The 72,089-nt window shown below is 46.1% G+C and overlaps 1 non-coding gene across 1 annotated transcript; it reads right to left on the bottom strand.

Moving 5' to 3' along the window:
- Positions 1-39,686: 39,686 nt before the first annotated feature.
- TRNAS-UGA (transfer RNA serine (anticodon UGA)) lies at positions 39,687-39,755 on the bottom strand. The gene has a single exon. It is a non-coding gene; the product is annotated as a tRNA-Ser (tRNA).
- Between the last annotated feature and the right edge of the window lie 32,334 nt (positions 39,756-72,089).

Below are 72,089 nucleotides of genomic sequence, written 5' to 3' on the forward strand. Positions count from 1 at the left end.
AGAAGTACAGTAATTTCGGAAATTCCTTCAGTAATTGCCAAAAAATATTACTGGTGTGATAGTAGCTGCCAATCAAACATTTCAGACATATGTGTAGGATCAGTGCTAAGCCACATAGACAGATGGTTCTGTTTTGTTTATAGGGTTGCCAGGTCCCTTTTTGCCACTGGCAAGAGGTTTGGGGGGTGGAGCCTAAGGAAGGTGGGTTTTGGGGAGGGGAGGGACTTCAATGCCATAGAGTCCAATGGCTAAAGCGGCCATTTTCTCCAGGTGATCTGATTTCTATCGGCTGGAGATCAGTTATAATAGCAGGAGATCTCCAGCTAGCACCTGAAGGTTGGCATCCCTGTTTGTTCAGAAGAGTCTGTAAAAACTCTCCTGGTGGGGTGAATGGCAAACAATTATCTTACTAGGTTTTCGTCATGCCTTCTAAGAAATATCTGTCTACAAGTGGGGACCCACGAGAAATTTGCGGAGAGGGTGAATCACCCCCCTTTGCTTACTTCTTTCTCCCCCCCTTCTCGAACAATCTTCCCCATTTTTCTCATTCCCTCCCCTTCTGCCAATCTTTTCCACCTCTCTTTCTCCCCTCCCTTTGTCTATTAATCATCCCCCCTCTCTATTTCTCCCCCCTCCCCTTATCTGTCAACCTACCTCTTCTGTATTTCTGCTGTTCCTGACTTCCACACACACCGGCATTGAAGGTTGAGAACAAACAAAAAGGGGGAAAGAAAGACCCAACCTAAAAACAAAAGCTGGGTACCCAAAGGTTGGGTGGAGAAAGTCTACATAATATATACAAATGTGTTTATTTTAAGGAGCTGATATCTATATTAAAAACATTAAAAGTCATATTAAAAGAAAGCACACCAGCAACTAATACAGGGTGATGAACCTAAACCACAAACCAAATACATTTCAGCCCACTGGCCTTCATCAGTGGTATAATAAAATCCCTTGTAATGCACACATAAACATTTATACAACATGTATGACAGTATTATAACAGAATTACAACAGCCCAGGTATGTATGTTGGGGTTGGATTCCTATTTGACACTGTGCCCAACACGTTTAATCAAATTAAAGAGCCCACTTTAGCATCGCGCTGGGGGGACTCACCAGCACTCGCAAAAAACCCTCTGTGGTTTCCACACCTCTTTTCATTGCTCCTCTCTTTATTGCGCTCTGCAGATATCGCGTTTTCGAGCACTTCTGTCAGCGCCATTGTTCCAAGAGCATGTGCTCACTTCATGTCTCTGTGTCACATTTTGGTAATTTTCGCAACATTTCGAACTTTTTCGTTATTATTTCAGTACGGTTTTTTTTAGGCATAATGCTATTGCACACTTAATAGCCTACAGTATAGTGCAAACATAACTTTTATATGCACTGGGAAACCAAAAAATTCATGTTACTCACTTTATTGCAATATTCGCTTTATTCTGGTGGTCTGGAACGGAACTCACTATATCTCCGAGGTATGCTTGTATACCCAATGTCTCTTTACCCTTCTGGCTTCCCATACCAGCTTTTGCAGTGAATTGGACAAAACTGGCAAATTATAGGGTTTCCTCCCTCCCCAAAGAAAACGCCCAAATCTGATATTCTTCTAATGCTTCCCAGGAATTTCATCAGGTTCTTTATTCCAGGGAAGTTCTCCTTTTAGCCTGAATGCATTTGTTCTTTTTTTTTAAATAGCTGGATCAGAACTCACAAGACTGCAAGGGCTAATTAAAAGCAGCTGTTTCCTTGCAGCTGTGAGCTAGCCACAACACAGACAGCCGCTAAGATTTTACGGCCTTTTTTCAGAATAAAACTGGTTTATTTCCTCATGGTCGTGACTGTGGTGGTGTAACTAAAAGCTGTTTCTGTTCCTCCATGCGCCGTATAACTTGACCACATGGCTCTGGATCCAGGCGTGTGTCTGTATCATTTTTTTTGTCTTTGCAGTTGGAGGGACGCACCATGTTCTGTTTTGTTTTCGCCCAGGAAAAAAGAAATACGAGATGGGGAAATGTACATGGTGTCAACTGCAACGCAAAATGGTCAGCCCCAGATGCTTCATCTAGATCAGTGGTTCCCAAATGTTTTGGGTCACCGCCCCCTTGGTTCCACAAACTCAACCCCAGCACCCCCTACCCTATCCAATAAAAAGCATTATTCAAAATAGCAGTTTGCATGACTCGCTAAAGAAGATAATAACAATAAAATTTCAAAGCCATAACAATTAATTGCACATCTACTCAAAATCAAATTAAAACTTTTTAGTTGAAATTTATTCAACAAAACTTAATGGACTTAATCCAACAGCACCAGTTCTTCAAATCTGGAAAACTTTCTGATAGTTTCCACCAAATTTGCCAGCATGGTGCCATAGCTTGATCTATTGTAATTTAATGAACAACACAGTTGAAGGGGCCCGCCTCAAGCACACACACCCCGCTGTCCCTTTGCCTCTTACTGCCCCGCTAAATAATCCCAACCCCTGGGGGATGGTACTGCCCACTTTGGGAACCACTGATCTATATCCATGCCCCAAAGCTTCCATCTATATTCGTATTCCCTACACAAAAAAGTTTTGAGGGCATTCTGTAGTTTCATAGGATGACAAATCCATATTAATTTATCTAGACCCAGCTGCATGGATTGCAGTAAGAAGAATGAGATTTTTCCTGATATCTCCTGTTTGCCCGAGGCCAAGGCCCGGCCTTGGGTAATATCAGGCATTTGCTTGGGCCTGAAGACTTCAAGGGGTTCACCTCCCCTAAACAATGCCCCCCACTCAAGGGGATAATTATGTTAGAAAAATATATTGTCCTAAATTCTGACCCCCAAATAGGATTGCCAACCTCCAGGTACTAGCTGGAGATCAGACTTGATGGCATTGAAATCCCTCCCCTCTCCAAACCTTGCCCTCCTCAGGCCCTGCCCCAAAAACCTCCTGCCGGTGGCGTTGAGGGACCTGCTAATCCTACCCCCAAACCTGCTCCTTAAACGAGCTCAGAGCTTCCATCTATATTTTCACTCCCCACACAAAAACAGTGTGTGGAAGTTGTATGGGTCTATAAGCATATCTTAGCACACTGATTCATACCATTCACTTAGGTACTGAAGGCTTAGGGTTGCCAACCTCTAGGTACTAGCTGGAGATGTGCTATTACAACTGCTCTCCAGCCAACAGAGATCAGCTCACCTGGAGAAAATGGCTACTTTGGCAATTGGACTCTAGTCTCTAGGGCATTGAAGTCCCTCCCCTCCTCAAACCCCGCCCTCCTCAGGCTCCATCCCAAACATCTCCAGGTATTTCCCAACCCAGAGCTGGCAACCATACTCCCATTGGATCTACAGGCTGAGTAATAGGAAGTCTGACCATTTCCCTCTTTCCCAATGCCTCCTGAACCATTGTCGTAGGGAGGGCAGCACAATAATGTCTCTTCCGAGGTAAACCCGAAAGTGGCCAAGATACTCTAGCACATCCCACAAAAAACTCTATGGGAACCATAGAGGGTTTTTTTAGGGACATGCTGTAGCATCCCCATCACTTCTGGTTTTCCCAGGAAGGGACATTAGTGCATGCGCGCACTGAGCACTCGCAAATCTCCACCCCCACTGAACCTCCCACCAATGGCATGAGGGGACCTGGCAACCCTATTCCCACCCCAGAGCGGGCAACCCTTTACATGCCACCATCTTCACAGTTGGGTTCTAGTACATGCCACCATCTTCACAGTTGGGTTCTAGTTGGGTTCTCTTCTTTGCAAATCAGCCTGTATAATAGATATACAGTAACAGCCTGTATAATATACAGTAATAGATATTCAGCCCCCCCCCCCCAGTAACATTCCCCAGAATTATAACTGTCTGTCAGAATCAAAATTGGCCATGCCAGGCATTTCAGAAACTGGGATCAATATGACACTGGTAAACCTTGTTCCAAAGAGAGAGTCTCAAAAGGAAACTTGAGAACTAGGGCTGTCGATTCGGTTCGTTCTGAACCAAAAAACAGCCAATTTTTCCCCGATTCGGCGGTTTCCAGTTCGCATAGAGCCGAAGTAAAAAAAGGCGGGAAAATGAGATAAATTCATACAAGTTCGGCATCCCCAAAGCAGCATTCTCCTGCAGCCAATTGGTGGCCAAGCTGGGTCTTCTTCTGTCCAATCAGTCGTGGATGAATGCATGAGCCCAGCTGCTGCATGGCCCGGGGAGAGAGAGAGAGAGAGTCTGTTTGTGTGAGAGAGAGATCCCCGTGGGGGGGGGGGGGTGCGTGTGCACATTTGCAGCTTTCTGCGGCTCTGGGGGGCGTTTTTGGAGGTAGAGGTCCCAAACATTCAGTGTAGCTTGAGGGGGCCCTTCTTGAAAGAACCTCCAAGTTTTGTAAAGATTGGGTCAGGGGGTCCTGAGATATGGGGCCCGGAAGGGGTCCCCCCAAAAATCGCCAATTGGAATAAAGCCATTAAAAACACATTCACGGCTTTCCACGGCTCTGGGGGGCATTTTTGGAGGTAGAGGTCCCAAACCTTCAGTGTAGCTTGAGGGGACCCTTCTTGCAAGAACCCCCAAGTTTTGTAAAGATTGGGTCAGGTGGTCCCGAGATATGGGGCCCGGAAGGGGTCCCCCCTAAAATCACCAATTGGAATAAAGCCACCAATTGGAAAGTCGCTAATGTGTTTTTAATGGCTTTAAATGGCCGGTTTTATTTGCAAACTCCGAACTTAGTGCCGAATTCCACAAATCCAAATTGGGGGAGTTTGGACTTCGGCATTTCCCGAATAAAAATGGGCCGAATTTTGCCGAATCTGAATTTTACCCAAAAAAATTTTCAACAGCCCTATTGAGAACGGCCTTCCACATCTCTCAGCCAAACCAGCTCCAAAGGTAAAGCACCACTGTGACGCATAGGGTTGCCAGGTCCCTCTTCACCACCGGTGGGAGGTTTTTTGGGGCGAAGACTGTGGAGAGCAGGGTTTGGGGAGGGGAGAGACTTCATTGCCATAGAGTCCAATGGCCAAAGCGGCCATTTTCTCCAGGTGAACTGATCTCTATCGCCTAGTACCTGGAGGTTCTACCAAATGAGTTGCAGAAAGCGCAGCTTTGCATACCCAAGAACCAAAGAAGTGAACCAGTTAAAAGTAGGTAAGGGGGATTTTCTTTTCTTTTCTTTTGCATCCAGTGTAACTTGACACGACCGTCAAAGCTGCAAACAGCTTCTCTTCCCCACAGATGGGATGCAAGCTGACAGGTTAGAAAATAGCAGGTATTTGTGCTCAGAGAAACCTGCCGCCTGGCCCTATTACAGGCAGTTCTCTCGGAGTGCTTCTCATTTCAGAAAGTTTGGGAGTTTCTAAAGTCTTAATGAGGACATGAGGAAAAGTCTCTGATGGGGTCTGGGAGAGGGCAGCAGAGGTGGGGAGCAGTTTAATGGTTTTCTTACTGCAGCCAGTGGACTATCGAGAAGCCTGGGGGTGAATTAAAGGCATTGCCAGGGCTGGCTTGAGAGTGTTTCCGCCCCGAATGGCTGCACTGGATGATCCCAAAAATGTTTCCTGGGATCTATATCAGGGAAGCTCAGCTCTAGGATCGAACACTAGAGGTTGCGGGACCCTCTGTTACTCTGCAAGGGCTCCTGAAATTTAACTGGCATCGACATTCCATAACACCTCAGTGTTTCAACTAGGGTTGCCCGCTCGGGGTTAGGAAATACCTGGAGATTTTGGAGGCGGCGCTTGAGGAGGGCGGGGCTTGGAGAACGGAGGGACTTCAATGCCGTAGAGTTCAATTGCCAAAGTAGCCATTTTCTCCAGGTGAACTGATCTCTATTGGCTGGAGATCAGTTGTAATAGCAGGAGAGGTCCAGCCACCACCTGGAGGATGGCAACCCTATATTGAAAGGTCTGGTGCTTTTTGTGTGTTTGAATGGTTCAGTCCTATGTGTGGATTTAAAAACAATAAAAAAAACCCATTCTTATCCCTCTACTTACTGTGTTTTATCCTGCTTGGCTGTTGTTGCTATTGTTGTGAACAAGTGCTTTATTGAGCATTTGGTTTTAATTGGTACAGCATTTTAATTAAGTTATTAGCAGCTCCGAAAGCTACAGCTGCTAGATGGGAGAAACATCCCCCAAATAAATAATAACAGCTCACTGTAGCCTGCTCTGACTGGCAGCAGTTCTACACATCCAGGATTTCTGGGCCTTTTCCGTCCCCTGCTATCTGAGGTCCTTTAAACGGCAACGCAATGGATCAAACCCAAGATCTCAAGGGATATAAGCTCTCCTCCTGATCCTCAACACTTCTTAAAGAAGTTGAACATGTACAGATTCTTTATACCAAAGCAGATCTTCATCTGCCTACTTAATGCACTCTTGTTACATAACATAAGAACCTAAGAAAAACCATGCTGGATCAGACCAAGGTCCACCAAGTCCATCAGTCTGTTCACACAGTGGCCAACCAGGTCCCTCTAGAAAGCCCACGAACAAGACGACGGCAGCAGCACCATCCTGCCTGTGTTCCACAGCACTTAATATAATAGGCATGCTCCTCTGATCCTGGAGAGAATAGGTAGGCATCATGAGTAGTATCCATTTTGACTAGTAGCCATGAATAGCCCTCTCCTCCATGAACATGTCCACTCCCCTCTTCAAGCCTTCCAAGTTGGCAGCCATCACCACATCCTGGGGCGGACTATCAGCAGCTCACCAAAGTCTCAGGCAGAGAAAGATCCTGATATCTGTTACTGGAGATCCTTTAACTTAACTGGAGGTTGTGAAAAGATTCAACACACCCTGGAATGATTGATTATGGGATTTCCTTCTTAGGGAAATTTGCCTTGTCTACACTAGGTTTCCTTGTTTAAAGAGCTAACTTCAGAGAAAAGAATACTTTGGAGGCCTAGAAAATATAAAAAGCAAAATTGCGACTAGGGTTTTTTTTTTTTACATCTCCATGTAACGTTGGCTTTTTAATCTGAGATTGTGCATATGTTTGATACTTGTTTTTTAATTTTTAATTATCTTAATATTTGTCCATAGAAGATATTTAGGTACTGCAAATTAGAAGTAGTAATAAATAGATCACCTCTTTATCTAGAACAGGTTTCATACCACCGTTCCCTCAAGGACATTCGGGAGGAATACATGGTTCTCCTCACCCCAGTTTGTCTTCACTTCAGCCCTGGGAGGTAGGATCAGCTGAGAGAGTAGCCAACCCAAGGTCACCCACTGTGAATCACAGATGTGTGCAAATTTGAACCCAGGCCATAGTCAGAAAATCTAATCAGTACACAACACTGGCAGTGAATATTGCTGTAACTAGGGTTGCCAACCTCCAGGTAATAACTGGAGAACGTGTCCAGAGGAGGGCAACAAAGATGGTGAGGGGTCTGGAGACCAAGTCCTATGAGGAAAGGTTGAAGTAGCTGGGTTTGTTTAGCCTGAAGAGGAGAAGACTGAGAAGGGATATGATAGCCATGTTCAAGTACTTGAGGGGCTGCCATACAGAGGATGGTGCCGAGTTGTTTTCTGTTGCCCAAGAAGGTCAGACCAGAACCAACGGGTTGAAATTAAATCAAAAGAGTTTCCATCTAGACATTAGGAAGAATTTTCTAACAGTTAGAGTGGTTCCTCAGTGGAACAGGCTTCCTCGGGAGGTGGTGAGCTCACCTTCCCTGGAGGTTTTTAAGAAGAGGTTAGATGGCCATCTGTCAGCAATGCTGATTCTGTGACCTTAGGCAGATGATGAGAGGGAGGGCATCTTGGCCATCTTCTGGTCACTGGGGGTGTGTGGGGGGGAGGTAGTTGTGAATTTCCTGCATTGTGCAGGGGGTTGGACATTTTTTGGTCATACCCCCCTCCACCCACCCACCCACCCACCCACACACACACACACACACACTGAAATCCAAAAATAGTTTCCTGGTGATACTAGTAAAATGACTGATTTTTGAGAACAGCCTTTCAGTGAAAGAAAATATAAATACATTTTTCTTACACAATTGGATAAGGGTTTCATGCAATTAATGCAGAGCAAAAGAAATGGCAAAAGGGATTGAGTATTGTAATAGCTACTGCTGAGAACAAAAGGACAAGGATATTTAAAGGGCAAAAGTAAATCGCCAGGGGGGAGAAAAAAGAAGCCATCAAAATTCAGAGAAGCTCAAAGCAATCAGCTAATATCCAATTAATCAAGGAGAGGTTGGACACGTGGCCCTTGAACCCGTCATTACTCCACTTATGTAATACCCCATTTTGCTCTATTACAAACCATTATCCCATCTGAAGAAGATGGAAAGAATGCCTGGTAGCTGACTGCTGGACCCAAATTTACAATAATGTTCTCCGAGCTTCCACACACACACACAAATGAATGTGAAATGGATCCAGACCTTAAATACCTTGCAACCTTCTTCCTTTCCCCACCATGGTCTGTTGTTTAGGGTCTAGTGGGATCTTAACGTCACCATAATCTCTTCTACTTATTGGGGCCCTTTAAAAGAAAAGAAAACTGCCAATGAAGTTCTACTTCATCTCACCTTTGTCACCAAATAATTGGCCAGTACGTATTGGGGGAAGACTAATGGCTCAGTGGTACAGCAACTGTTTTGCATTCATAAGGTCCCAAGTTTGATCCCTACTATCTCCAGTTAAAAGGAGCAGTAGGTGATGTGAAAGACCTCCACTTGAGAACCTGGAGAGCCACTCCTGACAAAGTCGAAAGCATTGATCTTGATTAGGATTGTGCAAAAAACAAAACAAAACACCAAAACGGTAAATTTTGGGTTCTGGTTTATTGGCCCCGATTTTTTTTTAGTAAACCCAGAATAAGACGAATACCCATACTGGTTAATTTCAGTATTTGGCTTAGTTCCAGGTTTGCCGAAAAATTCAGGCCCATTGTAGTCTATGGGGATTTTTTTAAGCTCTTGTGGGAGCGTTTTTGGAGGAAGAGTTCCCAAAATTTTAGGGTAGCTTCAAGGGACTGTCCTTGCATGAACCCTAAAGTTTGGTGAATATTGGGTCAGGAGGTCTGATTTTATGAGGTCCGGAAGGGTTAGACCCCCTCCTCCCTAGAGAAGTATGGTAAAGTTTACAATGCTTCTCTATGGAGGAGGGGGGCAAACCGTTCATGACCCCCGAAAATCGGACCCTCTGACCCAATCTTCACCACACTTTGGAGTTCATGCAAGGAGAGTCCCTTGAAGCTACCCTGAAAATTTGGGGACTCTGCCTCCAAAAATGCTTCCCCCAGAGCTCATTACAACAATTCCCATAGGAAAAAGCCTGGGGGAAGCTGAAGCCAAAAAAAAAAAAGCCAAATACCTATTCGGCTGATTTGGCGATCGGCTATTCAGCTTCAGCTTTATTCCCAGGTTTTGGTATACAAAAAAAGTGAAACACAAATATTGCTGAAACAGCTAATTTTGGGTTTATTTTTGGTTCGGGCTTATCAATATGCTAATCCCTAATCTTGATACACAAACGTATGAAGGGAGCGTGATTGTAAGCCAGTTTGATTCTTCCTTAAGTGGTAGAGAAAGTATATAAAAACCAACTATTCTTCTTCTTAATTTATTCCACTGTGTGGCTCAGGCTGATCATGAACAGCTGAACTGCTCAATGAAAAATTAGCTCCCCGCTTGCAATTGGCGAACAGAATGTGAACCCAACCGGCAGGTGTTTGAGTACATCGCAAATACAGCCATTTTTATTTCTTTTTGTTTTCACCAATTGCCTGTGCCGTCTGTTTTGGTTTGTCTCATTGCTGATGGGGACTCTTTCGTTTCATTTTTCACTGACACCATTTTAATCCTATTTTGTATACTGAAAGTATGCTAAATTGTATGGAACAATTTGTATTGGACAATTTGACACAAGGAAACATAAACTGATGTCCATTTCTTGTAAGGAGGGAACCAAATGGAAATGGTGGAAAGTCACAACTGGCTTATGGAGACCCACAGGGTTTTCCAGGCTTGAGCCTAACGGAGGTGGGTCATTTATGCACGGGTCCTTTCACTCATGTTCGCCTCCAGTCTGCCTCAGTTGTTCCTTGGAGTTATGCATGAGTTTTCCGTCCATTAGAACTGACCTTGCTGCCAGCCCTCACAAATCCCGGGACTTCCCGTTCCTCTGTTAAACTGATTCTTCCCTCTCCCGTGAGCTCAGCCTGGGTTGCCAGGTTCCTCTTAGCCATCGGCAGGAGGTTTTTGGGGCGGAGCCTGAGGAGGGTGGGGTTTAGGGAGGGGCGGGACTTCAATGCCATAGAGACCAATTGCCAAAGCGGCCATTTTCTCCAGGTGAACTGATCTTTATCGGCTGGAGATCAGTTGTAATAGCAGGAGATCTCCAGCTACTACCTGGAGGTTGGCACTCTAAAAGAGTGGAACACCCAAGCTTGGTTTCTATCACAGAAAGCATGCACCCAATTACAACGCAGCATATAAAGAGGCAGGGATTCAAATGCTTCCTGCTCCCTCGGAACTTTTTCTGAGCAGAAGAAAGGCTTTTTAAAAACAAGGTTTGGATTTCTCGCCCCCTCCTTTCAGATTTCTCCGTTTTTTGTTTTTTTCTTCTTAAAATGCTTTTTTTATTTGGCAATTGGGTTTTTGGGGGGATTTTCTCTCACAGTAAGCACTACAAAGATAAGCCAATTACAAAGCAGCATTTAAAGGGGCGAGGACTTGATTTGAGCTTGGAGATTGCTGGTGCATAGATTCTCATCAGGAAAGGGTGGGTCCAGCGAGCAACGGACCTCAGGTAAAACTCCCAGGCATAAATGACCGTGGTTTACCATTGCCTGCATCTGGGTATCAAACATGGACTTCCTTGGTGGTCTCCTGTCGAAGTATTAACCTTGGCCAACACTGCTTAGCTTCTGAGAACTGATGAGGTAGGGCTAGCCTGGGCCATCAAGTTCAGGGAAGTTGAAATGGAGAGGTTCTAATTGAATTGTCTCAGTCCTAAAGTAAATACTACGGTGTTTGAAGGCCAGAGTTTACTTTCTCAACCCCCATGTCAAAAAGTTAAGCACTTGTTAACCACATATGGTGAGAAAGCTTGTTATTTGAATAAGTTGCTTCCTGAGAGAAAGCACCGCTCAAGGATATTTGAGTTCTATTGAAGGTTACTCAGCCTTGTGATGGAGCACTGTCAAAACACTTTTCTTCTGTTCTGCGGAAAGTGGTATTGGCTACTGTGGAAAAAGGCTCAGTTTGCATTGGAGCTGAGTTTTTTTTTACTGAGGAAACATGAGACGCATTGGTTCTTGTAGGTTATCCGGGCTGTGTGACCATGGTCTTGGTATTTTCTTTCCTGACGTTTCGCCAGCAGCTGTGGCAGGCATCTTCAGAGGAGTAACATTGAGGAGTGTCCTTCAGTGTTACTCCTCTGAAGATGCCTGCCACAGCTGCTGGCGAAACGTCAGGAAAGAAAATACCAAGACCACGGTCACACAGCCCGGATAACCTACAAGAACCGATGAACTCTGACCGTGAAAGCCTTCGACAATATTATGAGACACATTATTTATTATTATTATTATGAAAGCTGATTTGTGTGGTTTCATGATTCCATGGGACATATAAGTCTATAAGTAATGGTAGCTTTTTTGCTCTGGTCATAATTCTACAAGACAGTTCTCCGAGAAAGCAGAATGCTTTTATGTGCACCATCTAAAACTTCTCTTTGTCTGTATATCTTCCTCCCATAAAGAGGGAACCCTAAAGAAGAACTTTATGGGCCCTATTTAGAATTGCCAACTCTGGGAGATTTTGGAGGTGGGACCTAGGGAAGATGGAGTTTGGGGAAGGGCCTCAATGGGGTATAATGCCATAGAATCTACCCTCCAAATAGGGTTGCTTGCCAGCTCTGGGTTGGGAACTACCTGGAAATTTTGGGGGCAGAGTTTGGCCGCTTTGGCAATTCGACTCTATGGCACTGAAGTCCCCCCCTCCCCAAACCTCGCCCTCCTCAGGCTCCACCCCAAAAACCTCCCATCGGTGGCAAAGAGAGACCTGGCAACCCTAGCTAACATATCTGTATGCTAGGACCTGAAGTTCTTCTGGAAGTCCATTTCCACACTACAAAGATCAATGTTCCTGCAAGAAAATGCCAGCTCCAGAGGGTGGACTATATCATCCCTGCTGAACTCCTTCCCCAACCCTAATCCAGTGTGGTGTAGTGGATAGAAGCGGCAGACTCTAATCTAGTGAACCAGGTTGGTTTCCCACTCCTACACCTGAAGTCAGCTGGGTGACCTTGGGCCAGTCAGAGTTTTCTCCGAACTCTCTCTGCTCCACCTACTTCACAAGGTGCCTGTTGTGGGGAGAGGATGGAAAGGCGATTGTAAAATGGGTTGAGACTCCATAAAGGCAAAGAAAACCTGGGTATAAAAAGCCAACTCTTCTTCTTCTTCTTCTTCTTCTCTCTGCCCTTGCCAGACCTTATCCTCAAATCTACAGGAGTTTCCCAAGCCAGACTTGGCAACCCCCCTGTGGGCAGTCTCGTAAGTTCAAAATGAGAATGTTCTAGAGAGGCCCAGACTCCTCTCGAGTGACATCCTGTCATATTAGATCTTGAGCCTTTACAGTTAGCAAATCCTTCTCAAAACCCAAGGCTCGCTGTCCATATGTCAGACAATAACAGTATTGTACCATCAGTCTGAAACCTCCTGTTGTTTGGTATCAGGAAGCATTTAAGCATGACCAGCTTAGAGTGAAGGGGTGGGAAGGAAAGGAATGCAAAGGGACTTATTTCATTAGGAAAGACAAAGCTGATATTGCTGGGGGATAAGGTGCTTAACTCTTATCTCATGTGCTGTTTCTCCATGCCAAACTTCTCTCCCTGCAAGCTGCATTTCCTCCTGTGGAGTTTCAATAGGGAAGCCAATCTCCAGGTAATAGCTGATCTCCAGCTGATAGAGATCAGAGGACCTGGAGAAAATGGCCGCTTTGGCAATTGGACTTTATGGCATTGAAGTCCCTCATCTCCCTAAACCCTGTCCTCAGGCTCCGCCCCAAAAACCTCCCGCTGGTGGCGAAGAGGGACGGCAACCCTAGCGAGGATTAGGGTTGCCAGCTGCAGGTTGGGAAATACCTGGAGATTTTTTTTGGGGGGGGGGAGCCTGAGGAAAGTGAGGTTTGGAGAGGGGAGGGAATTCAATGTCACGGAGTCCAATTGCCAAAGCAGCCATTTTCTCCAGGTGAACCAATTTCTGTTGGCTGGAGATCAGTTGTAATAGCAGGATATCTCTAGCTAGTACCTGGAGGTTGGCAACCCTACTTCAATGCCATAGAGTCCAATTGCCAAAGTGGCCATTTTCTCCAGGTGAAGAAGGAGAAGAGATGGCTTTTATATGCCGACTTTCTCTACCACTTAGGGGAGACTCAAACCAGCTTACAGTCACCTTCCCTTCCCCACAACCGACACCCTGTGAGGTAGCTGGGGCTGAGAGAGAGTGACTTGCCCAGGGTCACCCTGCAGGCTTCACGTGTAGGAGTGGGGAAACAAATCCAGTTCACCAGATTAGCCTCCGCCGCTCATGTGGAGGAGTGGGGAATCAAACTCAGTTCTCCAGATCAGAGTCCACCACTCTAAACCAATGCTATTAACCACTACACCACACTGGCTCCCACCGATCTCTGTTGGCTGGAGATCAGTTGTAACAGCAGAAGATCGCCAGCTAGTACCTGGAGGTTGGCAACCCTAATCCACTCTGATGAAGCCATCCCAATTAGAACCATTATTTCATCGTGATTGCTCTTCCTCGTGTTCAGCAGTGTCAAGTGTCAGGGCTCCAGACGGTGTCAACACAGACTGACTGGAATGAAACTGCTCTCCCACCCGACCTGAAACCATTCCAGATGGGGTTATTCTGCCTCACATTTAGACAAATATTCGTGTTGCATAACTAAACAATAGTGCTTACTGTGAAGGGCTCTCTTCTGGGTTAACGAGACCAGGATGCAAGCCAAAATCAAGGGGAATGTGTAATGTCATGGTAAGTCCATCAATTCACAGCAAAGGTTGCAACAAAGGGGCCATTGTGGAAGATCGGACGTGCATTGTGCAGACTCTCTCGGCCTACTGCCTGAGGCCTCCTAAGAGATTCTGCTTCTATGAATGGTTGGGAATTCTATGGCTAAGCAGGGGTGTTTTCCCGTATCACACAAAGATATACTTTTGATTTCTTACGGGGCCTAAGAATGTAAGAGGAGCCCTGCTGGATCAGACTAGTGACCCATCTCGTCCTTCACCTTGTCTCACAGAGGGGCCAACCAATGAGGCATAAAGGAGGAGGGACTGTAGCTCAATGGTAGAGCAAATGCTTGGCCTGCAGAAGGTCCAAGGGAAGTCTTTCTTCACACATCGCATAGTTAAATTGTGGAACCAGCTTACAATCCCCTTCCCCTCCCCACAACAGACAATGAGGTAGGTGGAGCTGAGAGACTAGCCCAAGGTCAGCCAGCTGGCTTCCTGTGTCGGAGTGGAGACAGCAACCCAGTTCACCAGATGAGCTTCCACCGCTCATGTGGAGGAGTGGGGAATCGAACCCGGTTCTCCAGATCAGAGTCCACCGCTCCAAACCACCACTCTTAACCACTACACCGCGCTGACTCTCCTCAGAATTTCTACCTCCTCAAAAGGAAAAAAAACCCAAAATCATAGTTTTGGTCCAAAATCATAGTTAGGCCATGTCCCATCCTTTCGTCACTTAACAATTTGGATGCAGGTTCAGCAGTCCTTTCAGCAGCAGTGGTTTTCTCTGCCTGAGCAGCGAGATGGTGAAACGACTGATTCTCCATGTCCCTAATGGAAATGTTCTTTCATTTGGCAGAAACCGAAGGTCACATGAATTGGTCCTTCCTTTTTTTTTTGTTATTAAAATGGATATTGATGTTCTCAGATTCTAAGGACAGTCTGCAGGGGAGAACCTATGGTCTGTCCTTGAGAGCAAAACCAATATAGCAAATTTGTTCCCTAATAGTTCTGCAATCATTCTTCTTGAGTAATAGTTCTTCTGCAAACATGCAGAAGAAACCCAGCATGATCCCTGTGCGCCCTTTGTCCTTACTTTCAATAAGACTCTTCTCCTTTGGTAACATTTATCTCAACAATCAGTGTAGAGTTTGTTTCTGACTGAACAGATAGGAGCCTGATCCACCTGATTTTGTACCCTTCTCTTATTTATTTATTTTAAAAAAAATGATTGTGCAGCTCTTCAAGTGGTACTCAGTCTGCCAAAGAATGGATTAGCAATTTAGGGAAGTGTTTGTTAAAAGCAATGACCATTAAGTTTCACTTGGGGCGAAAACGCATGGTCGTTTTAGCCCCCTTTATTCCCTGTTTCAGCCAGGATTCAGCCAGGATCGAACGTATGCATTTTCGCCAAACGTGCGGTCGATCCTGGCTGAATCCTGGATGAAACAGGGAATAAAGGGGGCTAAAGCGACCATGCGTTTTCGCCCTTGGTGATGGGCCCCGTTTCTTCCCAACACAGACTGTGTATGTCTCCTGAAAACAGCTGTGGAGCAAAAAACAAAAAGTTGTGAATTTCAAGAAAGAACTGTACTGATTTTAGGGGTGACAGCCTCCAGGTGGAACCTAGGGATCTCCTGGAATTACATCTAGGGTTGCCAGGTGCCTGTTAATGGCGGGCAATTGCCCGCCAATTAACAGGCCTGCTCGCCACCTCTCAGCTGGCCGGCAAGGAAAACAGGCAATCTAAAAGGTGGCAGGAACGCTCTAGCATATCCCTCTAAAAACTCTCTGGTTTCCATAGAGTTTTTAGAGGGACGTGCTAGAGCGTCCCCGTCGCTTCCGGGTTTACCTCGGAAGGGACATTTTTGTGCCACTCTATGGCGTCGAAGTCCTTCCGCTCCCCAAACCCCACCTTCCTCAGGATCCGCCCCAAAAACCTCCCGCCAGTAGCGAAGAGGGACCTGGCAGCCCTATCTTGCAGCCCCTTTGGATATCCAACATTCTGCAGCAGAAGCACTTTACTTTGGCACCAGGAGGCTGCTCCAGAGGCCTGGTCCCCTGACATAGACAGATGACCAATTCTTTCGGCTGAGCTACATCTCCTCATAATGCTTAGTGGTGCTTATCTTGCACTTTGTATCTTCCCAGAGCTTTACAAGGCATGGAGTGGTTAATCATTATGGGAGCAGCAAAGCTCTGCTCTTTCAGCCTTGGCCATTTGTCACAAATGGGGAGCTGCGAGAGGAGGTCTTTTGCAGCGAGAAATCCCAGGGAGAGGTTGATTGCTTTGGGCAAAGGGCTATATTTGCATTCATAACTTCTCCCACTTTAGTGATTAATCCTAAAAAGGCCCTGGGATTCACACCAGCCTGAGAATCATGTCTGTGTAGGGTTGCCAGGTTCCTCTTTGCCACCAGCAGGAGGTTTGTGGGGCGGAGCCTGAAGAGGGCGGGGTTTGGGGAGGGACTTCAATGCTATAGAGTCCAATTTCCAAAGTGGCCATTTTCTCCAGGTGAACTGATCTCTGTTGGCTGGAGGTTAGTTGTAATAGCGGGAGATCTCCCGCTATTAGCTGGAGGTTTGCAAACCTATGTCTGTGGCCTAAACTAGGGTGGCCAGCTCTAGGTTGGGAAATACTAGAGATTTTGGGGGTGGAGCCTGGGGAGGACAATGTTTGGGGAGGGGAGGGGCCTTAGCAGGGTATAATACCAATAGAGTCCACCCTCCAAAGCTGCAATTTTCATCAGTTGAACTGATCTTGCTTGTGTAGAGATCAGTTCCATAGCAGGAGATGTCCAGGTGCTACCTCTAGGCAACCTTATGTACACTACTAGGGTCGTGCCAAAAAACAATGGTAAATTTCGGGTTCGGGTTTATTGAGCTCGATATTTTCTGGTAAACCCGAAATAAGCCGAATACCCATACTGGTAAATATGGGTATTCAGCTTATTTCCGGGTTTACCGGAAAAAAATTGGGCCCATTATAGTCTATGGGGGAAAATATTTGAAGCTCCTGTGGAGGCGTTTTTGGAGGTAGAGTTCCCAAATTTTTAGGGTAGCTTGAAGAGACTCTCCTTGCATAAATCACAAAGTTTAGTGAGGATTGAGTCAGGGGGTCCAATGTTAAGGGGTCCCAAAAAGGTTGCCCCATTCCCCATAGGAAAAGAGGATAGTGTTTTGCTCCCCCCACCCCAACTAACCTCTCAAGCAGTGGCAGGGGATGAAGTTCAAGGATTGGAGGTTGCCTGCCAAAGTGGGCAGCCTGGCCAGCCTACTGGCAACCCTACTTATGGGTTGTAGCTAGGTTAATAGGCGTGGACACCATACCTCCTGTAAGGAAATACTTATCCCATTTTCTGAATTTCTAAACCGTTACACTGCAATCATAACAGTCTGTGTCAACCAAGGACATTCCTTCTCAGAGTGAAGGAGTTTGTGCAGCTTTGTAATAAGTACAGTTGCCAGGTTCCTCCTGGCAACCAGTGGGTTTTTTTTGGGTGGAGCCTGAGGAGGGTGGGGTTTGGGTAGAGGACTTCAATGCCATAGAGTCCAATTGCCAAAGTGGCCAAGACAAGAGTCTTTTAAAGATATTCTCAACGGCTGAACCCTCTGTGGTCTGGTGATATGTCATGTGATTGAAAGGCTGATGAAGCTATCTCTTTGTGAAAACGTGGAACTCAATCAGGAAGGCACATTTCCTGTTTTCTCATCAGTTTGATAGAAAATGGATCGTCCTTATCTGCAGCACACTACTAAAGTCATCGGAGTCGGACATTATAACAGACAGTTGTGCAGCGTGTACTGTTCAATTTTTGTTTCACCATCATAATTTGCACTCTTCATTTTGTGACGGTGTTTATCAGTTTGGGTGTCTGTAATGTATATTTAAGTAGGTTTTTGTGCATATTAATTTTGTCATTTTTTCATGGTTATTAGTTTGTATTTAATAACAGCTTATTTCATTTATATTGAGCCTGCATGCTGTTATTTCCATTTAGAAGTGCCTCACACAGCACAGGTTTTCTCTTCTTTAGGTTAGTAGCTGGAGGTTGGCAATCCTAGTAATAAGGAAGAGAGTAAAAAAGAATCACAACAAAAAAGAAAAAGAGCCAGCCCTGTATTAAACACTGATGCCTTTCCACATCGTTTTCCAAATCCCTCTTCTAAAGGGACCCAAAGAAGGTTTATCAACTAATTAAATGAGCCCATCTTATTATAGTAATAATAACCTCTGTGTCTCCTCTCGTGCAGAAGAATCTAACTCCAGAGTCTTCATGCAACCGATCCATTAAACAATAATGGGATTAGCGACTGGCTGGTACACACGGATGGCCTCCAATGCAGCGCCGAACCATTACTCCCAGCTGGTCATTAGTCTTAGGAAACGCCCTTGCCAAGGTCACCGGCAGAGTTACGAAATAAAAAATAGCATCGCTGGATGCCGACGGTGAAGCCGAGTGGGGGAAATAATTTGTCAGCCACAAAGCATGTCTCAGAAATTTGAATTGCCTTAATCATCTTCCAGCCCCCCGAGAGAGAGAAAGGAAAGACTTGCAGATACTAAATGGACCTGAACCATAGGAAGCTTTGGAGGTTCATTAATTCATTGTCATCTGGTCTACATAATTTAAGAGGCAGTGTCACTTTGCCAGGATCACACCCAGAAGAGGTCCCGCTGAAAGCCATCTTAGCAATAAGACACCTTGATCTTCTGCAAATTCTATGTTCTCCCTGGCTTACATACAGAAGAGGTTGTTATACCTCTGAACTAGGGTTGCCAGGTCCCTCTTTGCCACCAGCAGGAGGTTTTAGGGGTGGATCCTGAGGAGGGCGAGGTTTGGGGAGGGGATGAGCTTGAATGCCAAAGAGTCCAATTGCCAAAGCGGCCATTTTCTCCAGATGAACTGCTCTCTATCGGCTGGAGAACAGCTGTAACAGCGAGAGATTTCCAGCTAATACCTGGAGGTAGGCAACCCTACTCTGAACTCTAGCAACACAATAGTAACACAACAGCTCAGTGATTCACAACAACACTGTACCCCTGACACTGATGTGTTTCCTGGCATTTCTTTCCTGACATAAAGAGTGAATCTTGGCTTTCATTCATCCCACTGTAGGAGAAGATTCTTCAAAGCTGTCCGTTATGGTTTGAAGCAGTTCATAGACTGTCCCCTGGAAAAATAAACCTTCAATCAAGACCTCCGAGGGTTGCATCCATCTTGGAGAATGAAGTTTGAACCCTCAGAGGTAGGGTTGCCAGATCCAGATTCACCACCGGCGGGAGGCTTTGGGGCGGAGCCTAAGGAGGGCAGGGTTTGGGGAGGGGAGGGACTTCAATGCCATACCGTCAAATAGCCAAAGCGGACATTTTCTCCAGGCGAACTGATCTCGATCAGCTGGAGATCAGTTGTAATAGCAGGAGATCTCCAGCCAGTATCTGGAGGTTGGCAACCCTACTCGGAGGTTTTGATTGAAAGTTCATTTTTCCAGGGGACAGTTTGTGAACTGCTTTAATCCATAACGGACAGCTGAAGAAGACCATTGAAACGTTGGAGCTATCTAGAATCTGCATCCTCTTTTGCACAGGTCCGCTGAGCCGGACTGAGTTTGCGCTCCGTTGGATTGCATCCGCGTGTCGGATTGGGGCCATTCCCGCATAGCCGGACTGAGTTGAGCGTTTTGACGCAGCCTATAGTTTTACACTGGTTGTAATTGATTGCACTTTTGTTCTTTGTTGTACGTATGTCTATTTCAAGTATACTTCACCTGCACTTGTATGTATGTATGTGTATATATGCTGCCCCAAGTGTAGATTAGACTTTGAGAGGTGAAGAGGGAAGGAAAGGAAGCAGGAAGGGGTATCTCCCCATTGGAATCCTGTGTACTCCTGTGCTCCTTATAAGCAAACTGTCCAGTAATATCCAGCGTAGACTCAAACACTGGATGACTAACCCTAGCTGCCGGGTGAATGTCTCAGCCACAGCAAACATCAACGGCAAATATAGTTGAACTTGTTTGCTTTTGGAGACATCACAGACAGAGAGGCTTCACAGGGACGCCACGCACTTCTTCCGCCACACACGAAGACAAAATCTTTTGTATTTCACAAGTCAGTCAAGTGGCAGGCAGTTGAGAAACAGGATGTGGGTTTGGTTTGGAAAGTGCTGGGGAGGGGTTTCCGGGGCCAATCAGTCCGGCATCTCCTGGTTCGAGGCACCAAAAACAGACAGGTTATTTATTCACTTAGACCATATTTAAACAGAAGAGGTTTCTGAAGAGGGTTTGTGTCTCGACCTGACCGAAAGCAACTGGGGATGAAAATGTATTTCATTTCTTGTAAACATGAAGGCATGCTAGGAGTGTCCTTAAAGGAGAGGGGAGGGGGCGGGATCACCAAAGTAAACTATGGGCAATATATGACACTGGTCTAAAGACAACCAAGTTGGCTTTCAGATTGTTTTGAGGCCTCATCAAAAAAAAGAAAAATTAGTTTTGACTTTTTAATTTGGATGCCAACCTTCAGGCGGGACCTGGGGATCCTCCGGAATTACAGCTCATCTCCAGCCTACAGAGATCAGCTCCCCTGGAGAACATGCTTTGAAGGGTGGACTTTGTGGCTATGGTTGCCAAGTCCCTCTTTGCCACTGGTGGGAGGTTTTTGGGTTGGAGCCTGCCGAAAGCGAGGTTTGGAGAGGGGAGGGACTTCAATGCCATTGAGTCCATTGGCCAAAGCGGCCATTTTCTCCTGGGGAACTGATCTCTACTGGCTGGAGATCAGTTGTAATTAGGGTTGCCAGGTCCCTTTTCACCACCAGTAGGAGGTTTTTGGGGCAGAGCCTGAAGAGGGTGGGGTTTGGGGAGGGGAGGGACTTCAATGCCATAGAGTTCAATGGCCAAAGCAGCCATTTTCTCCAGGGGAACTGATCTCTATCGGCTGGAGATCAGTTGTAATGGCAGGAAATCTCCAGCTAGTACCTGGAGGCTGGCAACCCTAGCTGTAACAGCAGGAGATCTCCAACTAGTACCTGGAGGTTGGCAGACCTATCTGTGGCACTGTACTTCACTGACTCCAGTTCTGTTGAGGGACTCTGAAGTAGCTGGATGCAGATGAGTCTTTGTCTTCCTTGGCACAGGCTAAACTTTACCTGCATCTTATAGACAGTTCCTTTTGTTATTAGTCAAGCAGCAAGGTTTGGGAATTCTTTGCTGAAGGGGGTATGGTCTATCTCAACGTGGGCAGCTTTCCGGCACTCAGCAAAAGTACATCTTCGTCAATGGGCCTTTGGGGTCCTTTCACTGCTCTTAATTGTCTGCAGGTGTGTGGGCGATTCTGCTGACTCTCCATAGCTTAATTAGTTTGCTTGCAGGATTGCTCTTGTCTGCTACAATTAATTTATTATTCTTTCTGTTTGTTTGGTTGTTTTAACTCCTGCTATAGATTTGTCAATTATTTGTCTGAACTAAAGGAGTGGGGGGGTGTCACATATTGGCAAAGAAAAAAATAGATGCGAGTGTTGCTCTAGGGCCGTAGGAGGGGCAGCCTCAGAGGGAGGGGACAAGATGGTTGGGAGAGATCCAGTTGCCAGCTCTGGGTTGGGAGATATCTGGAGATTTTGGGGGTGGGGCCAGAGGAGGGTGGGGTTTGGGAAGGGGAGGGACTTCGATGCCATTGAGTCCACTTGCCCAAGCGGCCATTTTCTCCAGGGGAACTGATTCAGTTTTGGGCACCGCAATTTAAGAAAGATGTAGACAAGCTAAAACATGTCCAGAGGAAGGCAACAAGGATGGTGAGGGGTCTGGAGACCAAGTCCTATGAGGAAAGGTTGAAGGAGCTGGGTATGTTTAGCCTGAAGAGGAGAAGACCGAGAGGGGATATTATAACCATCTTCAAATACTTGAAGGGCTGTCATATAGAGGATGGTGCCGAGTTGTTTTCTGTTGCCCCAGGAGGTCGGACCAGAACCAACGGGTTGAAATTAAATCAAAACAGTTTCCGTCTTGACATTAGGAAGAATTTTCTAACAGTTAGAGCAGTTCCTCAATGGAACAGGCTTCCTCAAGAGGTGGTAAACTCTCCTTCCCTGGAGGTTTTTAAGAAGAGGTTAGATGGCCATTTGTCAGCAATGCTGATTCTGTGACCTTAGGCAGATGATGAAAGGGAGGGCATCTTGGCCATCTTCTGGTCACTGGGGGTGTGGGGGAGGAGGTAGTTGTGAATGCCCTGCATTGTGCCCGGGGTTGGACTAGATGACCCTGGTGGTCCCTTCCAATTCTATAATTCTATGATTCTATCTTTATCAGCTGGAGGTCAGTAGTAATAGCAGGAGATCTTCAGCTAGTACCTGAAGGTTGGCAACCCTACAGATGGAAATCAAAGGAAGGGATAGATCAGGAGACTCAGGCAAAGCCACTGGACTGGGATGCACCGGTAGAGAGCACTGGAGCAAATCCCAAACCTGAAACTTGAAAGCTTCTTTTCGAGATGCTTTCCCCTGCTCCAGAGCATCCCGGATCAGGTGGGACAGAAAAGGCAGCATATGGGAGGCACAAACCCTTGTTCTCCCAGGCTTCTAGTACAAAGAAGCATCATTATCCTCCGTAGCACATGCTGCCTACCATCCTTGGGCCTGGGGCGAAATCGCGACCTTATTATCTCTCAGCCACCGATTCTGATGTGCTTCATTTCTATCAAATGCTCTTTCAGGCTCGGAGAGGGAGGGAACCCTATGAAAGCACAGCGACTTTGATACAGTACAAATTACCAGCCCTTTGTGGTCTGTGGCATTGTATAACCCTGAGACAGGATACAATATGGAAAGTTTCTTGAAAGGGACTCATTAGATTGGCACACAATATAACTAGGTTGAGGCAAGTTACAGGGCTTTGCTCTAAATAGTTTCCGAAGTTGCTGTTGAAACTCCTTTGTCAACTCATCCGGCCTGTATGTCTTGCGCTCCACTCCTTTTAGTAATCGTACTGGAATGCAGCTCAAAATTATTAAGAATTGGCATCCTGGCCCACCTGCAGGCTGGCATCCCAAGTTTCTGCCTATGCTTTACTATCAAACTCTGGCGAAAGAACGTGAGCCAACCAGATCCTGCAACATGAAGCTGCCTTCTGCTGAGTCAGCTCCATTGGTCTATCACGATCAGTATTGTGTATACCAGGTAGGGTTGCCAGGTCCCTCTTTGCCACCAGTGGGAGGTTTTTGCAGTGAAGCCTGAGCAGGGTGGGGTTTGGGGAGGGGAGGGGCTTCAAAGCCATAGAGTCCAATTGCCAAAGCAGCCATTTTCTCCAGGTGAACTGATCTCTATCGTCCGGAGATCAGTTGTAATAGCGGATATCCAGCCACTACCTGGATGCTGGCAACACTAATTCCAGGGGTGCCAAACTCATTTGTTACGAGGGCTGGATATGACATAAATGTCACTTGGTCAAGCCAGGCCATGCCTTGACAGCCCAGATCAGGAACAGGGGGCAGGGGTGGCTGTCTCAGCTGGTGAGCCCACAGTGGTCTTGGCAGCCCAGATCGAGAGTAGGGGATGGCTGCCTCGGCTGGCAAGCTCGCAGCGGGCTAGATAAGAGTTCTCTATTCTGAGTAGCAGTGGCTTTCCAGGCTGAGGTCTTTTACATCACTTACTACCTCATCCTTTTAACTGGCAATCTCAGGAATTGATTCTGGTCCTACAGAATGCAGGTAATTAAATTGTGGCGTTCACTGCCAATGGGTGAAGTGATGGACAATAGCATAGATTGTTTTCAAAAGAACTAGGAAGAAGAAGAAGAAGAAGAAGAAGAAGAAGAAAAAGAAGAAGAAGAAGAAGAAGAAGAAGAAGAAGAAGAAGAAGAAGAAGAAGAAGAAGAAGAAGAAGAAGAAGAAGAATTGGTTTTTACATGCCGACTTTCTCGACCACTTAAGGAAAAATCAAACCGGTTTACAAGGACATTCCCTTCCCCTCCCCACAATAGACACCCTGTGAGGAAGGTAGGGCTTACAGAACTGTGAGTAGCCCAAGGTCACCCAGTTGGCTTCATGTGTAGGAGTGGGGAAACCAACCTGGTTCATCAGTGTCTGCCGCTCATGTGGAGGAGTGGGGAATCAAATCCGGTTCTCCATATTAGACTCAACTGCTCCAAACCACTGCTCTTAACCACTATACCACGCTGGCTCTCCAGATTCATGGAGGAGGGATCCATCAAAAGCTGCAAATCCTGGAACCAACCTCCCCCTTTAAAGGCAGTAAACATCTTCATCTCAGTGCTAGGAGGCAACATCAGGGGAAGGCCTCACCCTCTGTTGTTCATTGTCCCTCCAATTATCTGAAACAGAATATTGGACTAGATGGACTAGATGGACCAATGGTTTGAACCTGGCAGGGTACTTCTTATGCTCCTTACAGTTAGAATCATTCCATAGAGACTTCCTAAAAACATAGTAAGCCAGTCCAATGAGCATCTCTAGGAAGGGAGTTTCATGACACCGGGGCTACCACCAAAAAGGCCCCTTTCCTTACCACTATCTCTTTTGCCCTGAAGATCCGTGAGTGGAGTCAAGCGTCATCTGAAGATTTTAGGGATGGCATTTTAGGGGTCTATGGTAGGAGAGACCTGACCTACATGGCTCAGGCTAGCCTGATCTTGCCATATCTCAGAAGTTAGGCAGGGTTGGCCCTGATTAGTACTTGGAGGGGAGACCACCAAGGACGTCCAGGGTTGCTTCTCAGAAGCAGGCAATGACAAACCACCTCTGTTTGTCTCTTGCCTTGAAAACTCTGTGGGGTACCATAAGTTTGCTGTGACTTGAGGGTACTTTCCACCACCACGGGGCAAGGTGATCCTTTAAATCGATGATACAGTTGAGGAACAATAAGTATGGATGTATAAACCACAGTTCTAGCTTCCGTACCCTAGATGAATCACACTACCCTTATTCTTTATTTTTTAAAGTCCCAAATACATTTCTTAATATAAAAGTTAACAAAAGAAATCAACTGTTTTAAGCAGGGAACTAATTCATAACATAATGTGGGATCTTTGGGGACAACATAATTGTAAAAGTGTCTGGTGTTTTTGGTTTTGTTTTTTTTAAAGTCATCCAGTGAACCCATGTGGTATATTTTAATGAAAGAATACTACTAAAATCTATTGCATTTGACAGATTTATACCTCTCCAATAATTCAAAGTGACATCTCCAGAAGTAGCAATGATGTAGTTCCACAAATTGATAATTATGCGGAATGACATAAATATGCCTTTTGACAGGCAGTAAATACATCTCCCCCCCCACATTCCATTTCACAAAGCAGTATTGGTAATTAGGACGAATGAAGGAAAATATGTCATCTGATGCAAATCAAAAATGACACCTCATGAATAATGCAGCACTCCCTCTATTAATCACGATATATTTTTCAGGAGTTTGTAAATCCCTCCCCCCTTCTGGCTCAGCAGGTGTTTTGCCCATCTCCCAGAGGGATCTGAGAAAACTGAGAGATCACAAATTCATCACACAGTTGGAACAGCAAATGAAGGCCTTTGGGATGCTAATTGCTAAATAACTGGTGGGACATGTACCCACTGGTGGGACCCAGAAGTAGACTAGGGGGGAGGCAGGGTTTTCATGATAAAGGATAAGAATTTACTGTCCCTCAGTTCCCATCTCCACCTACAGCACAGCAGGCAATTGTGTGGAGGGAAGGTCCTGACTTGGATAGTCCATGATAGCCCGATCTCGTCCAACCTCAGAAGCTAAGAAGAAGAAGAGTTGGTTTTTATATGCCGACTTTCTCTACCACTTAAGAAAGACTCAAACCAGCTTACAATCTCCTTCCCTTCCCCTGTGAGGTAGGTGGGGTTGAGAGAGCTCTAAGAGAATTGTGACTAGCCCAAGGTCACCCAGCTGGCTTCATGTGGAGAAGTGGGGAAACAAATCCAGTTCACCAGATTAGCGTCCGCCGCTAATCAATGGGGAATCAATGGGGAATCAAACCCGGTTCTCCAGATCAGAGTTCACTGCTCCAAACCACCTCTCTTAACCACTACGCCACACTGGCTAAGCAGGGTCAGTCCTGGTTAGTACTTGGACGGGAGACCACCAAGGAAGCCCAGGGTTGTTATGCAGAGGCCGGCAATGGCAAACCACCTCGGTTTGTCTCTCACCTTGAGAACCCTACAGAATCGCCATCAGTTAGTTACTACCTGATGGCACTTTCCATCACCACCACCAATCCCCATGCCCACCTGCAGCCAACCAGGCAATTGTGCAGAGGCAGGGAGTGAGGCCAACATACTCATATCCCCTCTGCCTCCCCACATTGTGAATCAACACACCGAGTGGAGGTTCATTTGTTCTGGGCTAGCACTGACTAACAAAGTGGTTCTTAACTGGGGGAACAAGTACCACTAGTGGGACACAGAAGTAGTCTAGGTGGGACGCACAGTTTTCATGGCAAATATGAAGAATTTGCTCTTCCTCCATCCCCATGTCCATTTGCAAGTGTGACTTGCTGTATCCTGCTGACCCTACCTGCCATCTATTGTCCATCTGTGACCTTTTGGCATGCTAGTGGTCATTTATGCATGGGAGTTTTACCTGAGGTTTGTTGCTCGCTGGACCCTGTTGGGAATCTATACACCAGCAATCTCCAAGCTCAAATCAAGTCCTGTCCCTTTAAAAGCTGCTTTGTATTTGGCTTACTTTGTAGAGAAAATCCTCCCTTACTGTGAGAGAAAATACCCTCCAAAACCCAATTGCTGCATAAAAAAGCATTTTAAGAACAAAAAAAATGAAAAACAGAGCTATCTGAAAGGAGGAGGGGGAGAAATCCAAGCTTTGGTTTTAAAAAGCCTTTCTTCTGCACAGAAAGAGCTCAGAGGAAGCAGGAAGCATTTGAATACCCGCCTCTTTACACACTGCTTTCTAATTGGCTGTGAAAGAAACCAAGCTTGCATGTCCCATCCTTTGCCTTATGCATGGGGATTTCACCCAGGCTGAGCTCAGGGGAGAGGGAAGAATCAAGTTAAAGGAGGGACAAGAGGTCCCGGGATTTGTGAGGGCTGGCAGCAAGGTCATCTCTAATGGACGGAAAGTCATGCATAACTCCAAGGAACAACCGAGACAAACTGGGGGCGAATGTGAAGGTGGCAACTTTGGACACTGGTTTCTCTTAAAACCCTGTTTCCCCTGCCCAGGAGCCAGTGTCTTCGATGTACTGCTTCCTGCTGACCATAACTATCTGGAATTATCCACGGCTCTTCTACTACTCCCCCGATCCCCCCAGCCCCCGTTTTAAGTCACAACACAGCAACAAAACAGAATTCTGTGTAGGATCCCCAAATACATCCCAGTTGATTTTTCAACAGCTGATGGGGTTGGTGTTTTTAGTTTGCTTGCGTTTCAGAGCCACTGGGATAAAATTTACTTCCAACCAAGGCGGCTTCAATTTTAACGGCCTTCATACTTACCACAATTGATTGTCGAAACAACATTGGGCACTTTCACACATGCCGAATAATGCACTTTCAATCCACTTTCAAGGCACTTTACTGATCGTTTGCAAGTGGATTTTGCCATTTCACACAGTAAAACCCAGCTTCAAAGTGCATTGACAGTGGATGGAAAGTGCATTATTCAGAATGTGTGAAAGTGCACACAATAATGACTGCAAACATTGAAATGTCCTTCTCAGAAAAAGGTGGGCTTATTTTTCAGATCCTGGTGGGGCCCAGTTTCATGGCAGCACAATTCCCTGAAAGTGGCCATTTATTCTCTGATCCTACTGCAGACCCCCCCCTCCCTGATGTCACACCCCATGGTCCCTTACCTCACCCCCAGGAGCAGCCTCTCATGGAGGTTGCAAAGAGGCTGTGGATGCAAGAGCCAGCATCCGTGGGTGAGCAAAGAATACAAGCAGAAGAGTATCTGTGATTCTATTGCCATTGCTAAGAGTGAAAGGGGATCACCTGATTCCCCCAATAACTGAGGAAAGGGTGGAATGAGAGGAAGAGCGGTAGGGAACAACGAAAAGGTCAGAAACAAGAGGCTTAGAAGCTGTCAAAACTGAAGCTCGAGATCACCGCGAAATGATCTGGAGGGGTCGAGTCTTTCTATCAACATGCACTCACTGTCGTCAGCTGCAGAAGCACCTTAGAAAGTCTTTTCTACGTGTGCCACGAAACCATGATCTCTGGTTCCTGTGCGAAGAAAGGTCAGTATTGCTTGACATGACGACGAAATAAATATTTGGTGGAGGGGTGGGGGGGAGTCCCAGATCTGGGATGGAAAGAATGGTGGATATCTGAAAAGCAAAGTAAAATATTGACTGCGGAGAAGAGAAGGATGGAATAACTAATAAAGGGAGAGCAAGACGAAAGGTATTGAGGGTGGCCCCATTGCATTCGCATACCATGAATCACCTCATTATATGTAAAGGTGCCTTTAACTGGCAGTCCTTCTGTGATGCCCCTTCTTCACTTGGACAGAGTGCCTATCACCCCCCACAACCTCTCTCTCTCTCTCTCAGGTTCAGGGTTAGAGATAGGTCAGGCCATCACATATCTCTACCCTTCTTGTCTCTTTTAAAAATCTCTAGAGAGCCAGGACCATTTTCCCTCTCGGGTCCTCTCTCGCTCAATCGCAGAGACATCAGCAGACAGGGTAGCCCAACTCTAGGGTTGCCAGCCTCCAGGTACTAGCTGGAGATCTCCCGCTATCACAACTGATCTCCAGCCGATAGAGATCAGTTCGCCTGGAGAAAATGGCCGCTTCGGCAATTGGACCCTATGGCATTGAAGTCCCTCCCCTCCCCAAACCCCGCCCTCCTGAAGCTCCACCCCAAAAACCTCCCACCGGTGGCAAAGAGGGACCTGGCAACCCTACCCAACCCCCTTTAATAACAGGCCCTCGCTCAAAGGCTTCCCAGAGTTATTGGGGTCGGGGGCTCAAACCCTGTTCCATTCACACGCTGCCACCATTTATTCATATCCTAAAGCGTATATTGAATGAGATTTTCACTGGTGTGTGTATGTCTTTCCCTGAGACACATGGCCCACAAGATTAAACAACCAAGGAGTTGACTTTTATTTATGGTTTGAACATAACACTGAAGAAAGTAAGGTCGAGGTTATAGGGCCTCTTTTCCCTATTGCAGCATTTGGGATCTTTTGTTACAAACGGACTTTTCTTTCCACTTAGCTTTAAACTGCTCTTCGCCTCAGCTTCACTGACTCAGACATACCCATCCCTAACTCCCGAACTGCCAACCCTCGACTGCTGTTTTCCAGCTGTCTCTCACTAACATACTTTCAGCTCTCATTGGTCACACTTAGAGAGAGGCAGAACCTAACCTGTTCATCACACCTGCCAATTAAAACCTGCCAATTAAAACTGGCCCTTCTTAATTAGTCAAGTCAAGCTTTCATCTGCTGATAAAATATTCCATTTATCTCCTGATAAAATATTCCAGCCATATTGTGTGTTCAAATATTTTTTTATTGTGTGTTCAAATATTTTTTTCCTTCCTAGCACTTGAAATATTTATTGTCAATTGTGCAAAACTCAGGATAAATGACAGTATTCACAACTTAGTTTTTTTTAAAAAAAAATGTGTAGAAAATAATGTGTAAAATAATATACCAAGAGATTTCAAGACAGATGGGCCGAAATAAAACATTTGGAGGTCTAGTCATGGTATTGCTGAATCATGTGTAGTTTAGGTCTTAGTTAATAGATCTTTTGGACAATGTGTGTCTAAAAATGGTCAAGGGAGAGTAGGATTACCAGGTCCCTCTTCGCCACTGGCGGGAGGTTTTTGGGGCGGAGCCTGAGGAGGAAGGGCCATAGCTCAGTGGTAGAGCATTTGCTTGGCATACAGAAGGTCCCAGGTTCAATCCCCGGCATCTCCAGTTAAAGGGAGGTGATGTGAAAAACCTCTCTTTGAGACCCTGGAGAGCCGCTGCCAGTCTGAGTAGACAATACTAACTTTGATAGACCAAAGGTCTGATTCAGTATAAGGCAGCTTCATGTGTTCATGTGAGGGCAGTGTTTGGGGAGGGGAGGGACTTCAATGCCATAGAGTCCAATTGCCAAAGTGGCCTTTTTTCCAGGTGAACTGATTTCTATTGGCTAGAAATCAGTTGTAATAGCAGGCGATCTCCAGCTGGTACCTAGAGGTTGGCAACCTTAAGGGAGAGTGTTAAATTGGAAAGTTTGTAATGACAGAGTGGGTTAGAGCCAATGGGGTTGCCAACTGCTAGGTGGTGGCTGGAGATCTCCTAGAATTTCAACTGGTTGACAAGCTACAACTTCTGGAAATTTGGGGATGGAGCCTGGGGAGAGCATGGTTTGGGAAGGGGAGGGACTTTAACCGGGTATAATGCCACAGAATCCACTCTCCAAAGCAGCCATTTTCTCCAGGGAACTGATCTCTGGCATCTGGAGATGAATTTTCGTTCCAGGAGATCTCCATGCCCCTCCAGGAGGTTAGTAACCCTACTAAGAAATGCTAGAGTTCAGCCTCCTAGGAAGAGCAGTTTCACTTGCAGTGTAACCAGTTTGCTTCAAGAATTCCTTCATACGTCTCTTTACAGTTGTAATAAGATTTTTTTTTTTAAATCAGGGGATTGTATGACACACTGTGACTACACAGACTTTCAGTTAGAAAGGCAATCGGTGACTAATTCAAAACAATTTGTACGTAGGTCTGCTGGATTAAGGTAACAGCAATATTGAGTTTCGGGGGGAAGTCTTTCCTTTTCATAAAAGCAAATGCATTCACTTTGGAAATTTCCATGCTGCCTTTCCAGAGATCTCCTCGAGGCCACGCACAAAGTAAAAACAATACAACAGAATCATCAAAGCAACAACGTAAGAATTTTAAATAAGAAAACTAGCCATAAAAATGAGCCAGGGGCATAAAACAGCATAAAATAACATCCAGCAGCCTCAAACGATATCCATAATCCGGCACTCAAGCGAAAAACAGACAACCAAAATAGCTGCGCAAGATGGTTCCCCTCGGCCTGGGTAATGAGAAGTGTTTTCACCTGATGCCGAAAGGACAGGAAATCATTTTCCAGGTGAGCCTTAAGGGGCGATCATTCCAAAGATGGGGTGCCACTAGGGAACGCCAGGTCTCTCACTATAGTGGGGGACTTCCTTGCTAAGACCCCCGTTTCTCGCTGCATGACACCAAATCCCCCTGATTTCCCATGCCAGGATGCCAGCTTGGTCTGGAGCGGCAACCTAGCTGCCACCACCACTAAAAAAAGACCTCTCTCTGGTCCAATCCTGCCTCTCCTTTGCAGGCAGGTCACTAGGCTTCCCATTTGCCCAGTTATGGAGGGCAAGCGCCCGCCAATTAGCTGGCCACCGAAGGGGGGAGCGATGATGGGAACGCTCTAGCATTCTTCCCCAAAAACTCTATTAAAACCAGAAAGTTTTGGAGGGATCATGCTAGTGTCCCGCCTGATGCCAGCGCTTTTGGGGTAAACCCAGAAGTGACATTATTGTGCCATGTGCGCAATGTGCAGGCGGACACCCTCCCCCTCCAACCCAGCCTCCAGGAAGCTCTCGCCAGTGGCAAGGGGGAAACTGGCAACCCTACAGGTAACAGAGTTTGGGAAGAGGATCTGAACTGGTAGGCTGGACAATAGAGAAGGAGGCATTTCTTCAGTCTTCTTAGTTCAATGTCCAAAATCTTTAAAAGGGACCCAAGTTATCCTTTGCTAAAAAGCTTGATCTCATCGACTCAGTCACAAAAGAGTCACCATTTTTTTTAAAAAAACAAAAAAACACAGAACTCATACTTCTCTATCTGAGACCCTAGAGAGCTGCTGCCTTTCACAACAGAAACTTCCGGCCTGGATAGATGACTCAGTATGAGGCAGCTATAGGTGTAGCTATAGAAGGAGATTGAGACTGGGATGGGCACCCATGAAGGAGCTAGAAAATATTTTGAAGTGTAAGGATGTGTCACTGGCCACCAAGACTAGATTAATTCACGCCATTGTATTCCCTATTACCATGTATGGGTATGAAAGCTGGACAGTGAAGAAAGCTGATAGGAAGAAAATAGATTCCTTTGAAATGTGGTGTTGGAGGAGAGTCTTACGGATTCCGTGGACTGCCAAAAAACAAATCAGTGGGTTATAGATCAAATCAAGCCTGAACTGACCCTAGAAGCTAAAATGACTAAACTGAGGCTATCGTATTTTGGTCACGTCATGAGACGACGAGAGTCACTGGAAAAGACAGTCATGCTAGGAAAAGTTGAGGGCAGCAGGAAAAGAGGAAGACCCAACAAGAGATGGATTGACTCTATAAAGGAAGCCACAGCCTTCAATTTGCAAGATCTGAGCAAGGCTGTCAAAGATAGGACATTTTGAAGGACTTTCATTCATAGGGTCGCCATGAGTCGGAAGAGACTTGACGGCACTTAATGCACACACATAGGTGTTCAGCTGTGTTCTTTCACTGGCAATTAGGATTGCCAAGTCCCCCCTCTCCATTGGCGGGAGGTTTTGGGGGGTGGAACTGGGGCGATTGCATGCATGCATGATCGTGCGTGACACAATCATGTCACTTCCTGGTTTACCTCTGGAAGTGCCGCATTGCCGCAGCCGCTTTGGCACTTAAACCCCCCAAATGCCAGCATGGCGATGTGGTAAACCCAGAAGTGATGTTATTGCGTCACCCACAGCTGCGTGCATGTACGATCCCTGCTCTTAAGCAGCTGGGTGGATTGGCGGGCAATTGCCCGCCGAAACCACCCACCTGGCAACCCTACTCAGATGATCTCATGCAGGAGCTTCTAGGAAAGACCCTTCTTGTCTGAGTCCCTGGAGAGTTACCAGTGGACATTGGGCAGCTAAGCCCCTTGTGGTGGCAGAGGATTCCCCTGCCCCCAGGTCCCACTGCTTCCAGCAGTAGTGAGAGAACAAAATAAAAATTGCACCTTCATCTACTTACAGGAAATCCTTACCACAGAGTTTCTGGCGATTCCTAGAGCTACCCAGAAGTGACAACCGGTAGCTCCAGGAATCGCTGCAAACTCTATGGTAAGAACTTTCCATAAGTAGAGTAAAGTAAAGTATTTTCTTTTTGATTTTTCCCCAGGACACTATCCCCTGCCCCCCCCCAAACCCTCCTGCTGATTGCCAGGCACTGCCTAGCAACCCTAGGTGGACCAATGGGGGGGGATGGGAACAACACAAAGTGTACTTACCTTGTTGCCCAGACTCAGCCACAGAGCATCATGGTTGAGTGGGGATTTGAATCCAGATCTCCTCAGTCCACCTCATATTGTATCAAATTTGTATGCTCATCTACCTCCACTATAAGCAGAGTCTATTTCTTTGCACACACACACACACACACAACCCATAGATCGTGTTGTTTCCTCGTCTTTCCTCGTCAAGCCTCAGCTGATTTATGATGACCCCTCGAGGGGGTTTCAAGGCAAGAGACGTTCAGAGGTGGTTTGCCATTGTGTAGCAACCCAGGTATTCCTTGGTAGTCTCCCATCCAAATATCAATCAGGGCCAACCCTACTTAGCAGACAAGATCTAACAAAATCAGGCTAGCCTCAGCTGTCCAGCTCAGGGCAGACTGGGTTTAGACAAGTCCTTATTGACTGCCTGCCCCAGTGACCTACAATGAGATCAACCACAAACTTGGACAAGTTTTCCTGTGTCAGATGCCTTCCATGAAGCTGCCTTATACTGAATCAGACCCTTGGTCCATCAAAGTCAGTATTGTCTAGTCAGACCAGCAATGGCTCTCCAGGGTCTCAGGCAGAGGTCTTTCACATCACCGACTTGCCCAGTCCCTTTAACTGGAGATGCCAGGGATTGAACCTGGGACCTTCTGCATGCCAAGCAGATGGTCTACCACTGAGCCACGGCCCCTCTCATTTCCAAGGGCCTGCTGCACAGGGGGCTTAAATCATGTGATTGTGAACAGCTTCCTCCCCACCAAAATCAGTTTTTTTGTTAGACACATTTGCTCCGTAGGGAACCTGGATGTACAACTGTGCGCGTTTTGTGGTAACAGCAGCGTTGTGAAAGTAGAGCCGAGCTCTAATTTCTGTGACATTTTCCCAGCTCCCACTGCTAGAAGTACCACAACATTCCTGCGGGTTCCTGAGTCGAGCTGGTATCGATACAGAGGATCCCTCTGCACTTTAACCGATGCGAACGGCAGCAGGCGGAAAATCATTCTCGAGGGAAATCTCCTTACAAGCAACCATAAGCTCAGCATGCCTTGCAGTCGAAGGAAGCTGTTTACCTTCGAAGGGTTTTTTGACACATTGCATCGCGCCATGTTCCCATTAAAAGGCAATAAGACACGGTTTGCTGAAGATTGAGTGTAGGATTTGGCAAACTCAGCTCTCGGTGACATGTTAATTTTGGACAATCGCTAAGCAGGAAAAGACTGGTTTGGGGCAGCGCTTTCCAGCCTGGACGTTGTCCAGTGTCACTTGGACACATTATCGAATGGAAATGAAAATATTTGCCATCTGATCTTCTTGGCACCTCACACTGAGGTGGTAAACGCTCTCAATTGGAGCCAGCAGGGCTTTTCTTCGGACAGAAGGGTTTCTATCCACAGAGCATGACTTTTCACACCACCTCAGGGTTGTCATCCTCCAGGTGAGGCCTGGAAATCTCTTGGAATTAAAGCTGAGCTCCAGATTACAGACAACCCCCTGAAGAAAATGGATGCTTTGGAAGGTGGACTGCATGATATTATACTCTACTGAGTTCCCTCTCCTCCTCAAATTCCACCCTTCCCAGGCTCCTCCCCCAAATTTTCAGGAATTTCCCAATCCATAGTTGGCAACACTACATTACCCCCTACCTAACGCTGCCAATCTCCAAGTACTAACTGGAGATCTCCTGCTATTATGACTGAACTCCAGCCGATAGAGATCAGTTCCCCTGGAGAAAATGGCCGCTTTGGCAATTGGACTCTATGGCGTTGAAGTCCCTCCCATACCCAAAGCCTGCCCTCCTCAGGCTCCACCCCAAAAACTCCCTAAACCCTAGTTGCCAACCTCCAGGTGGTGGCTGGAGATCTCCCACTATTACAACTGATCTCCAGGTGATAGAAATCAGTTCCCCAGGAGAAAATAGCCGCTTTGGCAATTGGACTCTATGGCATTGAAGCCCCTCCCCTCCCTAAACCCTGCCCTCCTCAGACTCTACCCCCAAAATCTCCAGGTATTTCCCAACCCGGATCTTGCAACCATATCCATATTCCAAATTTGACACTGTTGATCTAGTTGACTCTCATCCTTACTTTAAGGAGCTTAGGGTGGCATGCATTGGTTCTCTCCCCTGTTGAATGCTCACAACACCCCTGTGAGGTAATTAAGGCTGAAAGACAGGGGCCCCAAGGTCACTCAATAAGCTTTTGGGAAGATTGGGGGGTTGAACTCAGGTCTCCTAGGTCCTAATCCAGCACTCTAACCACTGCACACACTGCCTCTTCTATTTGTGACTAAGGCAGACCCAGGAGCATGTACGCGGCTCTCTAATTTGCACTTCCTGTATTTGCGCATATCCAGCTTGGTACTGGGTAAGGCAGCTGTGGCTGGAAACTAGATAAGTAGATAATAACCACTGATACAAAACAAATGATAGCACATTATTGCACTGCAACTTTAAACACACCTGCTGTTAGGGTTACTAGGGTTACTAGTTCCAGGTTGGGAAATTCCAGGAGATTTGAGGGTGGGGTACAGAGAGTGGAGGGAGCTCAGTGGGGTGCAAATAGCAAGAAAAGAACACCTCTATGCTACATTAGCACAATCACAAAAAAAAATCAGCATAGGAAGCCAAAATATAATGAAATCTCCTATTTCTAATAGTACTGTAACATAGGAGCCCTGTGGCGCAGAGTGGTAAGCAGTCCAAGTTCTGCTCACGACCTGAGTTCAAGCCCAACGGAAGTCGGTTTCAGGTAGCCGGCTCAAGGTTGACTCCGCCTTCCATCCTTCCGAGGTCGGTGAATTGAGTACCCAGCTTGCTGGGGGTAAAGGGACGATGACTGGGGAAGGCACTGGCAAACCACCCCACAAACAAAGTCTGCCTAGTAAACGTCAGGATGTGACGTCACCCCATGGGTCAGGAATGACCCAGTGCTTGCACAGGGGACCTTTACCATTACCTTTTTATTGTACACATACAACAAAGAAAATGATGATGGTCCCATAATGCGCAACTTGTTAAGACACTCTAAAGTCCAAAACAAATCAAAGAATCCACCCCAATCCATCTTGGGTCCCAATTCATCTTTGGTCAGACTTGCCACTTCACAAGGCGATCTCCTTGTGAAGTAGCAAGTCTGTATATCGTCTTGTGAAGTGATATACAGCCTAGGATGTATGCAGGGAGGGGATCGCCTTGTATCGCCTTCTTGTATGCAGGAAGGGGATCGCCTTGTGAAGCGGCAAGTCTGATCAAAGACGGATTGGGACCCGACGGATTGGGGTGGATCCTTTGATTTGTTTTGGACTTTAGAGTGTCTTAGCAGGTTGTGCATTATAGGACCATTGTAATTTTCTTTGTTGTATATGTAAAATAGTATTAGAAATAGATTTCATTAAATTTTGGTCTCCTATGCTGATTTTTTTGTGACAGCAGGGTGCAAAGCCATAGACTCCACCCTCCAAAGCAGCCATTTTATCCAGGAGATCACTGTAGTCTGGAGATCAGCTATAATTCTGGAAGATCTCCAGGCCCCCTCCTGTAAGCTGGCAATCCTACCTCAGAGAATCATAGAACTGGAAGGTACCACCAGGGTCATCTAGTCCAACCCCTGCACAATGCGGGAAACCCACAATCACCTCCCCCACACACCCCCAGTGACCCCCACTCCATGTCTAGATGATGGCCAAGATGCCCTCCCTCTCATCATCTGCCTAAGATCATAGAATCAGCATGGCTGACAGATGGCCATCCAGCCTCTGCTTAAAAACCTCCAGGGAAGGAGCACTTACCACCTCCCAAGGAAGCCTGTTTCACTGAGGAACCTCTCTAATGGTTAGAAAATTCTTCCTAATGTCTAGATGGAAACTCTTTTGATTTAATTTCAACCTATTGGTTCTGGTCCAAGTCCAACCTTCTGGGGCAACAGAAAACAACTCATCACTCTCCTCTATATGACAGCCCTTCAAGTACTTGAAGATGGCTGCCGTATTTCATTGGCTACCACTTCCAAAGCAGGGAATATCACCATGTGATGATCATGTTTTGTGTCAGGGAAAGGACAGGGGAAGAATGGGACACAGGGTTGCTGGGTTTTGGCAACAATCCTGCATCCGCCGTAACATCCAGCAAATGAAAAAGTCCTTACAGAACACGGTGTGGGCTGCAGGCAACCAAGTGAAATCTGGAGCTACAGGTCTGTTGGACTCTGTTCCGGTTTTCCAAAGTGAGTAACCAGACAGTGAAGTGAATTAAAGGGACAGAATTCCCAGGGGCAAGCTAGGATGCAGAACCAGGTAAACAAGAACAGCACAAACCAGTCGTTCTAGGACTTCAGGTGTGGATTTCCCAGGCAATCTGGTAGACAGTGCCAGCGATACTTCAGGACACTACAAGCATTGCATGGGGCTGAATTGTATGGACAAACAGTACCAGAAAGGCTCACTCACCTAGATCCTGACCTGCGTCATCTGACAGATAACCTCTTTGGAATATAGCACACTTTACGGCACTGTGCAAATTCAATAATGAACCAGCCAGCACCAGCATGGTGTAGTGGTTAAGAGCGGTGGTTTGGAGCAGTGGACTCTAATCTGGAGAACCGGTTTTGATTCCCCACTCCTCCACATGAGCGGAAGACTCTAATCTGGTGAACCAGATTGGTTTCCCCATTCCTACACATAAAGCCAGCAGGGTGACCTTGGGCTACTCACAGTTCTCTGAGCCCTACCTTCCTCACAGGGTGTCTGTTGTGGGGAGTGGAAGGGAAGGTGATTGTAAGCTGGATTGATTTTCCCTTAAGTGGTAGAGAAAGTCAGCATATAAAAACCAACTTCTTCTTCCTCCTAATCACCATTGTGCCATCCTGTGATTCAATCAGTGCTCTGAGCAGACCATTACTTACTCTGTCTGCACCCATCCCATCAACTCTTTCTTTCTTTCTTTCTTTCTTTCTTTCTTTCTTTCTTTCTTTCTTTCTTTCTTTCTTTCTTTCTTTCTTTCTTTCTTTCTTTCTTTCTTTCTTTCTTTCTTTCTTAACCATGGTTAGCACCAGGTGGAGATTCGGGCCTTTGCCCTGCTTAACTGTCCCAACATAGAATCAAACAAAGTTTCAACTGTAGAGCTAAGCCCCGCCAATCCTAGAGAGCACAGGCAGTCCCCCAATGAGTCCGGTTTGTGACCTTCCAAGCAATGGAGCTGGAGAAACTGACTTAACCATGGTTTGCTCAGCAAAGAAGTAACAGTTAACGAGGGCTAATTGTATCCATAATATGCAACCCGACCTCAGATCATGGTTTTGTATCCAGGTTTGCAGCCAGTTTTAAGAACTTAGGTACTCAACTGTAAATCTCAACCACAATTAAAGGAGGGAGGGGGGGAAACTATAGTTATAAGAAGCTAGCTTATACTGAGTCAAATCATTAGTTTATCAAGGTTAAGATTGCCAACTCTGACAGAGGGCAGCTCTCCAGGGTCTCATGTAGAGCTCTTTTTTTAAATATATAATTTTTAATTGAGTTTTATAATATACAAGAAAAATTATAACAACAAAAATAAGAAAAAAGAAAAAAATAACATAAAATAACAATAAAAAAAGAACCAGGAGTATCAATATATATATTCATTAATACATTTTTTAAATATAATTTTTAAATCTTATAAGATACCCCCTTTCCCACCACCCATCCCCTCGTGTGACCCTTCACCTGACTTCCGCAGACGTGTCATATCAGTTTTAAAATTACAATTATTTATATAATGTATAGATATTAAAAAAAAACCTAATTTCTATAGCTCACTAAATAACTTTATAAAATCCGTTTTTGCCAGTTTATCCCAATATGTGGCGGCCTTTTTCCACGTATTTTTAAATTCTTCCATATCCTTTCCATGAAGGAATTCTGTTAATTTGGCCATCCTCATATAAGTCCATAATTTCTCTCTCCAATCATTTATTGAAGGTTTATTCGCTTGCTTCCAAATTTTTGCAATTACAATTCTTGCAGCAGCAAAACTATATTGACAAATAATTCTGTCATTTTTATTCAAATTTTCTTGTGGTATTCCTAATAAACAAAATGCCGGCTTTCTTTTTACACTAATATTAATCAAATTATTAGTTTCTTTTACAACTTTTATCCAAAATGTAGAGCTCTTTGACATCACATACTACCTTACACCAGCGTGGTGTAGTGGTTAAGAACGGTGGTTTGGAACGGTGGACTCTGATCTGGAGAACCGCGTTTGATTTCCCGCTCCTCCACATGAATGGCGGAAGCTACTCTGGGGAACTGGATTTGTTTTCCCGCTCCTACACATGAAGCCAGCTGGGTGACCTTGGGCTAGTCACAGTTCTCTTAGAGCTCTCTCAGCCCCACCTATCTCACAGGGTGTCTGCTGGGGGGAGGGGAAGGGAAGGTGATTGTAAGCCAGTTTGAGTCACCCTTAAGTGGTAGAGAAAGTCGGCATATAAAAGCCAACTCTTCTTCTTCCTCTAACTGCAGATGCCAGGGATTGAACCTGGGACCTTCTGCATTCAAAGCAGATGCTCTACTACTGAGCCACAGCACTACCACGATATTGGCTGTTTCATATGAAAGGTAACAATGTCCTACTGGCCAGTTTCTGGTGTGTTATTTGACTAAGGAGTGTCTAAGCAGTGTGATTAGTCAGAAAAAAGTGTCAGTTTTAGTATTTACACAGTGAAATAGGAAATGTTCACCTGAACAAACCTTTAGAATCCAATTAAGCATACATAAAATGTCACATAAATTCTCTTGGGATTATCTGAACGCTGCAAAGAAGACCTGTCATTTCCACATAGCCTAACCATGCCCCAGATGATTCACCACTTCCTGAATCTATAGCAGTGTGAGTCTAAAATAGCACTTCAGAAGGGTGATATCTGGCGTTAGCAATTAAGACGTTGAGTTAGCAATAAGAGATTCTCAGTGTTTTTGTTTTTTTTAAAAAGCTCCAGATGAAACATAAACTCAAGAAAGACTCTGTTTTGCACAGATAAAGCTATTTGGTTCGGACAAGTAGTTTTCCTCCGATGAGACAAAAAACACGGGGAGCTATTTGGTCCAAAAGCAATAGATGGGGGCTGGGTACCTAGAATGGACTCACTTAATTAATACTGGTCCTTTATGCATGGGTACTTTCACTCACATTCGCCCCCGGTGTGAATCAGTTGTTTTTTGGAGTTATGCATGAGTTTTCCCTACATTAGAGATGACCTCGTGCCCAGCCCTCGCAATGTCCAGGTCTTCCCATTCTTCTGTTACCCTGACTCTTCTGTCTTCCCTGAGCAAAGCCAGGGTGAAATCCCCAAGCAAAAGGCAAAGTGCTGGACACACAAGCTTGATTTCACTCACAGCCAATTACAAAGCAGCATGTCCAGAGGCCGGATTCAAAGGCTTCCTGTTTCCTCTGAGCTCTTTCCGAGCAGAAGAAAAGTTCTTTAAAACTGAGGCTTGGATTTCTCTCCCCCCACTTTTCAAATTGCTCCATTTTTGTTATTTTTTTGTTTTTTGGTTGTCGTTCTTAAAATGCTTTTTTATGCAGCAGTTGGTTTTGGGGGAGGAATTTTCTCTCACAGTAAGCCCCAGAAAGTAAGCCAATTACAAAGCAGCATTTCAAGGGGCAGGGACTTGATTTGAGCTTGGAGATTGCTGGTGCATAGATTCCCAACAGGAAAGTATGGGTCCAGCGAGCAACCAACCTCAGGTAAAACTCCCATGCATAAACGACCAGTGTCATCCTAAGATTATTCCTATCTTCGGAGTGCAGGTAAAGTTCAATGGGATGCTAGGAGATTTGTCAAAGTGAACACTCCCCATATGATTGCTAGTAGTAGCCTTACGCCCTGACCTGAATATCCCAGGCTAGCCCGATCTCATCAAATCTCTGAGGCCGAGCAGGGTAGGCCCTGGTTCGTACTCGAATGGGAGACCACCAAAGAAGTCTAGGGTCGCTATGTAAAGGCAGGCGAGCCAGCATGGTGTAGTGGTTAAGAGTGGTGGTTTGGAGTGGTGGACTCCAATCTGGAGAACTCCTCCACATGAGCGGCGGACTCTAATCTGGTGAACTAGGTTGGTTTCCCCAATCCTACACATGAAGCCAGCTGGGTGACCTAGGGCTAGTCACAGCTCTCGTAGAGCTCTCTCAGCCCCACCTACTTCACAGGGTGTCTGTTGTGGGGGAGGGGAAGGGAATTGTTAGCTGGTTTGGTTCTTCCTTAAGTGGTAGCAAAAGTAAGCATATAAAAACCAGCTCTTCTTCTTCCTCTTCTTCCTACTAACTAGGGCTGACCCTGCTTAGCTTCTGAGATCTGACAAGATAAGACTAGCCTGAACCATCCAGAGCAGGGCTTTAAGGTACCCTTAGTTTAAGGTACCCTTAATTTCCATTATTTTAGGAGAGGGAGAAACAGCTCTATATCACTCTCTCCTCCCCCTTGCATATAAACTTCTATCATCTCACCCCTTAGTTGTCTTCTTTCCTAAACTGAAAAAGGTCTCGAATGCTTATACTCTCCTCATAAGCAAGGCGGTCCACTCAAAACCCTTAATCATCAAGTTTCGGCTTGCAACTCTCCTGTGTCAGTATTAATTGTTAGTGCTACTGTGCTCTCCTTACTTTGACAGGGACATTAAATGTCCCTGTGTGTCAGATATGAATCTTTTACTCCCAGTTAGAATTTATTACAATGAACTTCCTCGTAACTTGGTTCTTCCCAAGCAGTGATAATACAGAAATATGTACTGCCATTGTGGCATGCTTGGATGAAACCAGATTCAGACTCACCCCCATTTAAAACACACACACACATACACACAAAGTTGACATTGGATTAAGATTTGTTTCTGGACTGATAACGAATATTAAATAGTCATTGCACATCCCTGAACATGTACAGAAGGCTAGAAGGGAAGGGTGGACTAGAATCCTTCTGCTGACAGCTAGGGGACAATCTCAAGCAGTTTTACTCAGAAGTAAATCCCATGTTATTCAGTAGTAGAAGAAGGAGAGTTGGTTTTTATATGCCTACTTTCTCTACGACTTTCTCTACCACTTAAGGAGGAATCAAACCAGCTTACAATCACCCTCCTTTCCCCACAACAGACACCCTGTGAGGTAGGTGGGGCTGAGAGAGCTGTGACTAGCCCAAGATCACCCAGCTGGCTTCTTGTGTAAGAGTGGGGAAACAAATCCAGTTCACCATAGCCTCCCCCGCTCATGTGGAGGAATGGGGAATCAAATCCAGAGCAGAGTCCACCGCTCCAAACCACCGCTCTTAACCACTACACTACGCTGACACTCAGGAATGGGCTTCTCAGGAATGTTTACTTAGGATTGGAGCCCTAGTTGCCTATATTCAATATTTTATAAAATGGTGGTACATTCAGACATAGAATTTCCCACCTATAGCCTATCTGTTTATGCTTGTTCCCCACTCCTCCTCCGAAGATCTCAGAGCATCCCAGATACATATTTATTGATTGATTTAGGAGATTTTGAGGCTGCTTTTCCATTCCAAGAATGCCCAAGCTGATTTGCAGAGCATAAACATACAATATTTTTTCATCATTGATGTATAATTCAAAGCAAAACTGATTAACAGATGCTCGGGTAAAGAGTTAGGGACCATAGACTATGCTATTATATAGTTGGCATTATCTGTGGCTGTAAGCAGGATCCTACTATGCACTATTTAGTACCGTGTAATGCATCATGCTAATACACATGCTTTGCTTCAGCTCTGTTTCAGATTTCTGGTTGGTTCCAGGTTTCGATGGTCCAATCCTATTGCCTTCTTTGTTGGATGTCCCATCCTGTTGATAATACTGACTTACCTGTGTAATCTGCCTTCAGTCCCAGTGAGGCAGGGGACTTCAAAATGATACGAATAAATAAATAACACTCACATTCCAGGAAAGCAGACACCATATCTCCAAACACCTTTTGAAATGTATTGCTGTTGGAAAGCTAATAAATGATGGGAATCCACCAAAAGTTTCTTCTATCCCCTTTGTTTGTTTGTTTGTTTGTTTGTTTGTTTGTTTGTTAATCACACTTTTACCCCGCCCTACCCAGCCAAGGCCCTTCCCCTTCCTTCAGCCCTGGTTGCTTCTGGGGTTAATCAAGGGCTTCAGATGCAAGGTGAACAGTTGGAATTGAGTCCAGTAGCACTTCAGAGACCGACAAGGTTTCTGGGGTATCAGCTTCTGAGGCTCAAAGCTCCCTTCATCAGATATGACTAGTGTTGCCAGCTCTGGGTTGGGAAATACTTGGAGGTTTTTGGGGCAGAGCCTGAGGAGGGAAGTGTTTGGAAAGGGGAGGGACTTCAATGCCATAGAGACCAATTGCCAAAGCAGCCATTTTCTCCAGGTGAACTGATCTCTATCGGCTGGAGATTAGTTGTAATAGCAGGAGAGCTCCAGCTAGTACCTGGAGGTTGGCAACCCTATAGGGGAATAAATGCACTGGAACTGGTTACTGAACTGCTGAGAAGGCAATGCCAGATGGGAATTTTGTTTTTGCAATACTTCCTAGAGCTTCCTTACACCATCATTACAATCTGTCCTGTTTATTAATGTGTAATACATTATCAGTATTATTCCGGATCTTGAATCTCCTCCATTTGTACATTAGAATTACTGCTAATCTTTGGCTCCTGCTACCCATCCTCCCAGCACAACACTCTCCCTGGACATCTGAGCAGAGATGTTGCTTCATGTGCAGCCATTTTCCACATCTCAGCTTAATCGGGTGTAATTGGAGGGGTGCCCCATTTCTTCTCATCAACAATAATCCGGTTTCCTTATTGGAGGTATAATCCCTTTTGCATGGTACATAATCCACTCAGAAACTGGATTATCTTCTCATGGAATGACGTTGTTCTTCTAATAGCCTCTCCAATAAAATTGTTGGTTTTGTTGGTGTTCGACTTAGAAGCATAAAGGGCGTTTGTCTTTCATAATGCTCCTTTCATAATTGTCCTATAGTCCAGGGGTGGGGCACCTTTTTTCCTCCAAGGGCCATTTGGGTATTTATAACATCATTCGTGGGCCATACAAAATTATCAATTTTAAAATTAGCCAACCAAGCCAAGCAGGCAGCTGCCCCAGATGATACTCCCCGGCGTGGGCAAACAGGCAGGCATCCAACCAGTGGTGCACTCGCCCACCTGGTGGCACAGGATGATCTGTTGCACCAGCTGGGCGTAGCCGTCCAGCCGCATGCCAGAGTTGCTCCTGCTCCACATGGTTGGGGCCGGATTCTACAGCCGGCTCCTGCTACCTCCGCCTGCAGGGATGAAATGAGGACACACTGGCTAAGAACTCAGACCCCCACACACACATTCTGGCTCTGCCCCCTTTAACCCCTCCATTGTTGCCAGCCCTCTTGTAGTACAGAGGGAATACGTTTCTCCACGGCCCAGGTGGGAAAGGGTTAACACAGTTTCTTGGGCAGTCCTAGCAGCTCCATAGCTAACGACTCTTCTTCAAGGAGGAAAAAAGTTTCCTTTTCTCAGCAAAACAAGCTCACATCCGCCTTGAATTGAGACTATTCCTGCCCGTGGGAGGGGGCGGATCACCAGTCTTAGATCCTTCTGAGCGAGATCTGCCAGGACCCACGAAGGGCCAGGCCAAATGATTTCGCGGGCCTTAAACGGTCCCCGAGCCTGACGTTCCCCACCCCTGCTATAGTCCATCACTCTAATCTTTTGCATTATCACTGTCTGGGAGACGCCAAACACGCAGGCTGTGGGTGCACTTGTACCTTTTGTTTTGTTTTTTGCATTCTTCTCTGTTGGGGGTACATAGAAGAAGAAGAATGGCATAGATGCCATTAAGAAGGTATCCTGTATTGGTTTAAGCAGAAAGAAGCTATCCCAGCAGGTCGAGGGCTCTGAATTTTTGTCTGCATCTTTTCTTTGCCATTTCTTCATTGTCATACATCAGCCCAGATTATTAGAGGCAGACCGGCCATTTAACTTACCGAGACAGTTTCTGATGGGCCAGTAAGGGCTCCTGAGGGCCAGAAACAAACATGGCCAAGCCCCTCCCCTGATAGGGCAGTAATGGCCACACTTTGTTCAGATGCTCTGGCTAGGGTTGCCAACCTCCAGGTCCACTTCAGACCTCAGTTTTGCACTCCTGAGCACTTAGGATTGGGGGGAGGGATCCTCAGGGGATGGTGGCAGGAAGTGGGGGGAGGAGGTAAAATAGGGCTTCCAACCTCCAGGTAGTAGCTGGAGGTCTCCTGCTCTTACAATTGATCTTCAGCTGATAGAGATCAGTTCACCTGGAGAAAATGGCCGCTTTGGCAATTGGACTCTATGGCATTGAAGTCCCCCCCTCCCCAAACCCCACCCTATTCAGGCTCCACCCCCAAACTTTCCAACCAGTGGTGAAGAGGGACCTGGTAACCCTAAGGTAAAAGTCCAGTTCTACAACCTTCACTGTATTAGCAATACTTTTGATCCAACCCAATGAGTGTCAGATATTGAGGCATGGGAAGGAATAGAAAAGGTACTTAGTGGCACATCTTTCGAAGCACTGAAAATAGAAATAGGATGCCAACCTCCAGGTGGTGGCTGGAGATCTCCTGCTATTACAACTGAGCTTCAGGCAACAGAGTTCAGCTCACCTGGAGAAAATGGCCGCTTTGGAAGGTGGACTTTATTTCATTATACCTCACTGAAGTCCTTCCCCTCTCCAAACCCTCCTCAGGCTCCATCCCCAAAATCTCCAGGTATTTCCCCTCCCCCTTCCCATCCTCCTCCCTTTCCCTTTCCCTTCCTCTTTTCTTTTCCTTTCCTTTCTTTTACCATTTTGTTTTATTTCCCCCTCCTTTTTGGTTTTCTGCCTCCTTCCCATGGAAGCAATGGGACTACTTCTGCTCGGGTCTTCCCATTGTCCTTTTTGGCCTGTCACCACGTGGGAATATTTTCTAGGGTTGCCAGGTTCCTCTTTGCCACCAGCAGGAGGTTTTTGGGGTGGAGCCTGAGGAGGGCAGGGTTTGGGGAGGGACTTCAATGCCATAGAGTCCAATTGCCAAAGCAGCCATTTTCTCCAGGTGGACTGATATCTATCGGCTGGAGATCAGTTGAAATAGCAGGAGATCTCCAGCTAGTACCTGGAGGTTGGCAACAGGAAATTGTTTTCCCTTTCAGATGAGGTAGGGCGCCATCTGCCTATAGGTTATACACCTATTAGTTTAAATTAGGTTTATGGTTTTAATTGTATATTTTAACTTTATATTATATGTGCATGTATTCAATCAAGTACCTTTATTGGCATAAAAATGTGCATGTATTATGTTGTTAGCCGCCCTGAGCCTGGCTTTGCTGGGAAAGGGTGCGGTATAAATCAAACCAAATAAATAAAGAAACATGGAACTGGCAACCCTAAATAGAACCATTTCAATACTGCCCACCTATGAGAATATAAAGGAAGCTGATAGGAAGAAAGTAGATTCCTTTGGTGTTGGAGGAGAGTGTGACGGATACTGTGGACTGCCCAAAAAACAAATCAGTGGGTTTTAGATCAAATCTAGCCTGAACTGACCCTAGAAGCTAAAATGATTAAACTGAGGCTAGCGTACTTTGGACACATTATAAGACAAGAGTCATTAGAAAAGACAGTCATGCTAGGAAAAGTTGAGGGCAGCAGCAAAAGAGGACGGCTTAACAAGTCTTGTTTGTGGCTTCCTAGAGGCACCTGGTTGGCCACTGTGTGAACAGACTGCTGGACTTGATGGGCCTTGGTTTGATCCAACAGGGCCATTCTTATGTTCTTATGTTAAGAGATGGACTGACTCTATAAAGGAAGCCACGGCCCTCAATTTGCAAGATCTGAGCAAGGCTGTTAAGGATGGGACACTTTGGAGGACATTGATTCAGGGTCGCCATGAGCTGGAAGTGACTTGACAGCACTTAACACACACACACGAGAATATTTCCCAGTAGCAAATGACGTCAAAGTAAAACTATCATCAGATCAAGGGGGAATTCCATTGTGTTAATGCAAATATTATGATACTGGCTACCAATTCCTGTTTCCTGAAAACTCAGCCTGGTAGGTGTGCCTGTGTTACCCTATAATGTATGCCAACTTCTGTTATCTCAAAATGTCAACTCTGTTGAGGTTTCCAGTAATGCAAAAACGTATTTCAATTGAAATCAGACAGTCATCGATTAATTGGTTAAAAGGCCCTTGATCCATCTGTCAACACCTTCAAGACAATACTTTTTAGACATTTGGTGTGATATCCATTCAACCACCTGTGCGTGCATTAAGTGCCGTCAAGTCGCTTCCGACTCATGGCGACCCTATGAATGAAAGTCCTCCAAAATGTCCTATCTTTGACAGCCTTGCTCAGATCTTGCAAATTGAAGGCTGTGGCTTCCTTTATTGAGTCAATCCATCTCTTGTTGGGTCTTCCTCTTTTCCTGCTGCCCTCAGCTTTTCCTAACATGACTTTTCCAGTGACTCTTGTTGTCTCATGACATGATCAAAATACGATAGCCTCAGTTTAGTCATTTTAGCCTCTAAGGTCAGTTCAGGCTTGATTTGATCTATAACCCACTGATTTGTTTTTTTGGCCGTCCACGGAATCCGTAACCCTCTCCTTCAACACCACATTTCAAAGGAATCTATTTTCTTCCTATCAGCTTTCTTCACTGTCCAGCTTTCACACCCATACATAGTAATAGGGAATACGATGGCATGAATTAATCTAGTGACACATCCTTACACTTCAAAATCTTTTCTAGCTCCTTCATGGCTGCCCTTCCCAGTCTCAATCTCCTTCTGATTTCTTGGCTGCAGTCTCCCTTTTGGTTGATGGTGGAGCCAAGGAATAGAAATTCTTGAACAATTTCAATTTCAATTCAACCACCTACATTTCTAAAAAAAACAAAAACGCTCCAAGCTTTTTGAAAATCACACATCCCTTAAAAAAAAAATGCCTGAAGTAGGTTTCTACTATTTTAAGCTCTCAAACAATTTCTCTCTTTTTTTTCAAAAAAAAAAAAAACCAGAGGGAAAGAGTTACTTTGCCCACACTTGCATATTCAGATGCTTATCTGAATTCTCTTCAAGTCGGGCGAATAGTTTGCATAAGGAAATGCAGATTTAGTTCTCACTCATTTTTCCTGCCTGCGTGCGGACAGTTTTACCTTCTTTTTTTGCCTCACTGGATTTCAGAGCCTTGTAGGTACAATTGGACCCTGATAAAATAAATGAACCGTTTTCACTCAATCCGCTTGGCAGGCTAAAATGTGCTCGACAAGAAAAGCGAAAGGACACCTCGGGCAGGAGGATAAGCCTCTCCCGTATCTGCACCGCTTATTATCGCGGTCTGTTCGAGTGGAAAGAGCCCTTCACCTGCCGTTCTCAGGCACAACCCAGCAGGGCCTAAACAATTAATTTCCAAATTGGCTTCTGATTGAGCAGAGCAGCTAGTCTCATCAGTTTGAAGTGGACATGGGATCTATTCCATGTCACAGCGGTGGACTCTGATCTGGAGAGCCAGGCTTGATTTCCCGCTCCTCCACATGAGCAGCGGAGGCTAATCTGGCAAACTGGATTTGTTTCCCCACTCCTACACACGAAGCCAGCTGGGTGACCTTGGGCTAGTCACAGCCCCACCTACCTCACAGGGTGTCTATTGTGGGGAGGGGAAGGGAGATACCCTTTTTATTTTCACACACGCACGCATGTGTAGCTTCTGCTGCTGCTAAGCTTAAGGCACTCTGCTAAGTACCAGAATATCCCCACAATAGATATTCCAACAAGGTGTTGGAAAAGAAGACCCCAGGGAGGGAAATTGGGAGAAGGGGTGAACGTAGTGATGATTTCTATATGACCATAAATCTGTAGAGATGAGAAAGATCAAAATGCATGTATTGTGTGCAAATAAGCAGCAAAATGTTGTGCTGTGTGTCTCTAATATGATCTCATTTGAAGGGGGGGTTCTTTCATTTTTAGTTTTCCAAGCAGCGTCCTACTGTGGAAAGTCTGCTGCCAATGTCAGCCAGCGATGCGTCCGTCTCTCTTGAGATCTAGCAGACTATTATGCCGTGCCAAACCCCCTTACGTTCCAGGATAAAGGTTTTGTGGCTTGGCAGTCGACGTCTGTGGCCATTGCCTGTGTCAGCCACAACAACTGGAAGGAACAACAGAGGGGGCAGTGGGGGGGTGGAAGCAGACAAAACCCAGTGCCCAAACCCCCTTTGATGTCCAGGACTGGACAGGACGTACATCAAGGCACTGATGGATCATGAAGAACAGATACATCTGCCAGCTCCAGGCTCGTTTCCCTCGGCATCTGATGGGACTACAATCTTTTTCAAAATTAGCCATTAAATGCCAATGGAGTCCTTTGTAATTTTTTTTTTTGTAATAGCAGACATAGGCACACCCATGTGCGTGCACAAGCGTGTCGCTCCAGCTGTCTGTCTGCTGGGCTTTCCACACCATTTGTTTTCATACGAGTGATTGGCTCCATTCATTTTCATCGGCGACACTCCCGCGAAGGAAAGGAGGAAATAAATTTGCTGCCCAGGCATTCAGCACCGTGCTGCAGTAATTACAAACTGCTAGCTCGGAAATGTAGGAAGAGCTTCTCTAATGTACAGCTGTCAATTCGGTTCCATCCAAACTGAAAAGCAGCCGAATTTCCCCGGATTCGGCGGTTTCTAGTTCGGATAAACTGTTCCTGTTGTTTCTAACGGGCTAGCCTGTCATTCGTTTTAGTACATCCCATGTCAGTGAGTCTCTCTCTGGCTGGTCCATTCTTCTCCTTCATTTGGAATTTGCGTCTTCTGGTTGGGGGGGAGGGCTTGTTCTCCTCTTTGCAAGTGTGATTTGGGGGGGTTACCTGTCCTGGGGGGGCTGATCTCCTCTTTGAGAGTGTGATTGTTGCTGTGGAAGATTTGAATCCATCAGCATGAAATCTATCAATCCTGAAGATACGCAATTTGAGCAGGTTGCACTTACTCTAGTAGCTTTATAAGATGTATTTTGGCTATGTTGAAATGAAAAGATACATTACCCATGCTAGTTACGCTGTTTGCTTATGCTTTGAGCGGGATGCACTTTTGCTGTAGTTACATCGGCTCTTAGAAGCCACAGACTGGCTTCTACTGTGTGTGGGGGGGAGCCAAAGGGGGGGAATGACCTGTCCTGGTGGGGGGGAGGTCTTGATCTCCTCTTTGTGAGTGTGATTGTTGCTGTGGAAGATTTGAATCCAGCAGCATGAAATTTATCAATCCTGAAGATACTCAATTTGTGCAGGTCGCACTTATGCTAGTAGCCTTATAAGATGCACTTTGGCTGTGTTGAAATGAAAAGATACGTTACCCATACTAGTTATGCTGTTCACTTACGCTTTGAGCGGGATGCACTTACATCGGCTCTTAGAAGCCACCGACTGGCTTCTACTGTGTGTGGGGGGGAGCCAAAGGGGGGGTGACCTGTCCTGGTGGGGGGATGGCTTGATCTCCTCTTTGCGAGTGTGATTGTTGCTGTTTTCACTGGTTGCCACCTTCTCCTGGAGGTCAGTGTGGGTCGGTGAGTCTCTCTCCGGTTGCCCCAGAAACAATGGGAGGTTTTGCCTTGGATTTGCTGCTCTCTAGATGCACATTTCCCCCATCCAAATTTCCAAATCTCAACAATAAGCCCCCCTGCAGAGTTTTGAGAATTCAGATGGGGGAAATGTGCATCTAGAGAGCAGCAAATCCAAGGCAAAACCTCCCATGCATAAAAAGCCAACAAGAAACAAAGGGAGGTTTTGCCTTGGATTTGCTGCTCTCTAGATACACATTAAGGATTGCCTGCTCCCATTCATTCCAATGGGCTGATGGGGGGACCCCTTCCAGACCCCATAACTTGGGACCCCCTGACCCAATCTTCACCAAACTTGGGGGTTCTTGCAAGTAGGGTCCCTCCAAGCTACCCTGAAGGTTTGGGACCTCTACCTCCAAAAATGCCCCCCCCCCGGAGCCGCAAAAAGCCACGAATGTGCTTTAAATGGCTTTATTCGGCCGAATTTATTCGGGAACGCAGAATTTCATGCCGAATTTCACGGATCCAAATAGGGGGAGTTCGGACTTTGGCATTTTCCAATAAAAACGGGCTGAATTTTTGCCAAATCCCAATTTTACCCAATTTTTTTTTCAACAGCCCTAATGTACTATGCATGCATATGTGGTTTACTTTCTTATTTATTACATGAGAACGATGCACTGCACCCAAATAAGATTTTTCATTGGCCTGAAAGGATGCAGGCATTGGGTTTTACAGCCCTCTAAACTTAAGGCCCTCTAAACAGTTTGGCTTTGAGGAAGGTAATGCTGATACTCTGTGCAAAGGAAATGAGTAGGTACTGATTTTTTGTGGCTTTCGGAGGCCAAGTCATGTCACTTCTTCCTTTACAGCATGGCAAAAAAGATGCCCTTTCCTCTACAGCCCTCCAGTCAGAACTTAGTAGTCATCTAGTATTACTAGGGTTGCCAGGTCCCTCTTTGCCACCGGTGGGAGGGTTTTGGGGTGGGGTCTGAGGGCGGGGTTAAATAATTAAAAGGGTCCACAAAGTACATACTATTAAGAGCCAATGTGGTGTAGTGGTTAAGAGTATCAGACTAGGAACTGGGAGATCTGGGTTTGAATCCCCACTCACGCCATGGAATCTTGCTGGGTGTCCTCAGACCAGTCACACCCTTTGGGTTGCTGGGTCCCTCTTTGCCACCAACGGGAGGTTTTTGGGCTGGAGCCTGAGGAGGGCGGGGTTTGGGGAGGTACTTCAATGCCATAGAATCCAATTGCCAGAGCGGCCATTTTCTCCAGGTGAACTTGTTTCTATTGGCTGGAGGTCAGTTGTAATAGGAGGAACTCTCCAGCTAGTACCCGGAGGTTGGCAACCCTATCCCCACCCCCACCCCCTGCCGGTTGCCAGGGAGTACCTGGTAACCCTGCCTTTGTAGCGCATTTGACATGACATGAAATGTGCATACCATGCCTCTGAGTCTCATTCAAATGCGCACCTGCATTTTTGTTTATCCCCAATTTTCTCTCCGTAGAAAGGAATGTGTTTTTCAAGAAGCTTCGTGAATTCCTTTAAACCATCGAGACCTTCTCAGTAGATATACTCTGCATCTCCCAAAAGTTAAAAACAATAGTATGATACAACAATATGCAATGAAGACACCCCAGGAATTGACAAATCACAACTTTTAAAAATAAATGAACTCAGAGACCACCCTGCAGTAAAAGCCATGGGAGAATCCAGGTGTAAAAATGAGAATGAAGAAAAAAGTTCAAGCAACCCAGGCATAATCTAGTGATCAAAATACCATCTGCAACAACAAGAAAATACTCCTTCCACCAATCATCTGTTTTGCCTGCAGCTGCTCCAAGTGGTGGCGGGAGAAAAATAAAGAAAAAATTGCTGCTGGACTCTATACTGGTACGTTACTCTATGGTAAAACCATAGTGTTTTTTTATTATTCCTAGAGCTACCCACTGTCATTTCTGGGTTGTATCCAAAAGTTACATGGTGACATTGGGGATGTCACTGACATCACACAACACCCATGTCCCAGCCCCTAACTCTCCTGGTGGTTTATCACGATGGGTAGCTGTGTTAGTCTGTCACTAGCAGTAGAAAAGAGTAGGAGTCCAGGAGCTCCTTTTGGTAGGAAAGATGGTGTATGTCTGAACCTGTGCAAGTTTCTTTACAAAGTTGATGGATTTTCCATTCTCACAAGGTTGACGGATTTCATCTTTCTCACCAAAATTCACTCTTCTCTACTTAAGGATTGAGGGACTCGCGTTCTAGCTGTATCTGAAGAAGCGAGCTGTGGCTCACAAAAGCTCATCCCCTGCTAGAAATGTTGTTAGTCTTTAAGGTGCTACTGGACTCCTACTCTTTTCTCCTGGTGGTTGGCAGGCTTGTCCTGGCAATTAAGGTTGCCAACCTACAGGTGGTGCCTGGACACCTCCCACTATTACAACTGATCTCCAGGCGACACAGATCAGTACCCCTGGAGAACATGGCAATTGGACCCTAGGGCATTGAAGTCCCTCCCCTCTCCAAACCCCACCCTCCTCAGGCTCCACCCCCCAAATCTCCAGGTATTTCCCAGCCTACTGGCAACCCTAAAAATAAGGCCAGCAAAAAGTCTGGGACAGGAAGGGGGCATGTCCCATGATTCTGTTCCGCTTCTGGAAGTGTTTTAGTCTGGTGGAAGGATCCTTCCTCTAATCAGGCTTCTTTGGCCAGAGGAAAGCATCTCTGCTAGCTGAAGAGATCTGCCAGATCCTACCCAAAGCATTTTCATTTCGGGTTTAACATTTAGTAACCTTAGTGACGGGCACATCTTTGTGGGAAGGATGTTCTGGGCCATCTATTCCAGCAGATTGTTTCATAGGGTGGCCAACCAGCTGCCCTGAAGGGCCAACAAAAAGGGCATAGAGGCCAAGGCCTTTGCCTGATGTTGCCGTAGGGCTGCCAACCTTCAGGTGGTAGATGGAGAGCTTCCGGGATTACAACTGCTCTCCAGGTGACAGAGCTCAGTTAACCCCCCTCCCCCAAGTCCCATCCTCTTCAAGCTCCACCCCCAAAACCTCCAGGTATTTCCCAACCTAGAGCTGGCAACCCTATGTTGCCTCCTAGCACTGGCGTTTAGAAACTGAAGAAAACATTAAGGTTTTCCAGCCTTCCACTTTGACCAACTCCCTGATGCCCAAGAAGCGTCACAAGCCAGATGTTACCCTGATTAATGGCTGGGCTGCTAATAAATCCTAATGGATGGGCAGTTGGGATCAGCCTGGAATGAAAGGCAGAGGTTCCCTACCAGGGCAGATGCCAAGATGAAAGTACTGTCCAGAAAGTTTTACATGGTAGGAAAATGCAAAACCTGAGCAATCTGAGAGACCAGTGGAGATAATCGAGGTATAAAAACAAACTCCTCCTCCTCCTCCTCCTCCTCCTCCTCCTCCTCTTCTTCTTCTTCTTCTTCGAGATTTTGGGGGGTATGAGCTTTTGGGAGTCAAAGCTCCCTTTCTCAGACACCTTCATCTTGGTGGTATCTAAAGTGCTACTGGACTTTAACTATAGAATTCCTAATATTCCTTTAGGAAAGTAAAGCGGGGCATTTATACCAGTTTAGATGTACAATGTCATTATGATATTATTGTCATGTGTCTTCTGTTTCATGTCATTTGGTCAATATCACATTTGAAAGAATCTGATACAAGAATAAGGAGGAGGAGGAGGAGGAGAGTTGGTTTTTATATGCCAACTTTAACTTTTAAGGAGAATCAAACCGGCTTACAACCTCCTTCCTTTCCTCTCCCCACAACAGACACATGAGGTAGGTGGAGCTGAGAGAGTTCAAAGAACTGTGACTAGCCCAAGGTCATCCAGCAGGCTTCATGTGCAAGAGTGGGGAAACCAACCTATTTCACCAGATTAGAGTATGCTGCTCATGTAGAGGAGTGGGAAATCAAACCCAGTTCTCCAGGATAGAGTCCACCGCTCATAGCCATTACACCTCACTGGCTCTCAAAGGTTCTGCAGCACTAATTTATTGGAAAGGGTCTCCCCCCAGCAGAGGTTCCATTTAAGCTATTTCTGCCCCCTTTTCTCCTTCTGCTGATTTGGGAAGAAGGACCTCGAAGCTCTGAAAGGCACAGTTCCTGCATTTCCAGTTCATTTGGCCACCAATCACGAAGTGGTAGCAAGGAACAAGTTAGCTGGTGAATCAGCTGATGAGTCAGCTGGATGGAGGCTATAAAACAGCTATTACTCTAATACCATGTTTAATTAGGGTGCAAAACTGCAGCGCTTGGCTTTTGATTAATGCTTGTTAAGAAGTCACAAATGCCTGCTCAGATCTGCAAACTGGTTTAGCGTCAGCAAATAAAATATCCAGAAGCCAAATGATGCCATCAACTAAGTAGCAGTCTGGGAATGGACAAATAAATAAAAGAGGGGTGGGTGGGAATAAGAACATAAGAACAGCCATGCTGGATCAGACCAAGGCTCATCATGTCCAGCAGCCTGTCCACATAGTGGCCAACCAGGTGTAAGTCATTATTTGGATGTTATCAGGGAGAAACAGAGAGGATTGGGTGCTTTATAATGCATCCATTCAACAATTTACCGTCACTTTGTTCTTCATCTAGATTCGAGTCCAGTAGCACTTTAGAGACGTACAAGATTTTAGTGGGTATGAGCTTTCAAGAGTCAAAGGTCTCTTCAGCAGGAATCTGATGAGGTTTGTATGAAGCTCAAAAGCTCATAACCCCCCCTCAAATCTTGTTGGTCTCTTAACATGCTCCTGGACTAGGGTTGCCAGGTCCCTCTTCACCTCCAGTGGGAGATTTTGGGGGCAGAGCCTGAGGAGGGCAGGCTTTGGGGAGGAGAGGGACTTCAATGCCATAGAGTCCAATTGTCAAAGCAGCCATTTTGTCCAGTTGAACTGATCTCTATTGGCTGCAGATCAGTTGTAATCGTAGGAGATCTCCAGCTGGTACCTGGAGGTTGCCAAAAATCTTACACAGTAACAACTTCAATGATTATCAAAATATAAGCTAAATATATATTATGCAAGGAGTCAAATAGAAAACACAGTGTGCCACATCACATACAACTACAAAAATATATACACACACAAAGTTGGTCACTCTCTAGGAGTATCAAGTGTATAAAAAGTCTCTTGGACTATACAATTTTTCAGTACATACAACTTTTTTCCTTTTCTTTTCCAGGTCTGGATCATAGGTAAGTATCTTTCTTTTTTAATCAGCTGAAGCTTTTCCAAAGAGAAGAAGGAGACAGCCGTTTCACATGTCTTTCATCAGTCCCTCTTCACAGCCTCCTCGTGCTGCTTGTTGCTTTATCTATAATGCCATAATTCTTGCATCTTTCAAAGGTTCCCTCCAGGATACCATGCCAAAGGGTCCCTCCAGGATACCCACCCCCCCAGATACAGTTGAGGGAGTCGGGAATGTTCAGTCTGGAGAAGAGGAGGTTGAGGGGGGACATGATTGCTCTCTTCAAGTATTTGAAGGGCTGTCACTTAGAGGAGGGCAGGGAGCAGTTCCTGTTGGCAGCAGAGGATAGGACTCATAACAATGGGTTTAAATAATGGGCAGAAAGGTACCTTTCAATGGGCTTAGACTGGAGTAACTCTCCTTAGGAGTGCACTGTAAGAGTAGTTTAGCAGTGGAAGCGGCTGCCTAGGGAGGTGGTGAGCTCCCCCTCACTGGCAGTCTTCAAGCAGCGGCTGGACGAACACTTGTCAGGGATGCTCTAGGCTAGGGTTACCAACCTCCAGGTACTAGCTTGAGATCTCCTGCTATTACAACTGATCTCCAGCTGATAGAGATCAGCTCCCGTGGAGAAAATGGCTGCTTTGACCATTGGACTCTATGGCATTGAAGTCCCTCCCCTCCTCAAACCCCACCGTCCTCAGGCTCTGCCCTTAAAATCTCCCGCTGGTGGCAAAGAGGGACCTGGCAACCCTACTCTCGGCTGATCCTGCATTGAGCAGGGGGTTGCACTCAATGGCCTAGATGGCCCCTTTCAGCTCTGTGATTCTATGATGACCAATACTCTCAATGTATGCATTTACGTTACAGTGTTTTGGAATAAAGCTACCATGCGGGAGTGTTTTGGATTGAAACCACCTTTTCCCACTGCGTGGGGTCAAGGTGGTCTACAAGGTGCGCAAAGCATAAATGGTCTACAAGGTGCTCAAAGAGCAAATGTTAAAATCAGCGTAAAGAAACATGCTGCATCACACCGCAATGAAGTGGAGTAAAAATCCTCTGCCAGAGGAACGAGACTACAGGATTCAGCCCAGTGTGTCAATGGCATAAAAAGGCACATAGCGTCTAAATGGCATAAAAGCATGCGAAATTAAACTAATGAATTTGTAGCGAAAACGAGCGGAATGAAAAGCGGTGCAAGGACAACACAGGAAAATAAAATGAAAAAAGAGGGATTCATGTCTCTCTAGCTGTATTATCCAATGCCAGCATGGTATAGTGGTTAAGAGCAGCGGTTTAGAGCGGTGGAGTCTGATCTGGAGAACCAGGTTTGATTCCCCACTCCTCCACATGAGCGGCGGAGGCTAATCTGGTGAACTGGATTTGTTTCCCCACTCCTACACATGAAGCCAGCTGGGTGACCTTGGGCTAGTCACAGCTCTCTTAGAACTCTCTCAGCCACACCTACCTCACAGGGTGTCTGTTGTGGGGAGGGGAAGGGAAGGTGAGTGTAAGCCGGTTTGATGATTCTTCTTCTTCTTCTCTTCCTCCTCCTCCAAAACACGTTCCAGGAGAGATCCAGGAACAGATGGTTAATATTTTTGACTACATAAAATTCCTCTGGAGCTGCTGTTAACTATGGTAGGGAGGAAATACAGGGATTTGTGTTGTTCCCTGTACCGTTGCAGTTTTCCTACTGCAGCTAATAGCAACTGGAGATGGATTTCAATCAAGGGACAGCAGAGAAGGAATTATTACCGTCCGTCACAGCACGATATCCCCCCTGCGAATTCCCCACGAACACTTTTTATTATCAAAGTCAGAAGACCCAGCCGAGAGTTAACCGTAGTTACCTGCCCTCTTATGATTTCTGGGATTTCCCCCCCCCCTTAATTGTTTTTTAACAGCCGCTGACATTAAAACACAGCCACCAAGGGTGAAGGAAACCCCCCTTTCCAAAAATCTCTCCCTCCACACACCTGAGAATGTTTCCATTCTGCGCTTGAGCCTCTGAGATATAACGCCCCACCCGCTGAGAAATCTGACAGCGAGCTCTGACATTATTACAAAGGGATTCCTGAAGACAACACGAAAAGCTGCCTTCTGCTGAATCAGGAACACCGGGCTAACAAGGTCAATATTTATTGTGCTTTCGTCCAGCAGCGGCTCTCCAGAGTTTCAGGCAGAGGTCTTTCACATCACAAACGCCTAATCCTTTTAATATGAGATGCTGTGGATTGAAACTGGGACCTACTGCTGGCAAATCGAGTGTTTTCGGAATGGGGATGGTGCGACTTTTGCCATGAACGTGGTTGACAGTTGAAATGGCAGAGTTTGAAGGTGCTGGTCAGATGTCAACCGATCACCCTGTTATATTAAGTGCCTATTATATTAGGTGCTTTGGAACACAGGCAGGATAATGCTGCTGCAGCTGTCTTGTGGGCTTCCTAGAGGCACCTGGTTGGCCACTGTGTGAACAGACTGCTGGACTTGATGGGCCTTGGTCTGATCCAGCATGGCCTTCCTTATGTTCTTAATGTTCAGCCTGCCTGTTGGGCTCACACCAATCCTTTTAATATGAGCTGCTGGGGATTGAAACTGGGACCTACTGCTGGCAAATCGAGTGTTTTCGGAATGGGGATGGTGCAACATTTGCCATGAATGGGGTTGACAGTTGAACTGGCAGAGGTTGAAGGTGCTGGTCAGATGTCAACCGATCACGATAATGCTGCTGCAGTAGTCTTGTCTGTGGGCTTCCTAGAGGCACCTGGTTGGCCACTGTTTGAAGGTGTTGGTCGGACGTCCACCGATCACCCTGTCTGCTTGGCTCATGCCAAACAGCTGCTGAACTGCTGTGCATTGTGTTTTTCACAAACTGTGCATGTGGAAAGACATCACTTATTCAAAGCGATTAGCAGCCATTCTCATCTGTAGGGACTACTTAGACAAACACTGAAGGGTAGAAGGGGCTGTGGCTCAGTGGCAGGGTGACTGCTGGGCATGCAGAAGGTCCCAGGTTCAATCCCTAACATGTCCAGTTAAAAGGATCTGGCAGTAGATGATGTGAAAAAACTCTTCCTGAGACACTGGAGAGAGGCTGCCAGTATGGGTAGGCAATACTAACCTTGATAGACCAATGGTCTGATTCAGTGTAAAGCAGTGTCAATGTGAGTTTATTAAAACACAGTGTTTACTTATGACTGATTTACATGATTTGAGACTAATGTAATGGTCTATTTATAGGGTTTAGACAAAACAGTAGCTATGCCACACCAACAATGTAATTAAACCTCAAAAAAAGTATGTGGCTGAGGGACATATACTCATAAATATAATTTATCGTGTACAAACGCTATGACTTCTTATATATTCTGACTAAAATACATCCAAGGTTACAACCCACAATAATTCTACTGGCACAGAATCAAGAGTTCTGTTGCAATCCTTTAAGTTTGTTCTTCCATATGTCATGGATATTTATATTTATAGGGTTGTCGGCTCCGGGTTGGGAAATACCTGGAGATTTTTGGGGTGGAGCCTGAGGAGGATGGGGTTTGGGGAGGGACTTCAATGCCATAGAGTCCAATTGCCAAAGCGGCCATTTTCTCCAGGTGAACTGATCTCTATTGGCTGGAGATCAGTTTTAATAGTGGGAGATGTTCAGCTAGTGCCTGGAGGTTGGCAACCCTATCTATTTAAACAATATAGCCTGCTGAGCAGAGCAGTTTTACAGCAAGGATGGGGAGGGGTAGGAGAACTCAATCAGCCTGTGTGAGAACACACATACATGGAAAGCTAATTGTGCTGTACTGCATTTTTTGGAAGGAATGCAGTGAAGCAACCTGTCGAATAGCCACAAACTGGTCGACAAACGGTTGTATTGCTCACCGAAAAATCAGCTTCCTGTTTGCAACGGGCATACAGGACATGAACCGAGCTGGCAGGTGTTCAAACTCCTAATTTTAACCTTGAACTATGGTACCTTCTTGTATGCTGAAGAAGAAGAAGAAGAAGAAGAAGAAGAAGAAGAGAGAAGAAGAAGAAGAAGAAGAAGACAACGAAATTGGTTTTTATATGCCAACTTTCTCTACCACTTAAGGAAAAATCAAACCGGCTTACAATTACCTTTCCCTTCCTCTCCCCACAACGGACACTCTGTGAGGTAGGTGGGGCTGAGAGAGCTCTAAGAGAGCTGTGACTAGCCCAAGGTCACCCAGCTGGCTTCATGTGTAGGAGTGGGGAAACAAATCCAGTTCACCATATTAGCCTCCGCCGCACATGTGGAGGAGTGGGGAATCAAACCTGGTTCTCCAGATCAGAGTCCACCGCTCCAAACCACCACTCTTAACCACTACACCCTGCTGGCTCTAGAACTGAATTAGTTTGTCCACCTTTGCAGTTTCTAAGTCACCATGTGTGGATGAACGGCCTCTGATACAATTGTACATAAGGCACATCTACACCACAGATTGACTTAAGCAGTTCAGCCACCATTCTCTTTCAAGAAAGAATTTGCCTTTTTCACCGCAGCCATACACTGGGTTGACATCTTCATCAAGCGATCCACTACCATTCCAGGATCCCTTTCTTGGTCTGTTGTTAATCACACAGGGGTCTCCAGTTGTATCTGCTCTCCTTACAACATCACCACATGTCTCATGGATGTCGAGGGCATTTTTTTTTCTTAGTAGTGGCACTTAGAATGGTAACCTAAGAGGAAGGGGGGAAATATAAAGAAAATGCAGGGAAAGTTTCCATATGGCCACATTTTAGTTGTAAAGGTGTTCCTTGTTCCTTGTTCCTCTCTGATCAACTTGTGAAACAAAACAAAACACACAGGCATAGACGCAATGAAGATTAAGGAATTAAGGCGCATGAAGAGTGCGCTCAATTGTTCCCTCACGAAAAACAATCCACCCCTCTTTCTGTAATCTTCTGCACACATTCTTCACAAGTCCTCCTCCAAATCGTCATGGAGATGGATGTGCGATATTGCAAAGAGATAATGAGGAGAATCTAAATTACAAAAAAACAAAGAAAGAGATGGATTGGAAGAGGATATTAATGCGGCAAATTTTATAAATACTTACAGGATTAATCCTCCCCCCCTCCCGGAAAGATAAGTATCTTGGCAGATTAGAAGATGATTTTTTCCCAGTCCTGATTGAATTACTCTGGGTCTTTGTGGCTGGCATTTATTGCATGAGGCTGCTTGGTTTAATAATGTTGCCAGAAGCTGTCACGGTCAAAGCTGGCTTCTTCGAGTGGATTTCGTTGAAGCAGCAGGTGCTACTTCTATCACTTTGTCCTCATCACTTGCATTGACTTGGTCTTTTGATCCTGCAAAGACTGAGCAGCTGTTCAGTTGCATGAATTTGGAGGAAAGATGCCCCCTTGCTAGAGGGACGGGATGTGGCTCAGTGGCAGAGCATCTGCTTCGCATGCCGAAGGTCCCAGGTTCAATCCCCGGCATCTCCAGTTAAAGGGACTAGGCAAGTAGATGATGTGAAAGACCTCAGCCTGAGACCCTGGAGAAGTGCTGCCGGTCTGAGTAGACAATACTGACTTTGATGGACCTGATTCAGTATAAGGCAGTTTCATGTGTTCATGTGTTCTTGACCAGATCTCCTCCTATAGTGGGACACCTCCCGGCCTGAGCCCCCCCTTCCTCACTATCACTATGAAAGACAGTGTGGGGGGAGAATAGAGGAGGGGGATTTGATGTTGTGCCAATGTGCAACATCACTCCTGGTGCAAAACTGGAAGTGACATCATCGCACCAAGGTGCTGTTCTAGGATTCATCCAAAACTCTGTGCTTGACCATAAAGTTTTAGATGAATCCTAGAGTGATGGGTGATCAACCACCAAAGGAGGAGAACCTCCCTACAGGGGAGGCTGAAAATTATGTACAGCACATGTTAAAGGAAACATTTTACTGGGTTATTTGCCTAAAACAAATACTTCTCTAAAACATATTTTTATTATGTACATGTTAAAAAATATGAGGTGAGGGGGGCTGTGTGTAACTTTACTATCTGATATATCTTCTTCTCTTAGGTCATTTATGCAGGGGGAGTTTGTCTTTGGTTTGCTGCACAGTTTTCTGATCCAAATTCTCGAACATCATATGCATGAGGGCTTCCCCCCCCCCAAAAAAAATTCCAGGAGTACCTTGTGATTAATTATGCATCCCCAGTGAATCACGGAGCTTCAGAGTCCCTCCCCCTGAAAGTACAGCCTTGTTGCAGTTTACTTGGAGGGGGTGGGTCAGCTCTTAAAGAGTCTGCTCCCTGTGTGTGTGCTTTTGCAGAGCTAGGTAGTCCCTCCTTTCTTCAACAACTCCCTGCCAGGAGCTGCCTTCCACCCTCTTTTCAGTTGGTGATTTCCTGCACATTTCATGAAGGTTTCACCCCCTCTTTAGTGCTTCGCTTTGGGGGAAGGGGTTGGATGGGAGGGACAGACATGTGGGAGGGAGAAGCAAGAATGGGCGTGGGACAAGAAACCCAAAGTAAGGACTATGCATGGAAATGGCTGGGATTTGCCTCGCTCTTGCCTAGAAGCAGAATTTAAATTCGTTATAAAACAGCATCCTAGAACTGTGGGGAAAGAATGAAGTGGGAGCGAAGTGACTTCTAAAGGTTGGTAAAATCATGAACAATGCCAAGGAAGCTTTGAAGTGGTCCGACTCCAGCAGGGATTGCAAGCTAAATACCCCTGCATAAATGGCCTTACCAACCTGCAAAAAAGAGCACGAGAGAGCCAAGCTCTAGTATATTGTATTGCATTTGGGGAATTGAAACCACCAATTGGCTGAGCTGCCACCATGACATGGACATGTCTTGAGCGTTTCGACTATCAGAATGGTTGCTGTCCATCTCCTGTGAGGGAACAGGACATTATACACTAAAATGAAATTAAAATCTCGGCTCTAGGCACAGAAGTTTCACAACATCACATGACTGAATCAGTTGAATGAGAAAAAAGATGGGAGGAAGAAGAGAAGGAAGAGTCTGAGTGCCTGGAGGAAAGGTGGCAAAAAACAACAACAACTGAAGATAGAATAGAAGAAGGAAGCATGAATGTGCAGAGGAGGGCAGAAAGTGAGGCAAGAAGGAACTAATAAGAGAGGGAAGTTTGTGGGACAATTCCACATGTTAATTTGTTCTAATGAGCAGCAGGAGTCTAATTTCAAGTAAAGGCAATCTGATTATTTTTTAAGGTCATAATATTTTATTCATGAGACAATAAAACTGCCCAAATGAACCTCTTTTCTCTTCGGCCCCTAGAATGCAATTGTTCGTGTGGGGGGGGTTTTCTCTCCCCTCCCCCCGGTTACTTGACAGATGCAAAGAGTTTTATTAAAAATAAAACATCTGGATTGCTTGTCGGCTGTTTAGTATTGCAGCTTGATGTGATTAGAGCCCGGTGAACTCTTAACCCTGGGAAATCAGGCTTGGGAGGAAAGGCCTTTCGAAGAGATTGCTGGCAGGAAGTTAAGTACGGGATTGGAGCAGGTGGTTAAAAATAATACCGAACAAAGATTAACATTCCAATAATCCCGGGCGCTTCTAGCAGGACTCAAATAGCAAGAGGTTATCCTATCAATGCAATATGTCTGCTGTTACGTGGACTGCTATAAATACTCGCTCAGGACGAATGACAGGAGATGTGCTCTGTACATTCTGTCCGGCTTTGGAAGGGCTTGCGCGACTCCCATTTCTACCCCGGGGGTTATGGATTTTATTTTATTTGCTCACGTGAGTTTTTAAATACTCCGGCTTTGCACATGGAAGTGTTTTGCAGAACTGAAGTTATGGCAATTGCTACCGGCATGCTCAGTCTTCAACAAATTCATAATTAAGGGCTTTGCATGCAAGAAGCAGGAAATAAGATTAAATGGGGTCAGGATACTGAGAGCCTGCATGGTGTACTGGTTAAGAGCAAAGGACTCGAATCTGGGGAACCGGGTAGGGTTGCCGATTGATAGCCAGGTGACAGAGATCACTTCCACTGGAGAAAATGGTTGCTTTGGCCATTGGACTCTATGGCATTGAAGTCCCTCCCCCTCCAAGCCCTGCCCTCCTCAGGCTCCACCACCAAAATTTCCAGGTAATTCCAAACCCAGAGCCGGCAACCCTAGAACTGGGTTTGTTTCCCCACTCCTCCACATGAAGCCTGCTGGGTGTTCTTGGGCTAGTTACAGTTCTCTCAGAATTCTCTCAGCCCCACCTACATCACAAGGTTCCTGTTGTAGGGGGAGGAAGGGAAGGTGATTGTACGCTCCTTGGAGACTCCTTAAAGGTAGAGAAAAGCAGGGTATAGAAACCAACTCTTCTTCCTCTACTGATTGCAATGGGTTGCAGAAGCAACGATGAAGAACCCTGAGAAAAGGTCAAAAAGCAGAAGATTTATATTCCAAAACCCACAGATTTTGGTTCAAAAGGAAGGAAGGGCAGGAAAGGTTGTGTCAGTGTTTGGCTCTCATGGCTCTTTCTTACATGCCCAGGGAAATGCTGATTGCCGCTTTGGGATCAGGAAGCAATTTTCCTCCAGGCCAGATTGGCCAGGGATCCTGGAGGGTTTTTTCCCCATCTTCTGGGCATGGAGTAGGGGTCACTGGGGGGGGGGGGGAGGTAGTTGTGAATTTCCTGCGTTGTGCAGAGGGCTGGACTAGATGGCCCTGGTGGTTCCTTCCAACTCCATGATTCTATGAAATTTAAGTCCTGTTGAGAAGTCAACCAAGTTCCCTCGAACTGTGGTCTAGGTCCCTTTCATTTGGTATCCCTTAAACATTGTAACTCACCCACCCCTTCTAAACTATCTTCACCAGTGCCAGTGGTGCATAGTGGTTAGAGTGCTGGATGGAGACCAGGAAGATTTGGGTTCAAATCCACTCAGGTCCTGAGGGCCCAAGACCAAGGTAGGCTGCACTGGGCAGCGATCAAGGCCTGTGACCTCAAGAGCACCTTCTGTTGGGCAGCGAAGGCAACTGCAGCTGCCCCCTTCTCATTCTGAGTATTGACAGTGGGTCATCTTGGAAGAGAGGTGCCAACCTCCAGGTGAGGGCTGGAGGTCTTCCAGAATTACAACCGATCAGAGGGTTGCCAGCTTCAGGTTGGGAAATGCCTGGAGATTTGGTGGGTGTCCCCCATCTTGAACATGGTTTCCCAGGACATGACTTTTCTTCACTACTCCTGTTGCATGTATCACTGCAATTCCTGCAGTTGGTTTATGACAGCTTTTCTAGGATGGGCAGCTCCCGGTTGGGAAATTCCTGGACATTTAGGAGTGGAGCCTGAGGAGGGTGGGATTTGGGAAGGGGAGGGACTTCAATGAGGTATAAAGCCACAGAGTCCATCTTCCAAAGCAGCCGTTTTCTCCAGGTGAACTGATCTGTCACCTGGAGATCAGTTGCAATAGTGGGAGATCTCCATCCACCACCTGGAGGCTGGCAACCCTAGCTGGTACCTCTGTATGTAGGCATAAATGGGTGCATTTTGCAAGCATCCTTTCAAATACTCACAAATGCCTACTGAGCATTTCAGAATGTTCATCAGGGATCTTTGCAAAATCTCAAGTGGTTTGCAGTCAAGCGCATCACAGGTCTCTTTCATTCTCTCTTTCTCCATCTTTTACATTTATGGACATTACCACTTTGCATCAGCTACCGATTACCGCCAAATGCTCAGATTTTACATTTCCTATTTGGGCGCTATTACTGAGCTTTCAATGTATTGGAACAACCTGATGGCTTCTTGTACTTTCCGGAAACATTTTGTCAGCCCAGCGAATTAATTTCGTTCCTTGAACTGCAGCTCGCTTTGTCCCAGAGAAACACAAAACCGAGAGGAGGCTTTCAGACAAGAGATTGTGTTATGTGGATGTGTGGAGATCCTAGTGTGGGTGTTGCCCAACACCTCCGAATACCAGTCCTTTTGTGTGCACTTTGTGAGCAGGCAGAATATGGAAAACTGCTTTCCCATGCTGTGTCTTTGAACCAGCGTTCATGGTGTTTCCCGTATGGCTGTCTGCAACCAGCATGGTGTAGTGGTTAAGAGCGGTGGTTTGGAGCGGAGGATTCTGATCTGGAGAACCGGGTTTGATTCCCCACTCCTCCACATGAGCGGCAGAGGCTAATCTGGTGAACTGGATTTGTTTCCCCACTCCTTCACACAAAGCCAGCTGGGTGACCTTGGGCCAGTCACACCCTCTCAGCCCCACCCACCTCACAGGGTGTCTGTTGTAAGGAGGGGGAGGGAAGGTGATTGTAAGCCAGTTTGAGTCTCCCTTAAGTGATAAAGTCGGCATATAAAAACGAACTCTTCTTCTTCTACTGCTACTACTACGACTACGACTACTACTAATTATTATTATTATTATGTTTATGTTTATAGATTAAACCACTGATGAAGGCTGTTTGCTGAAACGGGTATAGCATTTCATTTTGTCTCCTTGTATGTGGATGTTTGCTTTTTGTCCTCAAACTGTTATTATATTAAATTATCCACGTGGTGCTTTGTGCACACAGTCGAATTGGACATTATTTGTGCATTACATCATGGATTGTTCCCCCCCCACCCTTCGGTCTTTTGGTTTGCCTTATTTAGATTAAACCAATACACCCTGAGGCCTTTAGGTGAGACTCTGAGAAACGGAAAGGCTTTGACGGTCATCCTAATTATGAGAATTAAGGTGTCAACAACTATGGCCTTGTTTTCATTTGTGAAATGTTTGGGGGTTTCTGGTGAGGTTTGTCATAGGCAGATCATGAGAGGGAGGGCATTTTGGCCATCTTCTGGGCACGGAGTAGGGGTCACTGGGGTGAGTGTGGGGGAGATAGTTTTGAATTTCCTGCATTGTGCAGGGGGTTGGACTAGATGACCCTGATGTCCTTTCCAACTCTATGATTCTATGACCCCCATGCCAGGGACACAAGCTTGGTCTACTCACTTCTTGTTTGAAGTCCCCTGTCCTTGCTCTTCCTGCCATATACAGTATTCTCCACTTCCACCCGCCTCCCCTCATAGGCTGTCACCCCTTTCCTTTCTGGCTTCAATACCTTTTGTCTTCATTTCTCTTCCTTGACGCTCCCTGCCCTTATCCTTTGGGGACTTCAACATTCACCTTGATGTTTCCTTCGGATTCCCCGGCCCCGTCTTTCGCTCATCACCTCCTTTTATCTTCATCTCCGCTCCGTTTGCACAGCTCGTGACTACGGCTCTGTCCTTGATCCTGCCCTCTCCCTTAAGCGTGGCTCATTCTCTGATATGGAGAACGTCTTCATTGCAGCTGTTATTTGCCGTCTGATGCCCTTGTTGTCATTTTGCAGCAGACAGTGCCCTGGAACCCTAGAACATCCAGCAGAGTTCTGACAGAGGTCTGTGGACTCCCTTCCAAGAAGAAGGAGGAGGAGAGGAAGAGGAGGAGGAGTTGGTTTTTACATGCCAACTTTCTCTACCACTTAAGGCAGAATCAAACTGGCTTACAATCACCTTCCCTTTCCCTCCCCACAACAGACACCCTGTGAGGTAGGTGGGGCTGAGAGAGTGTGACTAGCCCAAGGTCACCCAGCTGGTTTCATGTGGAGGAGCGGGGAAACAAATCCAGTTCACCAGATTGGCCTCCGCTGCTCATGTGGTGGAGTGGGGAATCAAACCTGGCTCTCCAGATCAGAGTCCACCGCTCCAAACCACCGCTCTTAACCACTACACCACACTGGTGTAAAGAGTTCATGACTGTAAATTTGATCCTGGGCCAGTTCCAGCTTTTGGGACCCCATGGGCAGACAGTGCCCTGGGGCTCTCATCTGCGCACCACTCGGGTTCCCCTCGTGCCCTCCTTTCTACCCCACACACCTGCATAACCCCCACCTACCCATGCATCTTCCTCCTGCTTGCAAGCCCTCCCACAGCTCATGCTCAGTTCCTGCACCACCTTCAATGGGTGCCAGGGGTGGGACCTGGGGATCCCTGGGAATTACAGCTCATCTCCAGACTGCAGAGAGCAGTTCCCCTGGAGAAAATGGATGCTGTGGAGAGTGGACTCTGTGGCATAGTATCTCTTCAGAGGAGAGGAGGGAAAGGAAATAGGGTGGTTCTCCCCTGGCTGAGGCCAAAAAACTTCAGACAAAGTGGACCCTGGTGTCCAACTTGAGGTTGCCAGCTGTGCCTGCCAACTGGCAGGAAGTTGGGGGGGGCTGCGATATCGCTTGCACAGTTACATCACTTCATGTGAAAGCCTGGAAGTGACATAGGGCAGCTCTAGGATTCGCCAGAAACTTTATGGTAAAACCATAGAGTTTGGGGGGATTCTTAGAGCTACCCTCCATCACTTCCTGGCTTTTGATGGAAGTGCTATAATGGGACATGTGATGCTGGTGAGAGGTGGGGGATCCCTTGCTCCAACCAAGGGACTGGCAAGTCTATGCAAAATGGTGTGGGATCCTGCACCCACATATAAGAATGAGGAGGGGTGTCTCTCATGTCCGATAAAAGCCCCCGAGTGCTTGGAATCTTTTTGATGGCACCCCAGACAAAGACAACTTCCAGTTCTCAGAGCTCTCCCGGGTCTCAGATGACAAGACTGTCTGCCCTCCTCCCCCAAAAATGATGTTACATGAGCTGTAAAGCACCCATTTAAAATTCTACATGATAGAGCCGACTTAAATTATTCATTTTTAATTCCAGCCCAGAGGGGTCTTTTAAAATGTTGGACTCTGAGCAACAATCCTCCTGTTACAGGAATCACTATAAAATGGGATTATTATATTTAAAATGAAGCCGAGGAAGCAATGCATATGTAGCATCTCCACATTTTTAAATATGAAGGATAACTCCAAATGACCAGCGGCTACCTAGGAGCGTGGGTCCATCATAGTAATTTTTGTAGAAAAAGAACTGTACTCAAGAGTTTCAAAGGATTCACAGGACCCGATTTTATTAGATGGGTCCCATCCCACCAGTTTGGATAATCAGAGCCCCTATTCATTCAATAGACAAAAGCTGCCTTTTACTGAGTCCATCAAAGTCAGAGGAGAAGAAGAAGAGTTGGTTTTTATATGCCGACTTTCTCTACCACTTAAGGAAGAACCAAACCAGCTTACAATCCCCTTCCCCTCCCCACAACAGACACCCTGTGAGGTAGGTGAGGCTGAGAGATTGTGACTAGCCCAAGGTCTACTTAGACTGGTAGCTGCTTTCCAGGGTATCAAGCTTTCACATCACCTACTACTTTGTCCTTTCAATTGGAGATGCTGGGGACTGAACCTGGGACCTTCTGCATGCCAAACAGATGCTCTACCACTAAACCAGCATGGTGTAGTGGTTAAGAGCGGTGGTTTGGAGTGGTGGATTCTGATCGGGAGAACCAGGTTTGATTCCCCACTCCTCCACATGAGCTGCGGACAATAATCTGGTGCACTGGATTTGTTTCCCCACTCATACACATTAAGTCAGCTGGGTGACCTTGGGCTAGTCACACTCTCTTAGCCTCACCTACCTCACAGGATGTCTGTTGTGGGAAGGGGAAGTGAAGGTGACTGTAAGATGGCTTGATTCTTCCTTAAGTGGCAGAGAAAATTGGCATATAAAAACTAACTCTCCTCCTCCTTCTTAAGCTCTCCTTCCCTGGAGGTTTTTAAGAAGAGGTTCGACGGCCATCTGTTAGCAATGCTGATTCTATGACCTTAAGCTGATGATGAGAGAGAGGACATCTTGGCCATCTTCTGGGCATGGAGTAGGGGGTCACTGGGGGTGTGGTGGGGAGGTAGTTATGAATTTCCTGCATTGTGCAGGGGGTTGGACTAGATTACCCTGGTGGTCCCTTCCAACTCTATGATCCTATGATTCTTCTTCTTCCTCATTGGCCCATTTACCCCAGCGTTCACTCTGCAGCAAGGGATTACCTTAGATTCTTAATGGGGGATACTAAGGACTGAACTGGGACCTTCATCAGGCAAAGCAATTCATTCTTGCGCTGAGTGCTGGTTCCCCTCTTTAATTGTTGATATTGTCCTGAAAGCTTGATGGTGTCTTTGGAACTGTTCCTGCCCGTAAGTAGCCCATTATCAAGTCTCTTGAACAATTTGGTAAAGAGGACATGTTGAAACCAAGTTTATTTCCCCCCGATCTCAACCCAGCTGAGTCATAAGTGGTACTCGATGTACGGATCCAGATGTCCCAAATGCCAGATTGAAACTGAGATACGCGGTCAGCAAAATCACATGAGGCAGCTATTGGTGTGGTGGGCCATCCAAATAAAAGGTGGGGGGGTCACATGAGACTGTTCTCTATGTAACCCCTCCACCTCAAAAACCCTATCTTCTCAAAGAACCCTCGACATCTGACACATGTTGGAGGTGAAGGACTTTGCACTGCCTCTTAACCGCAGACCTCAAAGGTGGACTCGACTAGAGAGTCAGAGAGATAGAAGGGTCAAGGCACTGGGCATCCTTTCTCTACTGCTCTGAAATTATCTCTTTGATGTGTAGACTGATACTCCAAGGGAAACTTCCTTCCTTTCGGCTTTCCCACCTCCTTCACTCGCACGCACACTTCTCCCTCTTGCCACCCTGAGAGAAGGACGTAGTTCCTGTATCTCCCTCCATCCTCATTAGTTAGACTGGATTAGGAAACAATATTTACTCTATCCTATCCAGAAATGAAGTTCCTATAATAAATCAAGTACATTAGTTTGAATAGATAAAAAGGCTCTTTTAGTCTTGCAGTGGTTTTCCAAAAAGAATACTAGATCAGATAGATTCCCCTGAAAAAGCCTCTTGGCGAATCGCATAGGGAATTTTGGGGATTTTAACTGAGCAATAAAATATATATTTTTACTTTATTTTGCAACATCAGCCTTGGCTGTATTTTTTTTATCTCTGTGTGACTGGTGCAGCCCTTTTATTCCTCCCTTTTTCACCAGCAGAAACATTGGTTGGATTCAACTCAGTGTCTACATGTGTAGAAAGTATATGCATGTAGGTCTGGGGAGGGACTGTGGCTCAGTGACAGAGCATCTGCTTGGCATGCAGAAGGTCCCAGGTTCAATTCCAGGTATCTTCAATAAAAGGGCCAGGATGCAGATGTTGTGGAAGACACCTTTTTCAACCCATGGGTCAGGATCCTCACTTTCTAGGTCTAAAGCTTTTCGAGAGGCTGTATTTATTGCTGCGCTTATTGGTCATGAATAACAAGATGTCATGCCTCCCACTTCTCTTTGCATGCACACTGACAGGAAAGGTAGGATGGTGAGGGGAGGTGGATTCCTCCATGACTCTAACCCTTGGCTTGCTTCTCACTACAGTTCGCCTCGTGGTGCTTGGCTTGTTTCCTGTCCCTGGCTCTCTTGGTCTGCTGTCCATGGTCCTGGCCTCGACACCAGTAAGACCATGGCTTTGCCTCCCCACTTCCTGTCACATGAATATGATGTCACAGGGCTTCCTGTCAAGCACTTGGAGTTCAGCGGGTCTTGTGTTGCCCCCTGGGGGTTAGAGGTGGGCCCTGAGTCTGGAAAGATTACAGAGCACTAGTGTGGTCTCTGCCCTGACCTGGATGGCCCAGGCTAGCCTGACCTTGTAAAACTTCAGAAGCTAAGCAGGGTTGGTCCTGGCTAGTACTAGGATGGGAGACCACCAGGGAATAGCAGGGTCGCTGTGCAGAGGAAAGCAGTGGCACACCACCTCTGTTAGTCTCTTACCTTGAAAACCCTACGGGGTTGCCGGAAGTCTCTACCCAGGAAGGCTCTGTTGTAGAAGGCAATGCCAAACCACCTCTGCCTCCTCCTTCCATGAATATCCCTTGCTGGGGTCACCATCCATCAGCTGTGATGTGACGGCACATCCGTACGTAGTGTGGTCTGTAACCACAAACATGTAATCTTCCGTGTCAGTAGGGTGGCCAACCTCCAGGTACTAGCTGGAGATCTCCTGCTATTACAACTGATCTCCAGTGGACAGAGATTGGTTCTCCTGTGGAAAATGGCCCCTTTGGCAATTGGACTCTATGGCATTGAAGTCCCTCCCCAAACCCTGCCCTCCTCAGGATCTGCCCCCCAAACCTGGTTTTGGATGGTGCTGCTGCAGTCGTCTTGTTTGTGGCCTTCCTAGAGGCC

This window comes from Euleptes europaea, chromosome 8, assembly GCF_029931775.1.
Source record: "Euleptes europaea isolate rEulEur1 chromosome 8, rEulEur1.hap1, whole genome shotgun sequence".
In the NCBI taxonomy this organism is placed as follows: Eukaryota; Metazoa; Chordata; class Lepidosauria; order Squamata; family Sphaerodactylidae; genus Euleptes; species Euleptes europaea.